This window comes from Gymnoscopelus microlampas, assembly GCF_963454915.1.
Source record: "Gymnoscopelus microlampas genome assembly, chromosome: 12".
Taxonomy (NCBI): Eukaryota; Metazoa; Chordata; class Actinopteri; order Myctophiformes; family Myctophidae; genus Gymnoscopelus; species Gymnoscopelus microlampas.
This window is the reverse complement of record NC_139949.1, coordinates 49,329,003-49,391,709: the sequence shown is the minus strand read 5'-3', so window position 1 is coordinate 49,391,709 and position 62,707 is coordinate 49,329,003. Positions and strand designations below refer to the sequence as shown.

The window sequence follows — 62,707 nt, the reverse complement described above, 5'->3', positions numbered from 1 at the left end:
GTCCAGCCTCATCTGATGCAGGCATCCATCCCCCCCCCCCCCTCTCTCTCTCTCTCTCTCCTCCTCCTCTCTCTCCCTCTATCTCTCTCTATCTCTCTCTCTCTCTCTCTCTCAGGCTGTATCAGGCAGAGGGAGCAGCAGGGATAAAAACAGCTGCCCGTCCGTTCAGCCTGTTGTAAGTACAGCAGGGCAGTGGAACAGCAGAAAGGAGGCTGAAAACACACACACACGCACGCACGCACACACACACACACACACACGCACGCACACACAGCTACAAAGCACCCCCTGGCATATACATACATACCCCCCTTCCTTCTCTCCTCTCCTTCTCTCTCCTCCCTAACAACATCCCCTCCTCTATACATTATTAACATGGTTGACTGGAAGAATTACCTGAAATATGTCTTGACATTCTCTCGCGGGTCCGCCTCTTGTTGTGGCCAATTCATCGTCCTAAACCCAACGTTTTAAGCAGTTCCTCTCCTTCACTGACAGTTCCCAGGCAGGGCTGCTGCCATTCTCTCTCACTCTCGCTCTCTCTCTCTCTCTCTCTCGTCAGACCAGTTCCTGACCCCTCTAGGAAAAGGAGAAGAGAGAGAAGAAAAAAAAACAGAAGGATCCAGGTCTCTGGTTCAGTTCAGAGGCTGCTTGCCTGCCTGGATGCTTTACTGGCTGCTCACTGTTCCCTAGCCCATGATGTCATCCCGCCCCGCCCGCCCCATTGGCTGAGAGGTGCTGAATATTAATGAAGGCAGAGCGGGGTCTGGGGGAGGCGGCCAGCCGGCAAGCAAAGCACAAGCACAAGCAACCAAGGGTTGGTTTTCTGTTTCACCGGCCAAACCGGCCGGGGGAGAAGACGAGGCGGGAGGGAGGGAGGGAGGGAGTGTGTGTTTGTGTGCAGTGGTGGAAAAAGTACTCACATTTTTTTACTTAAGTAAAAGTATCAATTGATGTATTTCTCCATTGGAGAAATACTCTAGTGAAAGTCCGGAATTCTAAATGTACTTGAGTAAAAGCACAAAGGCATTGGTATCAAAATGTACTTAAAGTAAAAAAATTAGAAAGTACTCATTATGCAAAATGTCCCATTTCAAGTTTTCAAATGTATACAAATCTTTTGAAAAGAAAAGATCTACAGTATAAGCTCACTTGTGAGCTTGTAGATCGGCTATTTTCAAATGGCCGAAATGTATATAGGGCTGAAGTGGTTAATGTATGTTTTGTAATAATAATCAAAATCTATAAAAGTAACTAGTAACTCAAATGTTCAAATAGCCTCTAAGACGTAGTGGAGTAGAAGTAAAAGTACTGCAAATTGGAAATACTCAATACTGAAATAAAATTCCTCAAAAGTGTACTTAAGAACAGCACTTGATTAAATGTACTTGTGTAGTTACTTTATACCACTGTGTGTGTGTGTGTGTGTGTGTGTGTGTGTGTGTGTGTGTGTGTGTGTGTGTGTGTGTGTGTGTGTGTGTGTGTGTGTGTGTGTGTGTGTGTGTGTGTGTGTGTGTGTGTGTGTGTGCAAAACTTTATGAGTGGTTATTTTGGTGCTTTGAGTGTAGAGACAAAATATGTAACATTCAAATCTTTACAAGAACAACACACCAAACGTTTCTGTCTACACCTCCAGGAATGTTATTACTTTACTTAAGAGGTAGGGTAAGGGATTTGCGTTGGTTAAAATAAGTGTTAAATAGTTCTGATAGTAATCATTGCTATAGAGTGTTCAGTAACAGGAGTCTCCATGTCTCTCCAGCTCTTTAAAGAAAATGCATTTTCAGGTCGGGATACAAATTGTATCCAATCAGGATAGAGTGAAATTGGAAGCGATGACACAAATAAATGAGCAGGAAAAAAATTGTCTGCTGGAACTGGAACAATAGAACAATAGAATTGAAGCTGATAAATGGGTACTCTCTTCTGGTTGGCTGACAACTACCTGAAAATGTACTTTATGTTTATTAAAGAGAGACATGGAGACTCCTGTTACTGAACAAACACTATATTCACAAACATCAATGAGTACACTATCAGAATATAGTGCTTTAACCTTTTAACAAAAAACTTTAAGTTTTAATCCATTAAGACCGTGAAGGGACCGCATCTGTGTCATTTTAAGATTTCTTTGGCTATTCAAAAAATAGCAGATATACAAGCTCATAGCGCGGCACCGAGTGCCGCGCTATGAGCTTGTATATCTGCTATTTTTTGAAAAATCTTGAACATTTGTGCAAATCTTTGAATATATATATTTTTTATAACTCAAATCTTTGCTTCCGGGGGTCCCTGGAACAACATATTTTACAAATGTTTGCTTTAAAAAATATATATTCAAAGATTAGCACACATTTTCACGATTTTTCAAAAATAGTAGATCTACAAGCTCATAGCGCGGCACTCGGTGCCGTGCTATGAGCTTGTAGATCTGCTATTTTTGAATAGCCAAAGGAATCTAAAATGACAGCGATGCGTTCCCGGATTGAATGGGTTAACCAAAAAATTACCAAAATAATTATTACAATTATGAAAACTATAATACACTATGATTCTTGAAAAAGAAAGGTCTGTGAGTGTCTAGCAATTATGAAGTATTATGATAATTATAAGTCATAAAATGCTTTAAATGATTGCCATACAGCATTATTAGTATTTATGAGTGCTCATAACTATAATTATAGAGTGTCATAAGCGGACTAGGAAGCATTGTAAATATGTTTGTTTATAAACTAGAGTAAACAGTGAAGGGGTCTTCAAATATACCACAGAGACTCCTGTATGTATGACTGTAACAACCATGTATCCCCCAGATTCACCACGCTCCTATAGTTCCAATACACTGTAATTATACTATAATTACCCTGTGAAATCCTGAGTGTCAATGTAACTCAGAGAGTGTTTGTACACTCTCTGGGTTACAGATGGAGAAATTACAACTGAGGATTTTACTGTGTATTCACTGGAGTTTTCTAATGATGGTGAATGTGAAATAAAACCCGTTGTTGATATCATGTGGTTTAGACCAGCGGTATACCACAATGGGGGGGGGGGGGGGGTCCCCCAGCAAAATGAGTTAATGTAGCATCATAACTTTATCCATTCTTTATACTTTGGCTATTCGAAAATAATAGATGTGAGCTGATATTTATTTATTTTTATCTTGAAGAATCTTGAACATTTGGGGAGAATTTTGAATAATGTATATGTTTTTGACACACATCTTCTCTTCTGGGCATAAAAAAGAAATCAGATAGGGGTCCTCAGGTACAAAAACATTTGAGAACCACTGGTTAACGCACTCCTTAGCTGAAATAATCCTTTCCCACTTTAATCAAACCTTTTTTGATATATAATATGTACAGTAACAACCTTTATGGTCACATAGCACTGTGAGGGGTTCCATTTGTTGTCTGAGAAAGAACATATTGCTTCTTTGCCTGCATGCAGTATGTAGCCTAAGGTAAAGTAAGCTACAGTAAGCAATTACAAATGTGTTGCTCAAAATGTATTCACCCATTCCTAATTGAGTAAATAGTGATAGATGTAGTGGTTAACATCATTCACAAAGTTGACCCAACATTTCACTAACTGTACCTGTAAGAGTGAGTGACAAAGCCCTCTGGATTCTTGTAGTTAAGTTGCCAGATTTGTTTCTGTTTGTTGCATTTAAAGGTGTTGTTTTTAATCTTCTTAATTGGATTGTAAAGTGCTAAAGTCATGTGGATGAGAAATAATTGCTGTGTGTATTACTGTATTAGTTACTGTATATTGACCAGGCTAGTTGATCAATAAAACGACGGTTTATGGTTTAGTTTTCCTTTCGACAGCCATACAAACTATTTTGCTTTGTCATCATACGCTACGACAAAACAAAACCAAAAAAAGCTGACATAACTCAAATCTTTGCTTCTGGGGGGTCCCTGGAACAATATATTCTGAGATGGGGGTCCGCGGACAAATACATATAATTTTGGTTGGTCCTTTACATGAAAAAGTTTGAGAACCACTGATATTATAGCAACATAGGTTTTTCAGAAAACTGTTAGGATTTATAAGACATTTGTAGAATCCACAGAAGCAAAGATTTGAGTTACAAATGTTCGTTTAAAAATACATATATTCAAAGATTTGCGCACATTTTCACGATTTTTCAAAAATAGCAGATCTACAAGCTCACAGCGTGACACTCAGTGATCGCTCTGTGAGCTTGTAGATCTGCTATTTTTGAATAGCCAAAGAAATCTAAAATGACACACAACCATATAAACTATTTTGTTTCGTCATCAAACACAATGACAACACAAAACCCCCAAAAAAGCTGACAGAACTATACGAACTGATTATAAATTCTTTCCCCCTCGTGTAATAGCAGCAGCTGTGCATGCCATCCCAGACGTTTGTGTGAGTTCTTCTGTATTTGTGCGCGGGCGGGGGACGGCAAACCAAAAATGCACTCCGTTTGCCCTAATTTGCCTATGATGTCATCTTTTTCCTCTATCTCACCTGTCATTGGCTGGCTGGTGCAGCATCTGTTCAGGCTCATGGCTAGCGCTCCTTGCCTAAAGCTCGATGTTATGTATACTTCAGTCGTACGGAGGTACCGGCCGAGCGCCCCAAAAATGTCAGATCTACAAGCTCACTACGCGGCGCATGCGCGGCGCGTCGCGAGCTTATAGATCTGACATTTTTGGGCCACTCGGCCGGCACCTCCGTACGACGAGGTTATAAATCGGGGCTTTTATAGGTGGGGACCCATCCAAAGCACTCTGAATGGTGACCGGTTGTCCTGACAACCGCTCTAATGTCGATTCCTGGATGGGAAAAAAATAATATGGCTGTTCTGTGACACTGTTCACTCATTATGGGAGAGAAATGTAACACTTATTTCAAACAAAGAAATATCACCCCCCACCTTTAAACAGAGATGTTCCACATACACGAGCATGTTGCTGTCATTACCTGTGTCTTAATGACATTATTTTATTCATTTTTTTCATGTAGTTGTATATCTTTCATATTATATTTTGATGGCTGTGTTACTGATTTGAATTTGATTTGTGGGATGTGAATAGGAACTTTTTGATCAGAACAAAAACACCACATGGGCTGCCAGTTAATTGAGATGATCAAATTAACCGATTATGAGAAATAATCGCTAATATCATAAAATAAGCAATTAGTAATCAATCCCTATTTTGGGCATGTCATTATAGCCAAAAAAGAAATAGTTAAAATATCAGATATACAAACGTTTATCACGACAGGTTGAGCTTGTAGATCTACTATGTTCACAGTTTTTGTTTGAAATCGTTGTGGGACAAAGAATAAAATACCACATAATAAGTTAGGTTAATCGATTGGCTGATAATCGCTATAAGAAAACAATGGATATTTGCAGCCCTTAATGACATGTATGACATTGTGTTGTTGAATAAAAGAGGAATAGACTGACGGATGAATCATGTTTTGATTAAAATGCAAAATTGCGACGGAATCATTTGCATCCAACGTCCTGGTTGGCTTTCTGACCATCATGTGAGTCTGTAAGGTGAACTTGACAAAGAGTCATGTTCAACGACAGACATTTACAGGACCAGAGATCCAGACATCAGTCTCTAGTTTCACAACAACAAGAAACCCAGGTACACACAGAACAATAATGGTTCTTACTGTAAATGGTTCAGGTAAAGTGATATTTTTTGGTAAAAACAAAAAGGTTTTTGTTAAAAGGTTAAAGCACTATATTCTGATAGTACTCATTGCTATAGAGTGTTTGTTCAGTAACTGGTCTCTCTGTCTCTCTAGCTCTTTGATAGACAGAAAATTCATTTCAGCCAATCAGGAGAGAGTACCCATTTATCAGCTTCATTTTGACAGTGATCCAGTTTCTTTGTGTCATCACTTCCAATTTCACTTGTTTAATCTGTATCCTGTCTGAGTTCTCTGCCCTGATTGGATAAAATTGGTATCCTGACCTGAAAATGCATTTTCTGTTTAATAAAGAGCTGGAGAGACATGGATACTCCTGTTACTGAACAAACACTCTATAGTAATGAGTACTATCAGAATACAAAGCTATTTAACACTTATTTTAACAGAAGAAAATACCCTACCCTACCTTTAAACCCTGGTAACTGGTACGCTTGCCCCAAAACACATTTGCCCCCGTTTTTTTCCCGCGGAACGCTCGCCTCCAGCAGGAGACCACTCGCCCCGGAACGCTTGCCCCTAGCATAGCATGTCTTAGGCGAACAACTTGTAGATTTTGACGATTTTGACTTTTTTTGACAATTTTTGACGAAGAGATTTGGTGTAGAGGGGGAAAAAACGAGTGGACCAAGAAGTATAGGAGACACCGGTCAGTCGATGACGTAAAGCATGCATGGGCAACTGGCGACCTAGGGGGGCCACATGCGGCCCCCACCCCACCATCACTTAGTGCGGCCTGCAGGTTAATATCGGATTGCTGATATATTATTGATTTCAGCTGTTACAATTCCTAACATGCAAACATGACGCGCTGTAATTACTTAAGTCTATATATTAGTAGCTTAATTCTATTGTCTTTTTTATGTCCAATGTATTTGTATTTAAGTTAATAAAGTTAACATAAGTATAACTAAATGCATTTGAAATTTAAATTAAAACAAATTCTGGATTCCAATTCAATAATAGTAAAAATAGCCGATCTACAAGCTCAAAAGTTGCCACACTGCGACGCGTTTTGAGCTTGTAGATCTGCTATTTTTGCTACTTTTGTGTGACAGTATACGGAGAGACAGTATATGTAATGTGTCCCTCTGGAGTGAGTGTGGAGATATAGTGGCCCTCTCCATCATCAAAGTTGCCCATCACTGAAGTAAAGGGTTTAAGTGTTCTTCATAGAACCATTTAAATGAATGGTTCTTAAAAAGAACCGTGGTCTGAAACCAAACATGGTACTTCTCTATGCTATGGCATCACTCAGTTTTGTTTCTTGTCTATAGCATTGCTATGGAAACACTTAAACAAACACGTGAGGCCATGATGAATAATTTAAATCACCCCTCGGCCTCTGTAACCTTTAGGTTCTTACTATCAAAGTGTGCAAATGAACCATCCTCCTCAAGGTGTCTACATGGGAGGACCAAATGAGTGTGTGGTTAGATCAACCATCCTCTAACCCAGTGGTTCTCAACCTGTGGTGATGATTTTAAGGGGTCCCCAGATGATATGTTTCAATGGATAGTTCACCCCGAAAATGACTTTTTCTATCGATTAGTCACCCCATGGAGACAGGAATTCATGGATAATTTTTCGTTTTTGTCGCATTCCTAAGCCAATGTATTAAACCTCTAGTGTATTACATAAGAAAGAGGCAAACATTGTGAAAATAGCCGATCTACAAGCTCACAACGCCTCGAGGCAAGAAAAGCCTGAAAACGTAACATAAAAACAATTGTACAAAAGCTATAAAAAATGGCCTGGACCTCTAGTGTAGTGGTCCAGGCACCTAGGCTCAGTGTAGCCTGACAGTGTGTCGCGGGCTCGAGTCCCAATCCCAATGGCTTTTGCTGCACGTCACTCCCCATCTCTCTCTCCCCAGTCACTCCCCATCTCTCTCTCCCCATTTTCCTACTGTAAAGGCATAAAAAGACCAAAAATAAATCTTTAAAAAAAAAAAAATGATAAAAAATGGACACATAATGGTGGAACAAAGTAGCCAGGCAGAAATGCAAAGCACTGTGAACACAGAAGGTGTGGCAGCAGCTCCATCAGCCATGCAAGACACGACCTGACCTTTGACCTTCAGTGTGACTGACACTGAGCCTAGTAGCGTGTGTCCCCCCCCCAAACACACAATTAAATTACTGATGCTTCATTTATACGTCGTATGGCGGTGTCGCAACGCGTCGTTGCTAATTTAAGCACGTGACACCGTCGACAACGACATATAAATCAAGCTCGAGCCTAAATCAAGCACGTCCCCCCCCCCCCCCCCCCCACAGAGAATGAAATGACTGAGGCCCCTCCCACAACGTTCTGCTGCTGTGTGGGTGTGGCCGGTCAGGGGCGGGGTCACGCTTGGATAGATGATGCAGGGACATAAACAGAGATCAGTGTGTGTCTGCACCTGAACCCCCCCGTTAGTCATCTGTTACATATATTCCCCCGTGGTAGTCAGTAAGAGGGGCAACCTGTGAACCCAAGCATCGCCTCGACAACGAATCCATGACATTATGAAAAGAACTACGCAACAGATGAACTGTCCGCAGCGTTATCTATGTGGTGCATCATGTTTAAGATGCATTATTCCCTTGAACAATTGGCAATAGCGGTTGGCCTAGCCATAGAATACGACTCTCGTAGACGTATTTATGATTTATGATTCCATATATTTCAATAAAGAAGTGTTTTAATGCCGTCTGTGGCCGATTCTGTCGGAAATTCACAATGGAAGCGCATCCGGAAATACAAAAAAAATAAAACAGGAAGTTAACGAGGGTGGGGGAAGACAGACGGCATTAAAACACTTCTTTATTGAAATATATGGATTATTACATTGCACTATTACACCGTAGAAAGAGTTACCATTTGGGGCGTGGGGGTAAGCACCTTTTTCTTTGCATTTGTACAAGTTTGGAGACTACGGGCTAGGAGCTGTCCAGTTGTACAACGCGTTACAAAGTGACACGTTGTAAGCTTGTAGATGTGCCATTTTTTTTTTAATATTTGAAAATGTGTGAAAACTTTTCAACATGGAAATGATTATGACGATTATGCAAAAAATAATTGCGATTATCTCAAATAATCGCGATTAGACGATGATGTAATAATTGTGACAGGCCTTTACAGTGCAGCAACAAACATTGCCCTCCCCGACCCGGCTTCCCTCCCCAGCCAAACGCGGCCACTTGTGTTCACTCGGCCAAGCCGGATGCACCCACATACGCTGTGGTAATGGAGGACAGGTACTTCACCCCGAGCACCAGTGGTGGAAAAAGTACTCAAATGTTTTACTTAAGTAAAAGTATCAATATAGAAGTACTCTTGTTACAAGTAAAAGTCCGGAATTCTAAATGTACTTGAGTAAAAGTACAAAAGAAATGGTATCAAAATGTACTTAAAGTACCAAAAAGTAAAAGTACAAAAATGCTTGAAAATAGACGATCTACAAGCTCACAACGCGTCGCGATGCGACGCGTTGTGAGCTTGTAGATTGTCTATTTTCAAATAGCCTAGGTATAAAATAGGGCTGAAGTGCTTAATGTATGTTTTATAATGTAATCATTTATATCTGCAAAGTAACTAGTAACTAAAGTTTTCAAATAATTGTAGTTAAAGTACAATATTTGCCTCTGAGATGTAGTGTAAAAGTAAAAGTACCTCAAAATTGTACTTAAGTACAGTACTTGAGTAAATGTACTTAGTTACTTTACGCCACTGCTCCCCCGCCAAACACGGCCACTTGTGTTCTTATGGACACTCGGCCAAGCCGGACTCACCCACAGACGCTGTGGTAGTGGAGGACAGGTACTTCACCCCACGAGCAGCACCCTAAACTGTCTTTTATGTTCACCCACAAAATGCACCCACAAAACTGTTACAACGTTACAATGAGTCCAATCTGTCAGCCAGCAGACTGCAACCGCCGCTGTGCAGCGGGAGATGACAGGGACGAGCTGCAGCTGCGTCCAGGGGTAGCGTGATTTAATAGTGTCCATGGGCTGCCTGTCCGTGACCAGGTTTATGTAATTAATCCTATAAATCAGGGGTTCTCAAACTTGTTCCATGTCGAGGTGCACGAAGCACTCGACCCCAGTACTTGAGTAAGAGTACAGATACTCCTGGTCAGATTTACCCCACTACAAGTAAAAGTAGCTCAAATGTTACTCAAGTAAAAGTACAAAAGTAATTGCTTTTAAATATACTGAAGTAGTCAAAAGTACATGATTTTAAAAATACTTAAAGTACAAGTAAAAGTACATTTCTTAATTTTGATATCGATGAATTGCTGTTATGTTTTCAAAATGGATTTATATGACCTTGTACCTCTTTTTTCAGAGAAGTAACTCTCTGAAACCACCTGCACTGCATGCACTGATGTGCTTGCTTGTACTGTTATACAAAGCCTGCAGAAACACCTAGAAGAACATATAAATAACTGAGGAACTAGAACTAAATAATAAAAAAAAACAGCCAACCTAAAAGTACCCAGTACTTTACAGCCTTCCTAGAAATATTCCTAGAAACAGTCCTGTTATCACTCTACAATACATATCTTTGCTGAAAATAACAGATCTAGCTGCAAGCTTAAAAGCATCCCAACAAAACACATTAGAAGCTTGAAGCACATTTCCTGACGATTCAATTAGAGGAACATTTCAGCTCAAGATTTTCATGTCTAACAATTCAATCCGAGGTCTTCATACATAGAGAGCCCATACAGTGGATTATCAACTAGACTATATTCATGCATTGACAGTATAGACATTGCAGTGCTTTATAAAAGCTCTTTATTTCACCATAATATCATCAGATTAACTTCTCTGCCTCAAACAAAACCCTACATGCTGCTGCTGTGGTTTAACTAGAGTAAAGATCACTAGAGGTCACGATGCTCATCCATGCTGCATACAGTGATTTACACAGCGTAGACGCAGAGCGCTGTCATGGAAAGTAGCAGGTCATCTCATCTCAGCCATATAATACCAAAAGAGGTACAGCAGTACAAGGTGAGATCTCCTAATATAGGCATGTCACGGAAAGCCTGGAGAGTGGGAAGGAAGGAGTAAGGAAGCCTTCCCACAGCCAGGCCGTCAGGCTATACTGAACAGGAGGAGCTGAGCCCCCTGTCGCCCAGTCAGTCTGGGAGACACCCTGGCCTAGCCTTACTTTACACACAGACACCTTATGTATATTTTATATATGGTTGTTTTGTTGTTAGACATTCTCCCTCATGGAAATAATTTCACCTCCTCTCACACCTGTACACTTTGTGATGGGACAACAAACCTGAGTTGAAGTCGGTTACAATACACCAGAGGGAGTGGTATATTGTGGAGATGTTGACACTGGTATTTATGATAAGGACTTTTAAGACATTTTTAATACGTCTAAAATGAACATATAAAATAAGTCCATTACTGCGTCAAAAGTAATCAACAAACTATACTATAAAAGCATTGACCAAATTGTGAAATATTACCTCATTTTTTGAAAATAGACGATCTACAAGCTCACAACGCCTCGCAACGTGAGGCGTTGTGAACTTAGATTGTAGAACCACGTAGATCGGCTGTTTTCACTATATTTATCTGTAGAACCGAGTCAAACTACATGTAATGCCTCAACTCTTACAACGCCATGTGCTTGTCAGGTTGGGGGGTCCCCAGATCAAATATGATTATTTTGGGGGGGGTCCCCAGATCAAATATGATTATTTTGTGGGGGGGGTCCCCAGTTCAAATATGATTATTTTGGGGGGGTCCCCAGTTCAAATAGGATTATTTTGGGGGGGTCCCCAGTTCAAATATGATTATTTTGGGGGGGGTCCCGAGTTCAAATATTATTATTTTGGGGGGGTCCCCCAAAACAATGTCTGTGGGTCTCGAAAGATTAGTAAAAAACGCTGGCAGTGGCGGATTAATGAATTAATTAATTAATTCCTGGCAGTTAATGTGAAAGAGACTCAGTCATGCTGGCTTTCTCAATCACCACCAACAAAGGTCACGGGCAAGAGAATGAAAGAGGTCGGCATATCTGCCTCATGGCCAGGGCTCTACGCCAGTGGTCCTCAAACGTTTTAATTTCAAGGACCCCCGGTTTGATATGCATTAGACCACGGATGGACGGACCCCCATTTGATACCATTGTCTATCCCTGTGGGACCGCAATCTATATCATAAAATCCTAACAATTCAAAAAGAAAAAGATTATTTTTGATAGTAGGCTACAGTAGGTAGACAGGAAATGGGGAGAGAGATGGGGAGTGACACGCAGCAAAGGCCGGCCGGGATCGGGACTCGAACCCGCAATGCATTGTCAGGCTACATTGGAGCCTAGGTGCACGCCCGGACCGCTAGGCTAACAGTCCGGGGCAAAATCCTAACTCTGAGTGTGTACATTTGTACAGTCTCTGAGTTACAGTCCTGTGACTCCTAAAGGACCCCTTTAGGAGTGGACCCGTTAGGGTCCATTTGGTTCCATTTGTACACTCCAGCTAATGCTTGTTGACGCTCGTTAATGTTATATACATCAAGGTAATTATGCTTCTGCACTCGTTTCCGGTTTCAGACAAGAATTTTCCTTGCCGCTTATTAATTAATCGATTAATCGATCGATGAGGTTATCAACTATCATCAATTAATGAATTCATCGATAATTTACATCCCAACTACTGTGATGTCATTCATCTCCATATATGGGCACGATGACAAAGCCATCACAGCCCTATAGGGCTGACACCATAGTATGGGGGCATGGCTGATGACATCATGATATACTACAATTCATATTCATATTTATACCGCCATTGTCAGCAGCGGGGGTCGTATTAACTCAACCCAACAGGCAGATGCTGCTGCGTAGCTCGACATTAATCACAAAACATACTTCTCGCGTCTTCTTATCCAGACTGTTGCATAGCACCGCGGTCTCAAACATGCCCATCAAGGTCGGCGACAGCCTGCCGGCCGTGGAGGTCCACGAGGGCGAGCCGGGGAAGAAGGTGGCGATGGACGAGATCTTCAAGGGGAAGCGGGGCATCCTCTTCGCCGTGCCCGGCGCCTTCACGCCGGGCTGCACCGAGATCCACCTGCCGGGCTTCGTGGAGCGCGCCGCCGAGCTGAGGAGCTGCGTGGGCGTGGACGAGATCGCCTGCGTGGCGGTCAACGACGCCTTCGTGGTGGCCGCGTGGGGGAAGGCGCACGGTGCCAAGGAGGCTAAGATCCGAATGCTGGCCGATCCCACGGGAGCGTTCGCCCGGGCCGTGGATCTGGTGCTGGACAGCGAGCAGATCGTGCAGGCGCTGGGGAACGTGCGGTCCAAGAGGTACTCCATGCTGGTGGAGGACGGGGTGGTGAAGGAGCTCAACGTGGAGCCCGACGGCACGGGCCTGAGCTGCAGTTTGGCCAGCGACTTCCTTGGTCAGAGAGCATTAGTAGAATAATGTCAGATCTGGGAATGAATTCCTTACCAAGAAGTTTCTTCACCGATGTGTTTGTAAAGGTGTCTAGTAACACATCACAGAAAGATTGAAATTCAATTTCCCTATAGGGGAATCTGTGACAGCAGCTGAAAGTCGGTCTAAATTGAATTCTGCTTTAAGTAGCATGTGAGGGGTCAAACTAGGGTTTTTTCATGATTCTGAATCCATTGTAAGCATTTGTTTTGCACCAAAACCACTCCTTACAGAAAATCGTCCAAAGCCCACTTTTCCAGTTCATTGCATAGGCTGTGTTTTTTTTTGTTTGTTTTTACTTGTGTTGTTCGATATACAGTATTCTGAGATATTTGTCACTTGGTGAAAGATATCACCCTCCCCACCCGGCTTCCCTCTAAAATCTGTCACGTACTTTTCCTGCTAACACACATTATCCCAGCATACGATGGATTCTCATTTGGGACACATTAAACCTTGAAAAAATGCTGCATGCCGACTTTTCCTCAAAGATGCCTACAGGGTTACAGAATTTAGAATGTCCGGTCCTGACTACTCCTCCAAAACGCAGACAGTGTGTGTATAGTCACTCGGGCCAAACCACATGCACTGTAGTGGATTCGGACCCCTAAACTCCACAGTGGCAGATACTTTGCCCCTGTGCCACCCGAACACCTGGAGCCCCACCTATTTTTAATGCGCCAGACACCAGTAGAGTATTTTTTTGGGGGCTTTATTGATAGGACAGTAGGCTGACAGGAAATGGAGAGAGAGAGAGATGGGGAGTGACGTGCAGCAAAGGCCGCCGGGCTTGGGAATCGAACCCACGACTCGCTGTCAGGCTACGTTGAGCCTGGACCGCTATGCCAGCCTTCCAGGCCACCAGAGTATTTTATATGTTTATGCTAATGTAGGGTTTGTATTGTATTGTTTTGTCTATACCCCCAGCAAGGGCCAAAGACAAATTCCAATCAATGTTTCATCGAATGTTTCAATAAATGATTGGATCTGGAAGGTGGAATTTGGAACGATTTCTCTACACAGCAAGGCTTAAGTAAAGTAGCGATGAAATACATCTGTCTACATTTGTGTGCACCGTTACTGAATAATGCAAGTGGTACCAAAATAAATTGGACATGCAAAAACCAACAAGCGTCGTCTATGCTCTCTCACTGGCACTTTTACAACCTGATTTATATGTTGAGCAATAACCCTGCTACCCCCACTACTTCTGAAAACCGACTGTCCTCCATCAAGCCTTGTGTCAATACATTAATAGGGTTGGGAACCTCTGGTATTTAGACGATTCTGGTTCCTTAATAATTCCCTCTTAGCGGTCCGATTCCTTAACTGTTCCCTTTCACCGACGATTCCTATAGGGGGGTCCAAATGGACCCTTACAAGTCTGAGTGTACAAATGGAACCAAATGGACCCTTTATGCCACAAAATTGAGGAACGCCCTACCAACAGTCTTAAAGGAGTGCAAATCCCTACTCTCCTTCAAAACCTCTAAAAGAGCACTTACATGTAGGTGGCTGCAAATCGAAACTGCCCCCCCAGAACTGTTTACTGTACATATTTGTCTCCGCCAGGAGACTATGTTTTCGTTCTCGTCCTTGCGTGTGTCCGCCAAGCTAACATTGGTCAAGCTTCACGTGACACGTGACAATATGTTGAAAGGGTGTGCTTTGATTGGCTAGCGAGACGCATGATGAAATAGAGCCCTATAAATAGGTGTGTCACTCCAAAAGATCATTTATATCTTTTGAAGTGAGTTAAGACAGGAACAGTACTGGTGGAGACCTGTGCTCCGAGGAGCACATTTTCTAGTTTTATTTTTGCTTTCTAACTGTTTATATCAGGGGTCTTCAACAGGGGGTCCGGGACCCCTAGGGGTCCTCAGAGTTACTACATGGGGTCCCCCAAATCTTTGTGTGATATGATTATTTTGTTTTAAATTAAGCACTTGAACCCTAGCATCCCTTTTCTGAGGAGAACTTTAGCCAAAAATAGCCGATCTACAAGCTCACAACGCCTCGCGCTACCTAGCGTGACACATAGCGTGGCACTCTGTGCCACGCTATGAGCTTGTATATCTGCTATTTTTGAATAGCCAATGCTAAGTGGTTAAAATGATTGTGACGCAGCTATGTTATTTCGCTGGGGACCCCCTGCCACGGACCACTGGTTGAAGACCCCTGGTGTAGACGCCCGACAAAGCCGGATGCACCGCGGTGGGTTCGAACCCACAGCGCATCGCCCACAGCGCACACATTTCGTTACCACTTTTACTGGCACTGTGAGTACATTTTGATGCCAATGTACCTTTGTACTTTTACCCAAGTAAAAATGTTGAATACAGTAGTTTTTACTTGTAATAACAGAGTATGTTTCTGTCGATTGTCTCTACATTGTGTTATCGATGATGCGCACCTTGCGAGCTAGTTCAGAGATTACGCACGACACACGACTCACAACACATGATGCATGACGCATGACACAGCTGACCGAATTGGCGGGTTTTCTTAAGCTAACCTGATTCACTGCACTTCCTCTGGCTGTCAGTGCTGCCACTGAATGTTGTATATGGGCTTTGTTTGGTCCCACCACCACCATCCCAGCACCACCAGTATATACTCTGCTTTCCCCTAAGGGTTCTGTTTCACCCTGGGGGGAGTAGGGGAGGGGGTTGTTATAGATGTATATCTCCCTGCTCTTAAATGCTTGTCTTTCTAATGTGCTGAGCAGGGACTAATGTATAGCAGAGCCTGATCGGCAAGATAAAATATAACATTCACGCTTGTGATTGCATCTTATAAGTAAAATGATATTGTATAAATAAAATGTTATCAAGCTATTAAATGATCTCAATCTAATCTATTCTTGAGTTATCTGACTGAACTTAAGTAAAAACAAATATCTGAGTATTTCTTCCACCACTGGGTTTATAGTGCAGGCCCCTATACACGCCCCTCCCCTCGACAGCTGGTCCATTGTGTGCTGTGTTAGTGTGTGTGTGTATGTGTGTATGTGTGTGTGTGTGTATGTGTGTGTGTGTGTGTGTGTGTGTGTGTGTGTGTGTGTGTGTGTGTGTGTGTGTGTGTGTGTGTGTGTGTGTGTGTGTGTGTGTGTGTGTGTGTGTGTGTGTGTGTGTGTGTGTGTGTGCGTGCGTGCGTGCGTGCGTGCGTGCGTGCGTGCGTGCGTGCGTGCGTGCGTGCGTGCGTGCGTGCGTGCGTGCGTGCGTGCGTGCGTGCGTGCGTGCGTGCGTGTGTGTGTGTGTGTGTGTGTGTGTGTTGTGTGAGTGCCACTGAAACCCAGGCTTGTTTCCCTGTTTCTTTGGGCTCGGTTCAATATCTAATCTTAATGCAGAACAGGCAGAGAGCAGAGAGCGGCGGTTTATTCTCCTAAACGGCAGCTTTGAAAATGAAAGAAACGCAGGCGGAGCGAAGCAGGGAGGAGACATGAATATTCTGCTTGTTATGGGGCCAGGCTTCCAGCATGGACCCATATTGTTATTCGCATTATTCCATTTCTTCTTCTTCTTCTTCTTCTTCTGCCACTTTTGGCAGTTCTGGCTGAACCGTGCAGTCGCTTTTTATGAAACTCGGCCATATGATAGATGGTCATGAAAAACGATCAAAAAATAAATCTCACAATCTTTCGTCAAAAGGTGGCGCTATAGCACTCAGTTGAAAATGACAACTTTGAACAGGTACAACTCATGCCCTGTTTCACCTACAGCCATGAAACTTCGATGCACACATGCGTCTCCTCATGCTGAACAACTTTCACACTCTCACTTTTGACCTCTGACCTTTAGATCTCCCACCATTTTGAATTATATGAAAAACAGTTAAAACCTATCTCCTCCTGGGATTTTTGAGTAATCTGCACGAAACTTTTTACACATGAACTTTGGACCTATACCAAAAAACGTTTGCAAAATATCTTCCATAAGTGAAAAAATGAAGCTTTAATGAGCCAATGAATATTGCAGTTTTATGACAATTATTCATCTGCCCCTAACACATACATGCAGACTTACCATTCTTTGAAACTTTGCAGAAATGTAAAGGGCCATTCCAAATATCACTGAAACCAATCTTACTCCAATTGGTCAAACGGGGGCGCTATAGCAATTTTTTGAAAATTGAAACTTTAAACAGGCAAAAGTCATGCCTCGTTTGGCCGACAGCCATTAGACCTGCTTACACATGTGCCTTGACTAATGAGGAACACATCTATCACGTTGACCAGTAAGCACCGCCCTTAGATTGTCCGCAATCTTGAGCAGTTTGAAAAACACTTAAACCCAGGATTTTTCAGCTATTTGCGTGAAACTGTATGATCTGTGTGATCTCCTTTTTCACAGGTTCTTGTCTGTTGGTGGCTTCTCGCTTAAATGTGTGCCCCACAACCTGAAGGTCACCAGTTCAAGCCTCACTTGGTGCAGACTTCATCTAAGTTGCATTTCACACAACATGACTATCAATGAATACATCTGCAATTGTTAAAGATAACATGAAATACTTAATTGAGTGTTTTTTACATACAGCTGATCTACAATCTCACAACTTTTCAGATAGCAATGAGAGTATCTTTTTTCAATGTATAACATACTTCATTGTGAAAATAGCCAATGTACAATCTGACAACTTTTAATGGTTTGTGAGCTTGTAGATCGGCTACTTTCACTAATTTTGGTTCTGAGGAGATGTACAATTTCTTCATTGGTAAATGGTTTGTGAACGAGTGATCTTAGTGTTAGTGAAACAGGGGCTTGGGTCATGACAGAAGGCAAGAGTTTGTGATCCTCAACAGACAATATCAGCCTGGACAAAGATATAGCACTATAGGTAGTGTTGCAGCTACCTAAGAGTGCTTCATGACCGTAAGGTTGCCGGTTCAAGCCTCACTTGATGCAGACTCATTTAAGTTGAAATGCAAAAAAACATGACTCAATCTATTCCGTTTCCATGGCGCTCTCTCTCTCTCTTCAATCTATTCCATTTCCATGTCTTTCTCTTCAATCTATTCCGTTTCCATGTCTCTATGTCTCTTCAATCTATTCCATTTGTCTCTCTCTATGTCTCTTCAATCTATTCCATTTGTCTCTCTCTATGTCTCTTCAATCTATTCCGTATCTATCTACTCTCTCTCTCTCTCTCTCTCTCTCTCTCTCTCTCTCTCTCTCTCTCTCTCTCTCTCTCTCTCTCTCTCTCTCTCTCTCTCTCTCTCTCTCTCTCTCTCTCTCTCTCTCTCTCTCTCTCTCTCTCTCTCTCTCTCTCTCTCTCTCTCTCTCTCTCTCTCTCTCTCTCTCTCTCTCTCTCTCTCTCTCTCTGAGGGGTGGCCATAGCTGAGTGGTTAGTGAGCCCGCCTAGGGAGCCAGAGACTCTGCTTGCCCCAGGTACGATTCCAGGCCAGGTCAGCAAATGTGTCGATGAAATGAAATTTGTCCCTGAGCAAGACTCTTAACCCCTAATTGCTCACAGGCACTCATTGGAAACAAGACCGCAAGGACTTTCATGAACTGACCTGTTAAAGGAATTATCATTTCTCTTTCTCTCTCCTGGCCCCATATTATCGCTGCTTGCAGCTATATTTAGTGTTGTGTTGCTGCGATGCTGAGAGGGCTTTTAAAGACATATACGTACCAGTGGTGGAAAATGTATTGACATTTTTTACTTAAGTGAAAGTATCAATACTGCAGTGAAGAAATACTCCGGAATTCAAAACGTACTTGAGTAAAAGTACAAAGGTATTGGTATCAAAATGTACTTAAAGTACCAAAAGAATCATTCACAAGTTCAATATGTACACAAATCTTTTGAAAATAGCAGATCTACAAGCTCACAACGTGCCGCATCACGACGCGTTGTGAGCTTATAGATCGGCTATTTTCAAATAGACAAAATAGTATATATATGGCACTTTATATATATATATATATATATACACATATCTAAGAGCTTGTACATCTGCTTTTTTTAAAGTTTTTTTAAAAAGCGTTAAAAGTTTTTACACTACCTGCACTACATATCAATTTTTTGGGTCCTTGACTTGAAAAGGTTTGAGAAGCACTGCCGTAAGGGTGCATTTGGTTAGATCTTTTACACTCTCATAGAGTTACAAATGGCTAAATTAACACTGACGATATTTACTGTGAAATTACACAACAGGTTACATGCAGGAACATTTTACAGAAACTGTTATACACGGTTAACTTAACTGGGTCCATTTGGTTACATATGCGTGGTTTGGGTCCATATATGGTTATATATTACGTTCTCAGATGGTTTAAATAACACTGAGGATTTTTACCGGGTAGATTAGAACATGGGTCTTCAACAGGGGGTCCAGGACCCCTATAGGAGGTCCTCAGAGTTACTACAGATCGGTTATTTTTGAGTTACTACAGATCGGTTATTTGGCGTAGAGGGGAAACAAGAAAACCAAACCAAGTACAGAACCAAAGGTCAAGTATTGAGGGTTCAAGTGCTTATTTGTCTTAAATAAAAATACACATTAAAGCCTCACTATGAAACTTTTTTTAATGAATATAATGTAATTTTGTTTCGCTGCCGACCCCCCCCCCCCCCCCATTTCAAAATATTTTGTTCCAGGGATCCCCAGAAGCAAAGATTTGAGGTACAATGTTCGCTTTAAAAATATATATATTCAAATATATGCACACATTTTCAAGATTTTTCTAAAATAGCAGATATACAAGCTCATAGCGCGGCACTATGAGCTTGTATATCTGCTATTTTTGAATAGCCCAAAGTATAAAATATTGGTTAAAGTGGTTCAAATCTAAAATGACAGATGCTTTCCCGGTCTTAATTTGATAATTTGATGACCGTGGACCGGTAGGCAGCGGTTCCGGTAGGAGACACAAAGGAGACTCTTTGTGTCTCCTACCGGAACTGCTGCATCAAATCATTGTCTTAGGAATGTGACAAAAACAAAAAATATCCATGAATTCAAGTCTCCATGGGGTGACTAATCCATATATAACACACACTGTGTGGTAGATGTGGTTATACTTGGTGGACATGCTTGGTGGACATGCTGAGGTTTTTAATGATCACTCACTCACCACACTGGGAATATTTCTTGCCTTAATGTTGTAACCAAGGTACAGTAAAGCACACTGAACTGCCTTGTTGTTGAAATGTGCCATACAAATAAAAACTGCCTTGCCTTGCTTTGCTTTGCCTTACATTGAGGCGACAGGGGCAATAGCTGAGTGGGCAGAGAGGCCGTGTGGGGTAACAGAGGGTCCCTGATTCGTGGCCCAGCCCCCCGTTCTTAAACCCCAGCATCCGTGTTGTTGTGGGGAAAGCTTTCGCAGAAAAACAGATACATAAGACCCTAGTATGGAGCCCTGAGGGCCTCCGAACGGTCAACCACAATAGGGTTTAAGTGGTTAACAGCCCCCACTGCTCCTGATAGTCAGGATGGTGAATGCAGAGGACACACACTGCTCCTGATAGTCAGGATGGTGAATGCAGAGGACACACACTGCTCCTGATAGTCAGGATGGTGAATGCAGAGGACACACACTGCTCCTGATAGTCAGGATGGTGAATGCAGAGGACACCCACTGCTCCTGATAGTTAGGATGGTGAATGCAGAGGACACCCACTGCTCCTGATAGTTAGGATGGTGAATGCAGAGGACACACACTGCTCCTGATAGTCAGGATGGTGAATGCAGAGGACACCCACTGCTCCTGATAGTTAGGATGGTGAATGCAGAGGACACACACTGCTCCTGATAGTCAGGATGGTGAATGCAGAGGACACTTTTCAAATATACAGTGAAAAATAAAAAAAATACCCCGAAGAAGTGGGAAGCAATGAAAGAAACTCAAGTTTGTTAATATTCACACAGTCACACATGTGGTTGGTGTTTAAAATATTATTATTATTGCTGCTACAAGTTCTGATCACAGCCGGTTCCTATCCACTCATTTCATGCTATGCTTGTGTAACTCCCCAGGAATAGAACCCGGGTCTCAACCACGTGGGAAACCAAACATCAAGTTTAATTGATCCATTTGTAACTCTGAGAGTAATATAGATGTACCGGTTACAATATGTAACCAAATGGGCCCTTATTAATACCGGGGCCATTTGGTTACTTCTCAGAGTTACACTATATTACACTCAGGATTTTACTGTGTGAACTCAGGTAAATATAAGACTAAACACCACATATAAAACATTATGACAAAAACAGACAACTGCCTCCTCATGTCACTACACACACACACACACACACACACACACACACACACACACACACACGGCACGCGAACAACCCCGCCCTCTGTCACATGAACGATAATGACCAGTGTGTTTGTGTGTGTGTGTGTGTGTGTGTGTGTGTGTGTGTGTGTGTGTGTGTGTGTGTGTGTGTGTGTGTGTGTGTGTGTGTGTGTGTGTGTGTGTGTGTGTGTGTGTGTGTGTGTGTGTGTGCAGCCACTCACCACTACATTCTGCTTGGACACACACCAACAATGGAGGGGACGCGTCTGGAAGTGCTTGTGGGGCCCAACCCTGGGTATAAAGGCAGATGGTGCCCGGGGATGAGGGATCTAGCTGTCATTAGCATGAGAAAAGACACAGAGGGGGGACAGTCAGTCAGTCAGGTACCCTCTCTCTCTCTGTGTGTGTGTGTGTGTGTGTGTGTGTGTGTGTGTGTGTGTGTGTGTGTGTGTGTGTGTGTGTGTGTGTGTGTGTGTGTGTGTGTGTGTGTGTGTGTGTGTGTGTGTCATTTACCCGCCGCTGGACAAGATTAGAGCAGAGGGAGGAATCTGTGTCAATGAACTGGGATCCAATTATGAGGCACGCTGCTGTGTTTACAGCACGTGGTTCTCAAACTGGGGGGTCGGGACCCATTTGTGGGTCGCGGACACATTTTCATGGGTCTCGAGTAAATACCTTTTTTTTTTTCTTCATTTCCAACAATGTTTACAAATTATTTCAAAAGATGTGTCAAAAAGAAAGCACATCAAAAATGTTCTGAAATAAAAACAAATTCAAACATTTTTTAAAGTAACTATTACTATGAAATACTAAATAATCAAAGGAATTCAAAACAATTTCAGATGGGGGTCCGCAGCCGAATACATATCATTTTGGGGGTCCTTGACATGAAAACATCATGTGAGAACCACTGAGTTACAGATAAACATTGTACTGAGAAAAGGGTCTACATCTTCCCATGGATAATTTCAAAACACTCGTTAAATTCAGCTTTCATGACTATACCGACGGGCCATAAATAATACATGTTAGGAAGGAAGCCGCGGGGGGGCCATATAAAATAATCTGCTCTCGTGCCATGATTGGACCCCCAGGCCCCAGGCCGGACATGAGTTCTCTCCCAAAATCTAATTTGTATCCCGACCTGAAAATATATTCTCTGTTTATTAAAGAGCTGGAGAGAGACAGGGAGACCAGCTGTTGTTACTGAACAAATACACTAACACTTTTAACAAAGAAATATCACGTACATCCCCTTTAAGTGCAACCCTCTCCTCCTTTCCTCAACAATTCACTTTGTCTGAACTGCATTTTCTACATAATGTTTGTTTCACCTTTGTGTAAAAACACCTTCAGCCCCCTTCCTTAACCCATTAAGACTGGTTATTAAGGGCAGGACGTTTTATCTCCATTTACAGACATGTGGTATGGGTTCTTCAGTGTTTTAAAATAGTTTTTAACAAACAATGCCATCTAGAAGACTGCATAATATCTTACCTTTTGAGGCTTTAGTGGAAACTGTTTAGTTGTGTTTTGGTCCAGAGTTGTGGTTGAAGTTCTTCTATTGGAGCCTTGATTACCTGTGCAGGGAAAGCAGTGGTGGAAAAAGGAATGACATTTCTTACTTGAGTAAAAGTATCAATACCACAATCTAGAAAAGCTCAGTTACAAGTAAAAGTCCTGTGTTCAAAGTGTTATTTGAGTAAAAGTACAAATGTATTGGCATCAAATATATTTAAAGTGCCAAATGTTAAAGTACTCATTATTATGCACAATGTCCCATTTCACAAGTTCAATATGTATCAAATTATTTTGAAAATAGCAGATCTACAAGCTCACAACAAATAGCCAAAGTATATACATCTAAGCTAAGGCAAAAGTGGTTAATTAATGCATGTGTTGTAACAAAATCTACAAAGTAACTAGAAACGAAAGCAAATAATTGTAGTGGAGTAAAAAGTACAATATTTGCCTCTGAGGTGTAGTGGAGTAGAAGTAAAAGTATTGAAAATTGGAAATACTCCAGTTAAGTAAGTAAACTACCTCCGAATTGTACATAAGTGCTTGAGTACATCTTACATGTACGTCTTCGTTACTTTCCACCACTGATGGTTTAAAAGTCACTGCGTCACTCATCTCAGGAGTGTTGACCTAACTAACATATCCAACTCTTCAACATACTATATGGTGTGTAGTCATATATAAGGTCAAAACCTCTGTGACAGGCCTACGTCTGTCTACCTGTAGGCTAAGGTTAGCCCCTTCGGGACCCTGTTTACCTTTTTTGTACCGCCTTCCCAAACACAAAAGGTAAACAAACATGGTCCCGAAAGGGGCTGCAGTGCTAGCCTACCTGTAGGCCTACACTGTAGTACTACTACTACTAGGCTACCCGTAGCACAGGTTCTTCTCAAAGCTAATAGTCCAGACATCTTTAGATATAAGTAGTTACCCTAGAAGTACATAAAAGTGCCGCTAAATATCTTGGTCTAACTTATATAACTCTTTGAATGAGGTAGAAGCCTACACGGTACACATCAAAACACACACGACACTGATGTGAGTATGGTGAGCCAAGAACATTAAGTTGTGTCTCCCTCTAGTGGCTGTTTGGACGATTGTTTTGATCTATGGCAGTGGTTCTCAAACTTTAAAATGTCAAGGTCTCCCCTTAACTCTGACAGTATGCAAATGGAACCAAATGGACCCTGACGGGTCCATTTGGTTCCATTTGTATACTGTCAGAGTTACAGACTTGTAAAGGCCAATTTAGACCCCCCTAAAGAAACCCAGGCAGAGAGTCCCTCGAATCCACTTTGAGAACCTCTGAGCTATGGATCAAAAAGTGTACACTCACTAGTCTTCTTAGCCAGTTTAGTTGTGGACAGTAAGAAAGTAGCCTACTAGTACTAAAGCCTAGATTTACTTGAGAACTGTCTGGAAAATATTGCTAATTTTTTTTTTAAATATTGTTATTGTAATACAAGCAATGCATTGAATTGATATTAAAAAAAAAAGAAGAAAATGTACTCCAGTACTCTAACTCAAGTACATTGTATTTTTCAAATAACATGTTAACGTTATGTGATATAGCCCAGTGGTTTCCAAACTTTGATGTTGTTGCTCAAGGCACACCAAAAGACAAGTCAAAATCTCAAGGCATTCCTGTTTTTACTCTTATCACTGTGTAAATGTTTATTTTGATTTATTAATGCCAAATAGAAAGTTTAACCACTTTCAAACATTTTTCACAAATAGCAAAAAATAGGCAATCTACAAGCTCACAAGTCACACTGCAGACGTATTGTAAGCTTTTTAACTTTACTTTGTATTATTTCTGAAAACACTAAAAAAATGTATTAAATATTTTCACCGATAATGACATGCCCAAAATAGGGATGTCAGGTTGAAAGTGGTTAAAATGATATGTTTAGGGTATAGAATTTGCCTCGGTAATGGGAAATGAGTGCTCAAACTTGTGATCTTGTAAATTGAACAATAATAAAAAAATATATATAAAAATGTTGTATAGTCGTATATTATATTCCTATATGTGGTTGTGTTCAAAACCCAAGACACACCTGGACTTGTCTCACGATACACCAGTGTGTCTTTGGAGTTGGCACACAGTTTGGGAACTATTAGCCCATCTGAAGCAGAATGAGCATATATTTAGCACTTTGTGTCAACACTGCCATGTTGATACTGTATGGCAGTGGTTCTCAACCTGTGGGTCGGGACCTCCCTGGGGGTCCCCACATGATTTTGGGGGGGTCCCCAGATGACACTAAAGTGACAATTTAAGGACTTTTAAGATATTTTTAATACTTCTATAAAAAAAGGAGAGAAAGGAAACAAGACCATTACTGTGTCAAAAGTAATCAACAAATTGTCAAATAACATAAGAGGCAAAAATGGTGAAAATAGCCGATCTACAAGCTCACAACGCCTCGCAACGTGAGGCGTTGTGAGCTTGTAGATCGGCTATTTTCAAAATTCTTGCCTTTTCACAATATTTATCTGTGGAACTGAGTCAAACTAAATGTAATGCCTCAACTCCTACAATTCCAAGTACATGTCAGGGTGGGGGGTCCCCAGTTCAAATATGATTATTTTGAGGGGTCACGGCCTGAAAAGGTTGAGAACCACTGCTGTATGTGATCTGTTTTTCTGTTTATTTCTTTCTCTAGCTCTCTCTATTTTTCTTGAAACAGCAATGATGGAACTTGTACGACAAAGAGTTTCAACCACCTCTCTACACCATGTGAACTTGTGATGTGATAATAAAAGCTGAGTGCCCATCTTTTTTACAGCTTGGCACTTAGAGGGCTGAGGCCTATAAAAGAAGGGGTCAGTCTGTCTGTCTGTGTGTCTGTCTGTACGCAGCTAATCTTGCAAATCACTAGGCATATGTAACGATATATCGTAAATCGATTCAAATCGATTTAAACTGGTGACAATTTAAATCGTGGTTAAATCGCAATTTGAATCGCGATGCAAACAGCAGAGGGCGCGTTAAAAAAAGAGAAGAAAATACAGGATCTTTGTCAAATAATTGATAAAAAGTGTTTTTCGTCATTTGCTACTGTATTGAAAAGAGTATAAGAGAAGAAAATCCAAAGAGAAAGAAAATACTGGATTTGTAAGAGAAATAATGAAAAAAAAAATGTTTTCAGTCATTTGTCTGGAAATTTATTTTGAGTTAAAAAAAACTCTCGAAAAATCGTACCGTGAACCTAGTATCGTGAATCGTGATTCAAATCGCATTGAATCGTTAAATGTCTAAACAAACCACTGGCCAATCAGTGGCAAATATCTTGTACAAGCTGCTGAAGGCCAAGGAAATAAATGCCAGAATGTTTTCACGGTATGGTTCTGAAAGAGTCGAGGCGTCTGTGTCTGTCTGTCTGTCTGTCTGTCTGTGCCTTGTCCAGAGCTAATCTTGCACACCGCTGGACAGATCAGAGCCAAATATCTTGTACACACACTGCCAGTAGACTAATTTAGTACCTTCACTAATATATTATAGATGGCCAGTCTACTTCAGAGCTAGCTGTCGAGAGAAACAAGAGTATAATAAACTTAACTTTATGGAAGGCAAGTTGGATTGGTCTGAAACCTTGCCCAAATGGGAAGTGATACATTATAGATGACTGGCCACATGAAGTCCGAGAACAACATGAAGCCACGGCATCATTAGATAACGTCTTGTTATGTTTTATACTTTTCGAAATATCTACTTCTTTTCCATCTTTTGAGTAGACTTTTTTTCTTTTTTTTAACTTGTTATTCCCTGCTGTATAAGGGTACATGATGGGATGATTTGATTGACAAGCTACACAATCAATAGCATTCATTCCCCACCCACACTCTTGATTGACAAGCTAACCAACCTTTAGGATTCATTTCCGGTGTCATAGGACATGACGCGATATGACGCGATATAGAAAGATGGCGGTTTTGAAATTGCTGAACAATAGGCTTCATTTACGGTCTGTAGAAACCAATGGCTTCACTTTGTCCATTATTTTTACTGTCTATGGTTCAGATACGAGCACGAGTAAACAACAGGTTATTGGCGGTACACTACAGCTACCAGACAACATTATTGGCGGCACACTACAGCTACCAGACAACATTATTGGCGGCACACTAGAGCTACCAGACAACAGTCAGGTTACTGATCTCAGCTGAAAGGTCGGTCTTAGAGGGGTAGACGACCTTGAGGTTGCCATGCTGGTCCACGGTTTGAACCTGTTGGACGATCAGTTCCCCGGAGGTGGCGCCGTCATCGGACGCCACCGGCTCAGCAGCAGCAGCACCCTCTTCTCCGTCAGACCCAGCTTCCTCCTTGCTCTCCACCGTCTGTCTGTTCAACTCTGCCATTTTCACAATGAGAGCATCCATGACGTCCTTACAGGTCTGCAGGTTGGTTGAGCTGGTCACCTCCAAGAACAACTCTTTGGTCGTCTTGTTGATCTTGGTTCTTTCGCTGTTGGTGATTGGTGGAAATGAGATCACCTGACCCTCTGCGTCCACCAGACACGGGTAAAGGGATTTTCCGTCCAGAAGCTCTAGGTATTTGTGGAGCCCCGAGACGTTCTGTCTCTTCTTCTGTTTCCGTTGCTCCTCGGCCTCCAGCTGCAGCTGTCTCATCAGTTCCACCGCCGTCGTCTCCTTACGACCCAGCGGCAGCATCTTCAGCTGTGGAGGCGGCCTGGCTTCGTACACCAGGGGACACTTCAGGAGCTGCAAGTCATGAGTCGCGATGGTTGCGGTGGTCCGTTTACCGCACAAGTCCTCGTGAAGCTTGGTCTGAGCCGCCAGGAACCTCTTGAGGGCGTTCCCAGGCCTCAAGATCATGCCCCGGACGACGCAGCACACCAGATAGGGCCGCACGTCTTTAATTTCTTCAGTCACTTTGATGGTAAACACAGCAGGGCTGGAGGACAGGTGAAGAACCTTCACCATCATCTTGTTCACCTCCTCTAACTCGTGCTCTTCCTCATCCGCCTTCTTCTTGTTCTTCTCCTGCCGTTTCTTCTTGATGGAATTCCGTCCTCCTCCTCCCCCTTGTTCCACATCGTCTCCGTTGTCTCCGCCGTGCTTTCCTTTCCCCTTCCCCCCGCTGGCGCTGGCTCGGAGGTAGTCCAAGATGGACTTGGCTTGGCAGCCGTTGACCATCTTCTGCAGACGTTTGTCCTTAAGCTTGTTCCCTTTGAAGTTGATCTCCTTCAGCTTGGAGCAGTCACTCAGTCCTGAGGGAATCTCGGTCAGCTTGTTGTTGGAGAGGTCCAGGACCTTTAGAGCAGAGAGCTTGTAAACATCCCCACTCAGCTCTTCGATGGAATTATCCGAGGCAACGACGGTGCTGAGGAGATCCAGTGAGCAGAAGTCAGCAGGGAAGCAGGTGATCTCATTCTTGGAGATGTTGATGGTGGACAGCTTGGTACACTGGCTCAGTCCCTCTGGGAGGCACTGGAGGCGGTTGAAGCTCACGTTGAGAGTAGTGAGCTCCTTCAGCTGGGTGATCTCCGCTGGCAAAGAGCTCAGGTCGTTCACGGACACGTCCAGGACCTTCAGTGACCGAAGACTTCCGATGACTTTTGGAATGGACGTCAGATTGTTCCGACAGAGGATGAGGCTCTGGAGGTTGGTCAGACGTTCGATGTTCTCCTGGATCTGTGTCAGACTTGGACACTGACTGATCTCTAGGTGGTTTAGAAGTGTGAGAGAGAAGAGGGCCCGACTGAGACCCCCATTGGAAGAGATTCTCTCATCAACATCCGTACCACGTAACACGATCTCACGCCTCTCCTCTTTCGCTGCTCTTACTATTTCTGGCCAGCTCTCCATGCTGCAACAATGACTCAATTCAGGACAAAAGACTGACACTTTTCAAAATATATAACTTAAATCTATACTGGAAGTCAAAGGAGATCAAACAACTCCTTATTTTGAAGTCAAAATGATGTCACAGTGATATGACATCACAAAATCAATATGATGTAATCATATTGGGCAACGACGGGGGGCCCCCGCCCTTGGCCACCATGTGACTCCACCTAACAATGGCTGCATCCAGTGTTGCCAGATTCTGTGAGAGAAACAAGCAACCAGGTATAGGAAAACCAGCCCAAAAGAAGCGACTAGCGGCCACATGAGCACTTTAACATACTAGACCATACCCGGTCGACGCATCCGTGGGGGGATATGCGCACATGATCTGGCAACCCCGGAGGCAGTTCGTCCCATAGCTGGGCAGCCCCGTAACCATGGCGACAGTGTTTTACACAAAAACGCTAATAAACAGCTGAGATTGATGTGATATCGAAAAACGGGCTTCACAGTTAAGTTCAGATGGTAATGGTCAATGGCTGTGTGCAAAATCAGAGCAATTGGTCCAGCCACTGAGGAGAACCGGGTAGCTTCACCTACTCACTCACCAGACAGAGGTTACTAGAATTATAGTAGGATACATCAGCTATTTGAAAATAGCAGATCTACAAGCTCACAACGCGTCGTGATGGGACGCGTTGTGAGCTTGCAGATCGGCTATTTTCAAATAAAATCTTGCGGGGAAATTACAATAAGCAGATCTTGCAACCCTGCTTGCATCGTTCCGAAGTAGGCCGGTGCCCGGCGTGCACAGGCATAGTTCCTACTAACAACAACACTACATGTTTAAGGCAGTGGTGCCGACAGATTCTGCTAATATTGAGAGATTATATTAACATTACAATCTTAGTGTTTTGCCAATTATCCGGGGGCCCACTTGCAATATCCTCACGGTCCACCAGTGGGCCCCACCCCACAGCTTGGTAAGTGCTGACATAGGCCTATATATCATGTTAATGATGACTATAATTAATGATCGGCTTGTTACAGCTGCTAAAGGTGTAAGTCATTTTTAATGATGTTGCAATACTGCTGCATGGGTACCTTTAACCTATAACAAAAAATATCATAACTTATTAGTTGATTTATAATTTGTATTAATTATGTTTAAAGATGTGTCTGCGACCTCTAAATTGTAGGCTACAGTACTTGAGTGCAAAAGGTACAACGTAGTATAAAGTAGCAAGTATAAAGTAAAATATTCATAAAATGAAATGGAAATACCCTAGTACAAGTAGCCTACTTCAGGTCTCTGTCACGAGGCAACCCGTGCCCTGTAGACAAGAACAGTAACGTTGCATGCACACAAACTAGGCCTATACAACTGCTTTCAGTTAACATCAAGCCGGCTTGTAAGTGTCTTAGTTCTGTATTGCCTGTTTTCTTACAATCATCATGGACATCTGTGCATTGATAAAGATCAAGCTTAAAACTATTCAATGGTTTTAAGCTTTTCTATTTATTGTCTGAAACTGTTAAATGAGTGATCATTTGTCACCTGTCTCTCCTCTGCAGTACTGGCAATCCTGTTTGATTGGGAGGTGCCAAGAGTACTGTAGAGAAGGGGTGTTTAGTGTTTTGTCTATGTTTAAGAGTACTCTGTTAAGTTTGTGAATGAATTGGCGCTTGGGAAATGTATTTGAATTGTTGGTAAATTCCTTATGTAACCTGTGTAAGTAACTCATGGCCTTATTTGAGTTCATTGATTACCAATTACAGGTCATTGTCTTGGTAGGATCCACCTGGTATAAAGGGCAGGTTGGGATGGGTCAAGTTGAGGATGTGTTTGGCTGGTGGCAGACAACAGTCAGGGGAGAGAGCTGCACTGCTGCAGGGCCTTGGTTAGAAGGTATAGCATAGAAGGTATAGCATTGCCTGAGTTGTTTTGTCTTTTTGTCTGCAGTTATCTATTTATCCAAGTCTTCTTTTTTTTATTTTGTATTCCTATTTGGTTAACCCATGAACTTTGCCTAGGCCTGCACTGTAAATACTGCACAGGACTTTTGTTGTTTGTGAGAAATAAATATAGCCGAACCTATATTTTGGACTTCATCAATTTTTTGGAGCCTCGAGCCATCGGTCAACCTTCACAGCCTCCATAAAAAAAATCAATCAGACCACTGCAGTTGATTCAGAACGCTGCTGCTACTAATACCAAGAAAGTGGAGCATATCACTCCTGTTCTTAAATCCTTACACCAGCTCCCTCCCTGTGTGTCAAATAATTGATTTCAAAATACTGCTGTTGGTGTATGAAGCTTTGAATGGTTTAGGTCAAAATACATCTCTGATATCATGAACCACCCAGATCTCTGCAGGTCATCTGGGAAAGGTCTGCTTTCTCTCCCTAAAACCACAAATAAATGTGGGGAAGCAGCATTTAGTTTTAATGCACCGCATTAACTGGAACAGGAGCCTCTACTCTCAACAGTTACATTTAGTTTGACTTGATTCCACAGATAAATGTTGTGAAAATAACCGATCTACAAGCTCACAACGCCTCTTTCTTATATTATTTGATCATTTGGCACATTTTGAGGTGTTCAAAGGGTATTGAAAGTCCTTAAATTGTCACTTCACTGTCAGCTGGCTGGGGACCTCGCCAAAATCATGTGGGGATCCCCCCTGATGGTCCAGACCCAGAGAACCACTGCCCTATAGGCCATGGGATGAGTGGTGAGTGATATCTGGAACAAACTCCCAGTAAACTGCAGGTCTGCTGCCACTCTGATTTATTTTAAAACACAACTACATTGGTGAAAGGGCCTTTCTGTGTGGAGTTTGCATGTTCTCCCCGTGTCTCCTAGAGTAGGTACCCTCACAAAAACATGGCGTAATCCTGGTCTCTATACTGCCTCCCCCTGGCCAGCCGGGGCGCCTGATGGAGGGTAAAGGAACTGGTTGGAATAACGTGTTCCTTCCACGTGCTACGTCCAACCAGGGAAACTCCCTCCTGTCAGGAAACAAGGTCAGTTGGCTCTCATGCATTGAAGGAGGCATGAGCTCGGCCCTGGCCTCCCTAGGTTGGCAGAGGGAGTGGGTGCCCAGGATTACAAAGACAATTGGCACTGGGTGTAAAAAATGGGGTTAATAAATCGTGGGATAAAGATTTTAGTAATTAAAACACAACTACAGACCTTTATATATGCCGCTGCCTTTGATTGAGTTACTTTTCTTTTTTATTTATCTTCTGCACTGTAATTGTATTTGTTACTTTTTCACTTCTTTTGTTTTATGCATCCTAATTGCATAAAACAATTGATTGTATAATTGTGTTTCCTTTGCTTGATGTTCTGTGTAAAGGACATTGAATGTAGTGGAGTAACAAGTACAATATTTCCCTCTGAATGCAGTAGAGCAGTAGAATATCACGTTGCATGAAATGGAAAATACTATAATAGTACAAGTAGCCACTACTTCTACATTGTACTTTGAGTAAATATACTTGACATTCCACCACTGCCCGAGGTAGGTGAATAGACATGACTAAGAGCATTAGGCTATGTTATCATAAATAAATAGTGGAGTAAAACGCACAATTGCCTCTGAATGCAGAGTATGATGACTAAAGTAGGACACATTTACAGTAAATACTCAATTAAAGTACAAGTACCTCTACATTGTACTTGAGTAAATGTACTTTAGTAATATTGCACCACTGGCCAGGGTATTTGAACACTATGATCATTCAATATTTATAGATTTGATCATAAATAAGTGAAACGGAGTAAACAAGTTGGCTACAATATTTCCCTCTGAATGTACCTGAACAGAATTATAATAGCATGAAATGGAAATACTCAAGTATTTACTCTTAAGTAATTGGGTAAATGTACTGAGGCTTCTACCACTGCCTGCGGTAATGTGCATTAAGAGATTAGGAGTATTCATATGTTTCTTCTCATGAAACGTAGCAGTGATTCAGCGGTCGGATGTTATTAATGTCTTCCTCCTTGTCATCTCATCATCATCTCATGTGGGGCTTTATCTCCACACACTGGAAAAGCCTGGTTCCTGTTTACTGCTTAAAACCCTTTAAAACCGGGAACGCATCTGTGTCATTTTAAGCTCTACGAGCTTGTAGATCTGCTATTTTTTTTTTTTTATGTGTGCAAATCTTTAGTTTGAATATATATATACTTTTTATTTTTTTGACTCAAATCCTTGCTTCTGGGGATTTTACAAATGTCTTCTAAATCCTAACAGGCTTTTTTTTCTTAAAGTTTTTTTTGTATTTATTTTTTTACTTGATGTTGCTATATTTTCAATGGTTTTCAAACTTTTTTCATGTCAAGGACCCCCAAAATAATATGTATTTGACCGCGGACCCCCTCCCATCTAAAAATATTTTGTTCCAGGGACCCCCGCCAGAAGCAACGATTTGAGTTAAAAATGTATATAAAAGATTTGCACAAATTTTCAGGATTTTTCTAAAAAATAGCAGATCTACAAGCTCATAGCTATGAGCTTGTAGATCTGCTATTTTTGAATAGCCAAAGAAATCTTAAAATGACACACATGCGTTCCCTTCCCGGCCTTAAAGGGTTAAAGCTCACATCCGGTCTAGAGCCCGCCTACTGTATCCGGTAAGTTCCACATTCACACACATGGGCACATACAGGGCGTTTCCGTATCCGCTCCAAACCGGATCTGCAACCAGCAGAGCAAATTGAGCCCCAGACAAAAACAGAACGGGAGGCGGATGCGACGCCATGCCCGCCTCACTAAAAAAAATGCAGATCTACAAGCCCACCACGCGTTACGGAAGATACGCGTTGTGAGCTTGTAGATCTCCTAATTTCAGGATTCTGCCTCTTGCCTTTTCGTATATGAAGTAGTACCTGCTGATGACGAGTGAGATACATTCAGCTCTAGTGTCTCTCTCTCTCTCTCTCTCTCTCTCTCTCTCTCGCTCTCTCTATCAAGCTCTCTCTTCTCTGCTGTTGTGAGTTGATTCAAGTGGACGTTGAGAGAGAGAGAGCGAGAGAGAGAGAGAGAGAGAGAGAGAGAGAGAGAGAGAGATAGAGCTTGAAAGGAGAGAGAGAGAGAGAGAGAGAGAGAGAGAGAGAGAGAGAGAGAGAGAGAGAGAGAGAGAGACAGTCAGACAGCGGAAGGAAGGAAGGAAAGGAAGTAAGGGAGGAAGGAAGGAAGGAAAGGAAAGGAAAGGAAGCCTCCCTCCCTCCATATCGTTACACATTTACACCACGGCACACACACACACTCACAGTCACACACTCAGAGTCTCTCACAGCACACACACACTCCCTGAGTCTCACACACACCATAGTTATTCATCTCCGTGTATTGACGTACATTGATGTGCTAACATTAGTGTTAGCACCCTGCCTGTCACACACACACTGCACAACCACACAACAGTGTGCACACAGCTACACACACACTCTGTACACAGAGAGAGAGAGACACACAGACAGGCAAAGAGACAGACAGACAGACAGACAGACAGGCACTAGTCCATGGCTGGTAGAGGAAGAAGGAGGACACCAGACTGTGTGTGAGGTATGAGAGACTTTATTCTTTTTATATTTATATACTTTTGTATTAAAAAAAAAAAAAAGTCCTTTAATTTTAGCTCGACAAAAATGACGTATTTCCAACTTTTTTAAGCCAGTTGAAATGACGTCATTATTTTTGGGAGTGTTTGTCATAGGTCATTGTCTTTAAAGGTAAAAGATAAGAAACAGACTTTATTAATGTGTGTTGACTCTGTTGATAGTGTGTGACTCAGTGTGTACATACACACACATGTAAATAAGTCGAGTCCATTTTATGTTGGTGTGTGTTGTTGTTGTTGTGGTGTGTGTAGAGGCATGTTGGTTTGTTTATGTGTTTATTTAGTGTAATAATAGTGTTTTAGTTCCTGGAGGAAAGCAGAGAAACACCGACATGAGGCTGAACGTTCAGCCGACGTTGTGCTCCTTCTGGCCCGCTGGACCAGGCTGCTCCACTCCGCTGTGTGTGTGTGTGTGTGTGTGTGTGTGCAGGGGTTAGCTACAGTGGTTAGCCTCAATGCTAAGTTGCTAACTAGCATGGTTAGCTTATAGCCGTGTATACGGTGTGTGTGTGTGTGTGTGTGTGTGTGTGTGTGTGTGTGTGTGTGTATGTGCGCGCGCGCGCTCGCGCTTGTTGTGAAGGGGGCGGAGAAAATAAAAGCACAACTGAACTCAGAAGCTCTGAATCACCTATAATGCCCTGATTGTACTTTATACTTTTATTCATTCATATATTTTTTTCCCCTCCCAAAACATCCCAGATCTACAAGCTCACATGTTGTGTGAGCTTGTAGATCTGTGCTATTATCATTGAAAAAATTGTGAATGAGTGACATGGCCATGTGTAAAATGGTTGACTTTGCAGCACAGTTTGCTTATATTTATTAATCATAACTGCGTATAACCTGATAGGGTTAATGCACGGTTATGATGATAATCCAGTGTCTGGATTATTTTAGTGTATCTTTGTCAGGATTAATATTCACCAGTATTGGTAATGCAGGCACCTGGATTGAACAGTTGTTGTAATAATAACAGTTAATGTTTTTTTTTGGTGGGAAAACATAATTATGTAGCTCTTTGTGCTTATTATTATGGTAGTTCGGTAACATACTCCATCTCCAAATATGTAACGGTGGCCTCTCTGAGCCTAATGGATGTAGATAAGGGTTGTACAGTGTTCTGGTTATATTAAAGTTTATGTACTTGTGCTGAGATGATATTAACTCACTGCCACATTTTGTGACTACATAATAGTGAAACACAAAATCACGATTGTCAACCATCTTTGATGAATTGTGTGCGGCCAGCCCACAGATGTAAAACTTTTTACCATCTAATAATGACTCATCGTCTGTGTTTCTTGTTTCAGATCCATAGTGGCTTCCATGTCTGTATCGGCGGCGTCCAAAAGCGATGGAGATGTCTGTTGGTGAAGACACCGTGAAGACGGGCGGTTCGACGGAGACCAATCCGACTCCGTCTCTGCAACCCCCGCAACGTGCCGAACCCGAACGCAATAGCAACATGTCCATGATGACAGAACCCCCGTTGGTCGGCCCTTTGGTCGCCCCCTTGGTCACCCCCGTAGATCCGGCAGCGCCCTGTCCCGTGTTATCCTCGTTGACGGAAAAAAATCACACCCGCCCCGCCTCCGACGACGCCCGTACCAACTCTGAGAACGTCGTCGGGCAGAAGGCCAGAGGGAACGAGAACTACATCTACCGCAGGAACAGCTTCACTCATCCCAAACAACAGCAGCAGCAGCAACATCAGCAGAAACTGAGCAAGCGCCGCAACACGTCGAACTTCGGCTTCAAACACCCGGCCTCCGGCGGCGGCAAGAGGCGGCGGCGGGCCAACTCCGAGAGCGACTCGGTGCTGCCCAGCAACTTCCTGCTGGGCGGCAACATCTTCGACCCGCTGAACCTCAACAGCCTGCTGGACGAGGAGGTGAGCCGCACCATCAACGCCGAGACGCCCAAGTCCTCCCCGCTGCCCAACAAGGGCCGAGACCCGGTGGAGATCCTTATTCCCCGGGACATCACCGACCCGCTCAACCTCAACAGCGGCATCGCGGGCAGAGGGTTCGTGGCGGGGCCTTTCAGGTAGGGCTGTCACTGTCACCATTACACATTTAAGTTGACGATTAATTTTCACTCAAATAATTGCGATTAACGATTTAAAGGTAGGGTAAGTGATATTATTTGGTATTTTTTTGTTAAAAGGTTAAAGTAGTATATTCTGATAGTAATCATTGCTACAGAGCGTTTGTTCCGTCACAGGGGTAAAACAGAATATAAATACATTTTCAGGTAGGTGACAACATTTAATCCAATCAGGAGAGAGCACTGAAAATGCCTTTTGTTTAATAAAGAGCTGGAGAGACATGTGAGACTCCTTTTACTGAACAAACACTCTATAGCAATGAGTACTATCACAATATAGAGCTATTTAACACTTATTTTAACCAAAGTATCATCACTTACCCTACCTTAAGTTGTCACTCAAATAATTGCGATTAAATTATTTAATTGTGTGTTTGGCTATTGAACATTGGAACATATGAAGCCTTTTAGGCTTCCTTATAAAAAACATTTCAACATGGAAACGATAATGACGAATATGCAAAAAAAAAAGCGATTATCTCAAATAATTGCGATTAGATGATTATGTAATAATTGTGACTACTTTTCAGGAGCGGAGGAAGGAGGCGCCATCGCAACCGGCATCACGGTGGTGGAGGAGGAGGAGGAGGCGGTGGGGGTGGCATCGCGGCCATGCACATTGAGTTCGCGGACTTGAGGAGGAGACACAGCGAGGTGAGAGCGAACGCCGCCGGCGCCTCGGTGCCTATAAGTACGTCGTCGGCCTCCTGCCCGGCGGCAGCAGCAGCGCCGGAGGACCACCCCAAAGGATCCGGCGCCCTTCCTCCCAGGGTCCCGGGGGATTCCCACGGCGGCAAGGAAGCTGAACGGACCACCACCAGCGGCGGCAGCGGCAGCAGGGAGGAGGCGGTAGCGTCCGTGTTGTCCACTCCGCACGTCCGCGCGCAAAGCACCGATGACTCCTCTTCGTCCGCGACCAACCAGCAGCACCAGCACTCGAGCGGCGGCGGCAGGCGCAAACGCAGACGCAACTCCGGGAAGATGGAGCCCCCCAGTAGGGTCTCATCGTCGTCGTCCTCTTCTGCTCCCCCGGTGGGGAAGCCGCCAGGAGGAGGAGGAGGAGGAGGAGGAGGAGGAGGGCCTGGAAGTGGGAACCACCACCACCGTTCTTCTGGCGCTGGAGCGGCAGCAGGGTCGTGGAAGACGAGCTCTCAGCAGTCGTCCTTCCACACGCCACGGCCCGGCGGGCCCCGGAGCGGGGGTCGGCAGCCACAGCAGAAGCAGCAGCAGAAGCAGCCGCAGAAGGTGTTCCAGTACGGGAACTACAACAAGTATTACGGCTACCGCAACCCGGGCGCCAACGAGGACTCCCGGGTACGCGCGCTCCGCCGGCACTGGTTCGAGGGCAAAGACGTGCTGGACTTGGGCTGCAACTCGGGCCACCTGACTCTCTATATCGCCAAAGCACTAAAGCCGGCCCACATTCTGGGCCTGGACATCGACCAGAACCTGATATACATGGCCCGCAAGAACATCAGACACTATCTGTCTGAGATGCACACTCAGGAGGCCAGACACGTCCCGCCGCCGCCGATGACGCAGGAGGAGAAGAAGAGCACAAAGAGAGAGGAGGCGAACGGGAAGGAGACTCTCGCAGGTAAAGGGCTGTCAGAAACAGTGGTTCTCAACCTGTGGGTCTCCAGATGACAGTAACGTGACAATTTAAGGACTTTTATATAAGCAAGAGGCAAAATTAGGTGAAAATAGCAGATCTACAAGCTCACACCGCCCGAGGTGTTGTGAGCTTGTATATCTGCTTTTTTTCACAATATTTATCTGTGGAACCGAGTCAAACTAAAATAAATGCCTTAACTCAAATATGATTTATTGTGGGGGTGTCACGGCCTGAAAAGGTTGAGAACCACTGGTCTAGATCAGTGGTTTTCAACCCTTTTCATTTCAAGGTCCATTATTTATTCGCCATTTGAGCCACGGAACCACCGTTTGATGAGATTAGACTCTCAGACCCAAGACTTAGAATATTTCGTTGTCGTTTGATACGATTTTGTCCACAATTCCATGCTGTATTGATGTGGTACCATAGGAGAGATAACAGGAAAACAATAACAATTCTTTAATTAAGTAATGCAGATGTTTAACAATAATTTAACTCTAGAGAGCGTAAAATGATTCATTTTACACTCTCAAGAGTTAAAGATCTATCTATAAGGGTGCATTTGGTTACCAACTCTCCATCATTTAGCTGGGGACCACCTGGAACCCCATCAAGGACCACTGGTGGTCCCCGGACCACTGGATGAAAACCACTGAATCTAAATCATGAAATATTACTAATAATTGTCATACAAATAATTGCGACTATAAATGTATTTTGTCATTGAACGTTTGGAACACATAATTGAAAGCTACATTTCTTTTTGGCTTTTTAGGCTTTTGTAAACACAAACCGCATAGGGGAAGATATCACAAATAAGTTAAATATACAGAGAAACGACTGACAATGACCGATAATAATTGTGATTGTGTAATAACTGTGACGGGGCCTATACTACTACTCTCTCACAGGCAGAGAAGAAAACCAGGACAAGCGCCTCGGCAGCAGCAGCAGCACAGCTGAAAATGGGAACGCCGTCGGGCCAACAGAGAGAGGAAAGGCCGGCCCCCCCGTGGAGGAGGCCCAGAGTAGTGCCGCTGTCGTCGACTCCTGTCGTCCCACGGACGAGAGAGAGCCTCCTCCTCCTCCGAAGACGGGAATCCAGACAGAGGAGGAGCAAATGGAGCAGCAGCAGCAGGAGGTGGAGAACTGTGAAAAAGCGCCTGCCGCTGCCACCGTGGCCGCCGTAGTGTCCCGGGCCCCTAACTTCTCATTTCCCGTGTCCCTCCAGATCTCCAGGGGGCCCATAGCAGCGCCTCCGCTGACGGAGACGCCCACTGTACGCCCGGGGGAGTTCCCCTCCAATGTGTCCTTCATCAAGGTAGGGGCTGCCTGTAGGGATGTGTCGTTCACGATCGATTCGTTCAAAAGAACTAGTTCATTTGCCCGCGAACGTGAACGAGCTTGTTCGCTTTCTGAAACTGTTACGTTGACGCGCGACGTGAAAAAAAAAACACTCCCGAGATGATGTTTTACACACATTATAAAACATACATTAACCACTTTAGCCCTATTTTATACCTAGGCTATTCGAAAATAGCAGATCTACAAGCTCACAACGCGTCGCGATGCGACGCGTTGTGAGCTTGTAGATCGGCTATTTTCAAATATGTTAGCACTTGAACTTTTGGTGCTTTAAGTATATTTTGATGCCAATACCTTTGTACTTTTACTCAAGTAAATTTTGAACGCTAGAAAATAGCGCTACTGAACGAGAACGTGAACGAATCATTGCCGTGAACGTGAACAAAATTGTTCGTTCACTGAAATGAACCTTTTTTCCCACCACAAGCTGCCTGCATCACCACTGACACAAAGAGAGAGGAGAAAAAAAAGATAATTGAGATATTGAATGTGGACCTTCAGGGGACACAGCTTTTTATACCAGATTTCTTTACAACCACTTGACTTCAGCCCTATTTATACTTCCATCGTACAATGGTGTTGCGTGGTGAAAATAGTCCCATCTACAAGCTTGCAACGGCGCGTCATGTTGTGTAGGCCTGTCACGATTACAAATATAAGTTGCCAATTAATTGTCACTGAAATAATTGCGATGGTATTGAACATTGGAACATATGAATACAACTTTAATTTATGTTTGCCTTTTTAAGCTTCGTAATAACATATTGCACAGGCCAGAAATGACAAATAACTGAAATATACAAAGAAATTATAGACATATTTGATCATTTTAATACATGTAAAAAACAAAGCAGAAAAAAGCTTACAACGCGTCACACATTGTAAGCTTGTAGATATACTATTTCTGCTTTTTTTTAGTATTTGAAAATGTGTGAAAATCTTTCCGCATCGAAACGATTATGACGATTATGCAAAAATAAATTTGCGATTAGACAATTATGTAATAATTGAGACAGGCCTAGACGCATTTGTAGACGTCGCTCTGTGTTACTAGTTAGTCGCTTCCTGTGTGAAAAAGATCTGCTTCCTGTGTGAAAAGACCGTTTTAAGTATGAGTCGATTTTGACAGCGAATTTCTATTTAGTCATAGTCTTTTGAATAAAATACCATTTAGTTTTAGTCATATTTTAGTCATCTGAAATGTTTTAGTTTTTGTCTAGTTTTAGTCGACTAAATATCATAAGATTATAGTCGACTAAATCTACAGTTGATTTAGTCGACTAAAATGTATTTTGGCGGTGCCTTGATGGCGTTGTAAAGGCTGATTTTACACTTTGTTGCATGCTGAAAATAGCCGATCTACAAGCTCACAACGCGATGCGTTGTGAGCAGACGCGATGCGTTGTGAGTAAAGATGGGCAGATGATTGAATGAATTCAAATGTATGTTCTCCCCGTCCATTTTAGTAGGGCTAGGCGAAATAGCATGGATGTTTTTCCATATTGATCGATATTATATTTGATATCATGTTTATATTATTATATAATGTATAATTTTATAATGCTGCTGCCAGTTTGAGGACTATCCTGATAGTGACTAAATGGCTAAAGGACAACTTCAACCATTTTCTACATATCTTCATATACGGTAATTCGTCCTCACTAATGATCTTGATAATATGGTACCATTTCTTTCTACTCTACCCGGTCTGTGTGTTTCAAACAAGATTTAAAAAAATGTATTTAGATTTTTATTAATGCAAGAACAATGGCTTCCATTATTATAGCATGCTAACCTTCCAGGAATAGAAAACCTCCAGTTTCTACATCTTGGATTCCCCATCGATGATGTCACTGGCAGGCGGGATTCTGAACCGTCCACAACCCTCCTCTGAGACACAGGCAGAGTAGACAGAAATGGTACCATTATTATCATGAGCATTAGAAGATAGTTTGAAAATGGGTGAAGTCATCCTTTAAGAAACCAGAGGGTTCATTATGCATTGGTTCTCCCAGGGAATCCACAGGTCAATGATTGATAATTGGGAACCAAATGGACCCTTATAGGTCTGTTACTGAGAGTGTACAAATGGAAACACATGAACATTACAGACATTTAGCAGACGCTTTTATCCAAAGCGACTTACAATAAGTGCATTCAACATAGGTAGGCAAGACAACTACAAATCACCAGAAGTATTAAGTGCATTCTCTTCTAAAACAACTAACTAAGAGTACAGTATACCTAGCGCTAAGGTAAAAGTGCAATATATCAGCTACCTACTTTCATAAACAGATGAGACAAAATAGCAAAATCAAATGAGCAAGAGCTTAACAAATAAGTGTATCGACTAAACAAGATCCAATGAAAAAAAAAAAAGCAGTTTGTACAACTAGTTAACAACAAGTAGGCCAGGCAAAGAGGAAGAGTAGTGTTTCCTGAAGAGGTGGGTTTTCAGCCTGTGGCGAAAGATGGGCAGTGGCTCTGCTGTCCTGACATCAGTGGGGAGGTCATTCCACCACTGTGGGGCCAGAACAGAAAAAAGTTGTGACCGTGTAGGTCGGCCAGAAGGACCCTAGAGTGACGAGGCAATCAGTCGCCCGAGGCCCTTATGGGTCCCTTATGGGTCTGTTACTGAGAGTGTACAAATGGAAACACATGGACCCTTATGGATCTGTTACTCTGAGAGTGTACACATGGAACAAAATGGAAATTTATGGGTCTGTAACAATAAGTGTGTACAAATGGAACCAAATGCACCTGCGGTCCCATTTGGTTCCATGTGTACATTCTCAGGGTTACACTGAATGAGGATTTTACATGGGGTCCCAGAAGTAATAATCATATATCATATATCAAATATGAAATATCAGCTTATATCAAATAGGGGATCCTTGAAATTGAAAAGGAATCACTGGGTTAAACTATAGAATATGTATTAACATAAATACAATTACAACAGTGTACATTTAACTGTGCAAACCGGCAGGGCTTGGTTTACAACATATTTTGTGATAGAATATATTGAATAACATCTAAATGTAAACACACCTCACAAGGCTAGAGGTGGAGGGAGAGGATAGCTACAGTTAACTCAAAGACAAGTTAATCAATGTGGATCTTTCCACAGCACTCTTCACAGACAGTCAGTGCAGACAGTTTGAGTTCATATACCTGGAGTCCTGCAATTTAATCCGTCTTTCTCCACTGTACTTAGGGATCGTGTATTCCCAATATAAAGGGTGAAACTGCGCTCGCTTTCCATTGATAACTATATTCTTGGACCTCAGGGAACTTTAACCCATTAAGACCTGAGACCGATTCTACAAAATGTCTTCTAAATCCTAACCGTTTTTTTAAAAAAACGTATGTTTCTATATCAGTGGTTCTCAAACTTTTTTCATGTCAAGGACCCCCAAAATTATATTTATTTGGCCGCCGACCCCCATCTCAAAATATTTTGTTCCAGGGACCCCCCCAGAAGCAAAGATTGGAGTTAAAAATGTTCACTTTAAAACAATATATATTCAAAGATTTGCACACATTTTCATAATTTTTCAAAAATAGCAGATCTACAAGCTCGTAGCTCGGCACTCGGTGCCGCGCTATGAGCTTGTAGATCTGCTATTTTTGAATAGCCAAAGTGTAAAATAATGCTTTTAAGCTCAAATCAAAAAGTGACACAGATGCGTTCCAGGTCTTAATGGGGTAAAGCCAGAAATGGAAAACATTTTATTGTGTTTCTCAAGTCTTGTTGCGCCAACTGACTGACATTGCTGACCGCTTTGTGCTGCGTGTGTCACTTTTGAGATATCCAAACAAACCACTTCGATATGATGGACGTTGTGTAACATTTTGCCAACAATCTCCTCACCTTTTGGAGTATTATACAAGTTCACTTTTACACTTGTTTCATGTCCATCGATCCGTTTCAACTCTCTGAGTCTTTCCACTGCTGAGTCTCGCATCTAATGCCTGATTGCCACAGTCGTATGACTGTGTCGCATGCAGAACATAGCAGATATCCAAGACTACAATAGGATTTATTTTGAGCAAGGCAACAAATTATGCAAATTAACGCGTATCGACCAAGGTCTTCATCAGGGTCTTCAGACAGACCCTGATGAAGACCTTCTAGGTGGATACGCGTTGGTCATAATTTGTTGCCTTGCTCAAAATAAATCCTACATTTTTTCACCAAAGACTGAGTGCCTTGGAATTATTTTCTTTGCAAGTCTGCAGTCCACACCTTTTCGCAATCAAGCAGCACTTCTTAAAGGATAAAATCCTTTTATGTTCCCACCTATCAGAGGCACTGACGGATCCCTGCAGGGCTTCCTTTTTTCCCCTCTTTTTAACAACGTGACGTATAGGTGTTCCAGGTCTAAATATAACCAGCCTTAAGAATAATATTTAAAGCGCAATAATATATCAGACTAGCTAATCAATTTTGTGTTTCTAGCATGCATCACGTCATTCCATTCCTTGTGCTTGGTACATTGTCCTCATTCGCCATTCACCTTTGTCTGTCCAGTCGTGTTGACCAAGACAGACCACCTCCGTAAATCATCATCACAGGTTAAACCGTCATTTATAACAGTCAGTGTGTCCCTGGCTGAAAGTGTCCTTGAGCAGCAAAGAATGCCTTCTGTCAACACTCTGATGTGCACAGTATCTGCTATGACCTATGGCACCTGATGATGAAATGTATGAAATGATATGATATTCAATGAAACGCAATTCCTAGGCTAGTTTACTGCTCTCTGCAATCCTACAAAAAACTTGGGAAACTTGGTGAACTTGCTGAAGTGTCAACAAAGTCTGAGCTGAAGTTCTTGAGACAAGATGTGTGTTAATTATTAAAGGACTGCTGTCTAGGCACAAATAATCTCTTTTCTGCTTATTTTACGATTTCAGTGTAGACTGAACAATCTCTGTGCATTTCAAGACATTAATAATAGTCCTGATGCAAGGATGGCAGTTTGAAAAAGGTTTTTGTTTGACCCTTTTCTTTAGACCCACCGTTGTCTTTTTCCTTTAGGATTGAATCTTGGCTTAGCACCCCTCTGTGCCGTGTCTATATGCCATGTCTGTCCCTTTCAGCTGTCCTGTTGGCCCCTGCGATTGAAGACAAAGGGACACATTTTCTGCAATAGAGCTGCAGCTATCGATTGGTTTTCTTCGCGATTAGTCAATCGATTACTTTTTCGATCTATTTTCGCTCCCAAAAGTAGTAGAAACTAGCCGATCTACAGCGAGAGAGATCCAGTAGAACTAAGACGAGTCATTTTATGTTTGGTTGCGCTCAGGTGCTGCGCTCTGAAAATACGTGTTGTGAGCTTGTAGATCTGCTATTTTCAGCATACAACCAAGTGTAAAATCAGCCATTACGACGGCATCAAGGCACCGCCAACATACATTTTAGTCGACTAAATCAACTATAAATTTAGTCGACTAAAACTAGACTAACAGTAAAACATTTCAGATGACTGAAATATGACTAAAACTCAATGGAATTTCATTCAAAACACTATGACAAAATGTGCTGTCAAAATCAACACTGCTCCCTAGTCTTGCAATGCATGATACCCACCCACCCATCCATCTCTCTCTCAACCATCTCTTTGTCTCCTGTCCTTTTCTCAAGGCCAACTACGTGCTGGAGAACGACTCTCTGCTGCTGACGCAGAGGCCTGAGTACGACGTGATCATGTGCATGAGCGTCACCAAGTGGATCCACCTGAACTGGGGCGACGGCGGGCTCAAGCGCCTCTTCCACCGCGTTTACAGACACCTGCGTCCTGGAGGCCTGTTCATCCTAGAGCCACAGCCCTGGGAGAGCTACGCCCGGAGGAAGAAACTCACCGTAAGAATCACTAGGAAAAAAAAAACATATAACACAATTATGACAGGGGTCTTCAAGGTTTTAGACAGTGGTGGAAGAAGTACTCAAGATATTTTACTTAAAGGTAGGGTAATTGATTTGCTTTGGTTAAAATAAGTGTTAAATAGCTCTATATTCTGATAGTATTCATTGCTATAGAGTGTTTGTTCAGTAAAAGGAGTCTCCATGTCTCTCCAGCTCTTTATTAAACAGAAAATGCATTTGTCAGTGTGTTCTCCTGATTGGCTTAAAGTTTGTCACCTATACCTGTAAATGTACTATATTCTGTTTACTAAAGAGCTGGAGAGACCCCTGTGACCCAACAAACGCTCTGTAGCAATGATAATTTCTTAAAAATTAAGCTGATGAATGGGTACTCTCTCCTGATTGGCTGAAATGGTGTCACCTACCTGAAAATGTATTTTCTGTCTATCAAAGAGTTTGAGAGACAGGGAGACTCCTGTTACTGAACAAACACTCAATAGCAATGAGTACTATCAGAATATAGAGCTATAACCTTTTAACAAAACCCTTTGTTTTAAACAAAAAAACATCACTTACCCTACCTGCAAACAGTCAATACTTAGAAAACATGACCTTTCACTGTACTTAGTCTGATTCCCCCCCCCCCCCCCCCCCCTCTGCAGTCTGCACCAAATCTCTTTGCTGAAAATGACCTATTTACAAGCTTGTAGATCTGCAATTTTTGACTAAAGTTCTCCTCAGAATAGGGACGCTAGGGTGCAAGTGGTTAATGTAAAATAATATATCCTATCACACAAATATTTGGTGGCCCACTTTAGTAACTCTGAGGACATGTTGAAGACATAAGTGATCAAGCAATCATAATCATAAAAGAAAAAAGATGCCGAGGCACTCATCAAAGCAATAGCTTTAATAAAAAGGCTTAGTTCATCATAAAACAAAAAAAACATGCCTAGACATGCTGACGTTTCAGCCTTAGATAAACATGCCTAGACATGTTTCAGCCTTAGATGGACTTTGCCATGAAGAAGGTCATTTGGGGCTGAAACATGTGTTTTTTTATTGTTCTATGATGAACTAGCCTATTATTAAGCTGTTGTGTAGAGCGTCTTGGTGTCGTTGTCCTTTTGACTTTAACCCATTAAGACCTGGAACGCTTCTGTGTCCTTTTTTGATTTGAGCAAAAAAAAACATTATTTTTCACTTTGGCTATTCAAAAATAGCAGATCTACAAGCTCATAGCGCGGCACCAAGTGCCGCGCTATGAGCTTGTAGATCTGCTATTTTTGAATAATTGTGAAAATGTGCAAATCTTTGAACATATATGTAGTTTTAAAGCGAACATTTTTAACTCAAATCTTTGCTTCTGGCGGGTCCCTGGAACAAAATATTTTGAGGTGGGGGGGTCCGCGGCCAAATACATATAATTTTGGGGGTCCTTGACAATTATGAAAAAGTTTGAGAACCACTGAAAAGAAACGCTTTTTAGAAAACTATTGGGATTTAGAAGACAGTTGTAGAATCGGCTTCAGGTCCTAATGGGTCTTCCCCTTTTGAACCAAGGAGCACCTTTCAACAATGTTTTCACTAGTCCTCTTCTTCTGATAATGATATTCCTGTACATTTTTGTAAATACAAATGCCAGGAATTTAGTAAAAGTAGATATTTATGTAGTTTGTCATGATAAAAAAAATGGTTTTAACACATATCTTACATCTTAATACTTGCATGTCTATGCAAGTATTCACCAAACCACTTTGGCAAAAATAGCTGATCTGCAAGCTGACAACCCGTTGCAACATGAAGCGCTGTGAGCTTGTCGCTCTTTTTCTCAACGAGAGAATGTAGAACAAAATAATGGAAGAGACTGTTCTCCTACGGTTATTTCTTTAGCCAGTGTTGCTTTTAAGCCATCCTCATGAATCTTGTAGATGCAAAATTGTAATTGTTTCTTTTATCTTGGATGAAGGGGGAGTGTCTGTTGCCAGCCCTATCGCTCGTATTTCAGTATAATTTTTCCTAGGGAGAATCCTCCCACGTACACTTGTGCACGCGCGCACAGACACACACGCGTACACAGACAGACACACACACACACAACAGCAGTTTGCTGTCATTCGGCCAACTGGAACCGAGATTACCTCTGCATGCTTTGTCGTCTCTCCCTCTGTCTCACCCACGCGTTAGCACCATAGTTGGCCAATTTAGAAAGGTTTGGTGACCTCATTTGCTTCCCCAGTATGGCGCTTATGGGCGGGTACTGGACTTTTCTGTAGGACAGGGGTCGTTTAAAAAAAGAAAAGGTTCCTATCGCACAGATTTGGCGGCCCCCGCTTATCGTAACTCTGAGGACCCCCTAGGGGTCCCGGACCCCCTGTTGAAGACCCCTGCTGTAGGAACAAGGCTGCTTACAAGCTATGTCTCTAAGAGGAGCAAACTGGTGCATGTCTCTCAACTCCCTTTCTGTCTCCAAGTCACACAAAGGAAGGTACATGATTATGAAGTCTGTAATGGTTCTTAAGGGACGACTTCACCCATTTTCAACCTATCTTCATATAATTGGTCCTCACTAATGCTCACGATATAATGGTACCATTTTTTTCTACTCGGTCTGTGGCTCAGAGGAGGGCTTTGGACACTTCTGAATCCTGTCTACCAGTGACATCATCGATGGGGAATCCAAGCTAATAGAAACTACAGGCTTTCTATTCCTGGAAAGTTGCAATGCAATAATAGAAGCCATTGTTCTCACGTTAATACAAATCTAAATACAAAATGTGAAATCTTGTTGGGGGAAAAAAGTCCTGCTTAACGATGATGTCACTGGTAAGTGGGTTTCTGAACTGTCCACAGCCCACCTATGAGACACAGACCCAGTAGAAAAAAATGACACCATTTTATCATGAGTATTAGTGGACCTATTATATGAAGATAGGTTGAAAGTGTCCTTTAAAAGTCACATCGGGGGGATCGTTGAGGAGGGGGTTACAGGGGTTCCCCAGTAAAATGAGTTTGTAATAGCGTAGCATAAAAATCTGTTTAACCACTTCAACCCTATTGTACATCAGATATATGGAAAATGGCTGATGTACACGCTCACAACGTATCGCAATACGACACGTTGTGACCTTATACATCTTTGTAGATTTTTTTTCAAAGAATTTACCAATTTTGAATATGTTTTTAACAACCCAAATGATACATGGGAGGTCTGGCACTAAATATTTTCAGATGTGGGGATCCCCGGCCAAATACATGACTTGCCCTTGACAAGGGAAAAGTTCTAGAATCTAGACAATCCTAACGATAAGTGGAAACCGAAGGGTATTAAAATACACATGACTCCACATGACTAAAAAATGTCATCTTGGGGGGATCAAACACACCTGTGGGCATCATCGCTCTTGGAATGTAACTTCCATCTTGCCAAAAAGTTTGGATACTTATGTGATACAAATCAACATAGAGGATCTGCCCTTTAGTTTGTAGACTATGTTACCAACCAAGGATAATGTTAATGTATAAGCTAACGGTAGATGACAGGTTTAAGTAGGAATAACGTTGCTTTCCACTGCTTTCCACTCTACCTTTAGTGAGAACATGTAGTTCTCACAGAACATTTAGTTCTCACTAAATGTTTATTTCTCACTAAATGTTCTAAACCTGGCAACTCTACGAGTAATAATAATGTCAAACAGGAATGCATTTTTCTCACAGGTTTTTCTTGTCAGAATGTGGGAGCTTGGTGATGAAGGTGCTTTTAATCCATTTAGACCAGGAAAGAATCTGTGTCATTTTTAGATTTCTTCGAGTTCCGCGCTACAAGCTTGTAGAACTGCTATTTTTGAAAAGTCGTGAACATTTGTGCAAATCTTTGAATATATATCTTTTTAAAGCAAACATTTGTAACTCAAATCTTTGCTTCTGAGGATTCTACAAATGTCTTCTGAAAAACGTATGTTGCTATAATATCAGTGGTGCTCAAGCATTTTCATGTCAAGGACCACCCAAAATGATATGTATTTGGCCGCGGACCCCCCCATCTCAAAATATTGAATTCCAGGGACCCCCTTGAAGCGAAGATTTGAGTTACAATGTTCCCTTTAAAAATATATATATATTTCAAAAATAGCAGATCTACAAGCTTGTAGTGCGCCACTCTGTGCCGTGCTATGAGCTTGTATATCTGCTATTTTTTTGATAGCCAAAGAAATCTATAAAATGACACAGATGCGTTCCCGGTCTTAATGAGTTAAGGTGGAAGGTGCTATTTATATAGCGCAGCTGGAGTCCGGGTGGCGGAGGGGTGGGGGTGGTTGGGAGTGGGGGGGTTGATATTCAAATGTAGCTGGTTGGCCTGGCCTGAGGATGTAGGGAATCCAGCACAGCTTCCTCACTTCACTATCACAGTATTTTTAGCCCCTCTGGCAGTCAGGGCTCTCTGGATGGCTATGTCGGTCGCTAGGTCAGTCAGTCCCTCTGTCTGTCTGTTCGCCACTTTGGTGTCAGAAATAATTGTTCTCAATGCAAGTGGATGGGTTTTTGACAAACTTAAGACTTGATTTTCTTACATTTTAATAAACATGGTCATAAATACTATATGCTTCCAGTCGCTAGTTTAAAGTCTCCTTTCAATCATCATAATATGCGTTTTGGTAAATTATGGTCCCATTTATTTTAAAATTGACAAAGTAGGGTGTGCTCTAGGAGGGGCGGGATGAATTGATTGACAAGCCACGCAACCAACAGCATTCATTCCCCGCCCCCGCTCTTGATTGACAAGCTACCCAACCAATAACATTCATTTAGCAATTGATTTCCGGTTGCTTTTTGGCACATATTAAAGATGGCGGATTTGAAATGGTTGAAAAATAGGCTTCATTTACGGTCTGTAGAGTCTGGGGGGCGTCACTTTGTCTATCTCCTTTATACAGTCTATGTGCCAAACACATGGATTAAACGTTCTCAGTCGTCAACGACTGATTTCATGTCATTCAGATTCCATAGATGGAAGTCAGCATGTCTTCTTTATGGAAGCATGTCACATGCACTGAAAATAGCAGATCTACGAGCTCACAACACGTCGCAACTGCGACGTGTTGTGAGCTCGTACATTTGCTATTTTTTAAGTTATTAGTCATTTCAAGATGAAGGAGTATTTGAAGTGGTCAAACTAGCAATGGAATACATGTTCAGAACAGAAGCATCTTCCATGAAACAATGAATGGTCTCTCTCGGATATTTCATAAAAGCAAAAGGTTGAAGCCTGAAACTGAGATTTCTTCAACTGTCGGCTGTATTTAGAACAGCAGCAACATAGGTTTTTAGAGTGATAATACCGAAACATTGTCATCTTACATACTGCGTTATTTTTTTAACGCCACCAGTCACAAATGACTAGCCTCGGAAACCCAGCCTTTTTTTTTGTTTCAAAAGAAAAACGTCTGGGCGAACGGTGCAGGAACGATGGTCTTAGGACCTTGTTAACTCCTAACCAACCAGAGTGCAGAGGGGCGTCGCTCTAAATTTGGTGACGTCAGCCTGCTCCGTGCACAGACCGGGGGGAGGAGGGGAGGGGAGGCGGGGACATAGATTGGTGAAGCATTCGGAGGACGCGCCTGCTCCGGGCGCCTGGGTTTGGATCCGCCCTTCGAGACCATGGATTGCTCTCGTTCTCTCAGTCTACAAATGACAGATAAATCACAGACAAAGTGGTTCAGTCATGAGATTTTATTAGGGATGCACCGAATATTCGGCCACCAAATATATTCGGCCGAATATGGCCAAAAAAAAGCATATTCGGCCGAATAGATTTTAACGCCAAATACCGAATGTATATATATTTTATAACCGATCTCAATATGGACCCATAGTGATTATAAGTTTTGCCATAAGCATGTAGCTCTACAACAGAGGCACAGCCATGACAGCAATGGTACAACATTTTTTTTAAATATATATATATATATATTTTTTTAGATAAACATATTTGGTTATTCGGCCAACTGTTTCCTATATTCTGTATTTGCTTTCGGCCAAGAATTTTCCATTCGGTGCATCCCTAGATTTTATGTTTGCTTTATTCCATGCAAACAACATATTTTGAAAACTACAAACTGGACATGGGCATTTTTCTGTGCGCCTTCATGAACCACAGATGAGGGCACCTAGTCCAGTGATTCTCAAACTTTTTTAAGTCAAGTACCCCCAAATTGACACTTATCGGCCCGCGTACCCCCATTTGAAAACATATGCCAGGGACCCCCATAAGAGAAGATTTTTACGGCTCTAGCAGTGATTCTCAACCATTTTAATTTCAAGGACCCCCAGTTTGAAATGCATTCATTAGGCTACGGACCCCCATTTAGTGACATTTCTATCTCTGGGACCACAATTTATATTGTAAAATCATTGTTAATTTAACTCTGAGAGTGTACAAATGTACACTGTACACTGTCTATGAGTTACAGAACAATAAGGGTCCATTTGGTTCCTAACTGTCTATCATTTAGCTGGGGACCCCCTGGAACTCCCTCAAGGACCCATGGGGGTCCCCGTACCCCACTTTGAGAGCCACTGCTCTAGTGTCACCATTAGGCCAAACTTCCCACCTCCCCACAAGATACGTACAGTATCTCAAAAATCTAATGGGCAGATTGCCAATGAAACTTGTTGTTGTGTGCATTCACGCTCCCCTGGATTTGATTGACCCCCATGACCTTATACTCTTGCACAAATTTCCACTCCAGATATCTCATCTAGATTCCAGGATGAACCCTTGCTGATTTCTGACCCCATTGCTTTTCCTCTCACACCACAACATTGGCCAATTTCCAGTTGGTGTAATATGCAGCACGGATTCTAGAGAGGCTGCTTCTACCAAGTCTTTCTATTGGGTATGCAGAGCGTTTCATAAAAATATTAATAGTCTTGGATATTTCATATAAAATAAACTGTTAAAGCCTCAAGCCATGATTTCTTACAGAACATCATAATTTTACAAATTGTGTTGTTTAGGAATCAGCGCTAGTGTGTGTGGGGGGGGGGGGGTCATTTCATACTGTTTCACAAATGGCACATTAGGAGGACTTGGGTTCATACAAACATGTTCAGCCGTGAGGTCTGTCAGGCTGCTATACCAGAGTACACAGTCATACCACCATGACCCAGACCTACAGGGAATTGGTTTGGGAACAATTTCACCCCAGGTACGTTTGCAGGTCTGTACTGAGAGAGAGGACGGTGTAAAGGCTTGATTTTATATTTGGTTCCGTGCTAGTGTCTAAAAAATAGCCTATCTACAAACTTCAAGGTGTCATGCCGGTGAATTCATGGATATTTTTAGTTTTTTGTCGCATTGCTGAGCCAATAATTGAATGACCGGTGGAGTCTCCGGTAGGAGACACAAAGTAAACTCTTTGAGTCTCCTATCAGACGCTTCTTCCCGCCGGTCATCAAATTATTGGCTCAGGAATGCGACAAAATCTCCATGAATTCAATGCTTCATGGGGTGTGTAATTGATAGAAAATAAGTCATTTTTTGGGTGAACTAGCACTTTTGACAGCCTTCAACATAGAATATGTTAAAATAATTATTGTTCAGTTGTCCACTTTCTGACTGTGATTCTTGACGTGGCTGCTTAGCAGGTAGTTGTGAAAGACGGCACACAACACAGCCGGTCCTCTCCCTCCTCCTCCCATGAGGAGAACCTCAAATCAAAACAAACAAAACTCCACTCAGTTTCATTCCAGCGCCCTCTGTAATGGAAATACCCCAAGACAAAAAAAGAAAAGAAAGAAAGACGTGCCATCTCCGGTTTACTTCCCGTATCTGCGTGAAGTAGGTGGCCGCTTTTTTTTCCCCGGAGACTGGAAGCAGGTTGGAGTAGTCTATGCCAGGGGTTCTCAAACATTTTTGGCTCGGGGCACCCCTATAAATAATGCTTTCATCCATGGCACCCCTGAATTACATTGTTACTTTGTAGCACCTTACATTTATGTCACATTACGGTACGCAAATATGTAAATATTTCCCCCCAAAATACAGTATGTCACGAGGAAAACATGACAGAATATCTGTTTCCATTATGACAGATTGAAAATAACTAGTATCCCTATTTTGGGTGGAACATTATAGCCAAAAATAGCAGATCTACAAGCTCACAACGTGTCGCAACGCGACACGTTGTGAGCTTGTAGATCGGCTATTTTTAGGCGAAGAGATTTGGTGTAGATTGAAAAAGAACACACCAAGTACAGTGCAAGTACTAAGTACAGAGGTTCTAAGTTGTTAAACTTAGAACTTAGATTTAGACTTGCATCACGGCACCCACTTTGAGAAACCCTGGTCTATGCATTCCAATGGGAGAGTGAACGTGAACCCAGCTTCTGAACCATTCTTTAGTCCAGGGATTGTCAAACTGTGTTGGTAACTGCTCTGGTTGTCTGTCTGTGAGAATGATCTCCTCGGAGTCCCTGTACGGTAACAGTTACATTCATTGCGATCTAAATTTAACTCCGCAAGGGAACAGATAGAACCAAATGGACCCGTGGTCCATGTATTTGTACCCTCTTGCTCTCGGACTAACAAAAACAGCCAAAATGGCTCTTTTAAAGGGTAAGACCACTTTGGTAGAGGTTTGGGTTGTGTTGTTACCTTGCCATGATGTAACTCCAAAGGTGGGCAAGAAATCAAAAATAATTGCTCCATTGATTAGAAATTGATAATTCAAAATATGCTCCTCATTGACTTACATTGTAAGGATAAAACAGCTCTCAAAGTCACTCTTTTAGCACATAAATGAATGTAAACATAGCTGATTCAGACAATATAGAACATCACCAAACCCAGTACTGTTTGTTTTTTTAATAAAAATGTCAACTTCCTGTTGATTTGACTATTTGAAGATCTGGATCCGGATCCGCGGATCCAGTCCAGGTTTTCTACTTATTAAAAATGGCAAAATCAACAGGAAGTTGACATTTTTATAAAAAAAAAAAACAGTACTGGGTTTGGTGATGTTCTATATTGTCTGAATCAACTTTGTTTGCGTTGATTTATGTGCTAAAAGAGTGACTTTGAGAGCTGTTTCAGCGTATAATGTAAGTCAATGAGGAGCATATTTTGAATTATCAATTTCTAATCAATGGAGCAATTATTTTTGATTTCTTGCCCACTTTTGGAGTTAAATCATGGCAAGGTAACTACACAACCCAAACCTCTACCAAAGTGGTCTTACCCTTTAAGCCACCCGCTCATATTGAACATAATTCCTAAGTAAATCGTTTATAAACAGAGCTAGATCAGTTTGTGTGCCTCAACTTCTGCAAGGGCTTGTGTAACGTCTGTGTTGTCCTGTTGCTGCTTGACTGTTCTCTCTCGGTCAGTGTGTGTGTGTGTGTGTGTGTGTGTGTGTGTGTGTGTGTGTGTGTGTGTGTGTGTGTGTGTGTGTGTGTGTGTGTGTGTGTGTGTGTGTGTGTGTGTGTGTGTGTGGAGTCAAGCCAACTTTCTAAATCAACCATCTTTGGAAATACTGTGTATATCAGTGGTTCCCAATCTTTCTGCATCAGGGCTCACTTGAAAATATCGAAAGCCTCAAGGCTGCGGTGTTAAGTGGTCAGGTGGGTGGGCCCGGCCGTGTGCATTTTCAGAGCATTTTAATGGACCAATCAACCGATTGTGTTCCGTCTTTGGTGTGATGGAACTAACATTGTGTATGTTTTATGTTCCCATGCATATTAATACCTGTGTTTCCTCACTCACTCTGCAGGAGACCATCTTCAGGAATTACCACAGCATCCGCCTCAAACCTGAGCAGTTCTCGGTGTACCTCACATCTGAAGTAGGCTTCTCAAGCTATGAGCTGATCGGGACGCCAGAGTGTAGATTACGAGGTAATGCGCACAAACACACACACACTGTACTGATACACTTGTTTTCCTTTCTTTCTTTTTTAGCTTTTTACCCCTTTTGTCTACCCAATTAGTCGTTAATGCCAATGAATTCCTCCCCACACAATGTTTGAAAGATACCTTTTTTTATGGATATGGATGGATGGCCTTTATGCATAGGACTGTAGGCTGACAGGAAACGGCGGGAGAGATGGGTATTGACATGCAACAAAGGCCGTCGGGCTCGGGACTCGAACCCGCAACGCGTTGTCAGGCTACTAGAGATGCGCGGATGGGGTTTTTTGTCACTCAAATACGCGTTTACAAGTTCATTATCCATCCGCGGTAATTATATCATCCTATTTATAGATCCGCACCAAATAATTGTTATTTTCCTGCCAGGCAACCTGGCAACACTGGCTGCCTGCCAAGCAACGTGCAGTATCGGCTAATTTGTGCCTGGTGTAAAAATGACGTAATATTAAAATACTACAAACGCATACACGGTGAAATTTTGTGCTTTTTAAAAGCTATAATAGGCCTATAGATAGATATCATTAATTTAATTCCCGCATTATTTCACCCGCGGTTTATCCAATATTAATTAATAATTATATTTGATTGACCCAAAATCCACCCAAACTGCGGTTTTACCCGCGGCACCCGCGGGTAAAACCGCCCTTTGCCCTCTTGACCAGAAGTGCCCTTTTGAAAAAAAGGTAAAAAAAGTTTTTTTTTTTTTTTGTTTACAGCAGGGGTCTTCAACAGGGGGTCCGGGACCCCTAGGGGGTCCTCAGAGTTACTACAGGGGGTCCGCCAAATCTTTGTGTGATATGATTTTTCTTTTTACCATAACCACTTGAAACCTAGCATCCCTTTTCTGAGGAGAACTTTAGCCAAAAATAGCAGATCTACAAGCTTGGCGTAGTGAGCTTGTAGATCAGCTATTTTTGGCAAAGAGGTATAGGTGTAGAGGGAAAAAAGAGCAGACTAAGTAAACAAAGAAAAGTATAATTTACTTGAGCACCTGCCCCTCAAAATGTCTGTGCACGCCACTGGCCGACTCACCTGCGAGTGAGGAGCCCCCACCAGGAGGACGTAGAACCTTCGTCCTACTCCTCCCGCCCAACACTCCCTGCTGAAGGGTTATATAGGCCTGGAAATTGGGTTATATATTCTGGAAAATTTGGGGGAAAGTTTAGGAAATTCATTGTTAAAAATGCGTGGGAACCCTGCACTCTGCCACCCGAGCACCCTGTACTGATACACTTGTAAAGTACATCATCAGTTTAAGCAATTTCTCAAACTGCCTTTTTTTTCTTTGCCTCCTTTTTTGCCGTTCCTTGCCCAGCAGCAGATTTGAACTGGAAACAGCAGAAAGAATAATCAACTTAGATTTGGGGCAGTCACGCACATCCCTCAATAACAACCAAATGACCGTTTATCAGTCACAGCATTCAACTAATTCATTTCTGCAGAGCAGCAGCAAGCTTACGCCACTGAAAAGGCACGACGGAAAGTGGGCCTTTTATTTTCTGCAGATTTACAGTGCTTCAGATGGGCGGAAGCATTTGAGAGAGCCTGCTGTCTACAGGGAGAGAGGCTTGTCTCTGCCAAATGATGAAGGCTGTGCACCATTGTAGATTCTATCCCAGTAAAGTGTTCAATATACTGTAAAGGCACTCTGGAAAACGTTTACCCCGCTGTACCATTGAAAGTTCTGAAAAGTATTGAAAGTGTTAATTCCGTCGACTGAAACTGTGACGGAGAAATGTTCGTCGACTAACTTTTTTCATAGACAAAAACAGAATTAAAAACTATGCTACGATGACTAAAACTATGACTAAACATACTGACAATTTCGTCAACAAATAAAACTTGTCTAAAATGTTAGGGAGAGACTAACTAGAGGACAAGAGATCCATTAGAACTATGACAAGTCATTTTATTCCTGGTTGTGTGCAGGTGTCACTCTCCGAAAATAGCTGATCTACAAGCTCACAACGTGTCGCAGCACGACACGTTGTGAGCTTGTAGATCTGCTATTTTCGGCACATTGCAGAGTATACATTAAATCACGCATTTCAATGCCATCAAGGCACCGCCAAAATACATTTTAGTTGGCTAAATCAACTGTGGATTTAGTCGACTAAAATCTTATGGTAGGTACTGGTAGTCAACTAAAACTAGAGAAAACTACCAAAAACTAACATTTCAGATGACTAAAATATGACTAAAACTATATTGGTATTTCATTCAAAACACTATTTCTAAAACTAAAAACAACACTGACAGTTTGGTATGTAAATTGTACTGCTTGGGAGCGGAGTTCACTGCAGAGGGTGGTGTAAACGGCTCAGCATATCGTAGGCTCTTCTCTACCATCAATCGAGTCTTGTCTACTAAAGAACACTGTCAGCCCAAGGCCCTTTAGTATCATCAGGTACGCTTCTCACCCCAACAATGGAACTTTTCCACCTCCTCCGCTCACAGAGGCCAAAGGTCTGCAGATGCCTCAAGACCTGCTTCAATAAAACTGTCAAAACTAAGCATGCTGTATTTCCTAAGAATTATGTAATTGTGCCATTTAATTTTTTTTTATCCATTATTTTCAGTGCTTGTTTATATTACATTACAGTCATTTAGCAGACGCTTTTATCCAAAGCGACTTACAATAAGTGTATTCAACATAGGTAGGGAACGAAAACTACTAATCACCAGAAGTCTTAAGTGCATTTCCTGCAAAAAACAAGCAACCAAGAGTATACCTAGTGCTACGGTAAAAGTGCAATATATCAGCTTCCTATTTCCTTAAACAGATGAGACAAAATAGCAAAATCAAATGAGCAGGAGCTAAAACAAATAAGTGTATCGACTAAACAAGATCCAATAAACAATACAACAATAAAACAAGCGTACAACTAGTTAACAACAAGTAGGCCAGGCAGAGAGGAAGGTTAGTGTTTCCTGAAGAGGTTGGTTTTCAGCCTGTGGCGAAATATGGGCAGTGACTCTGCTGTCCTGACATCAGTGGGAAGTTCATTCCACCACTGTGGGCCAGAACAGAAAAAAGTTGTGACCGTGTGGATCGGCCAGAAGGACCCTTGAGTGACGAGGCAATCAGTCGCCCCGAGGTGGCAGACCGAAGTGGTCGGACAGAAGGAGCTGTTCCTTTCACTGCCCTATAGGCTAGCACCAGGGTTTTGAACTGGATGCGAGCCGCTACGGGGAGCCAGTGTAGAGAACGGAGAAGGATAGTTGTGTGGGAGAACTTGGGGCGGTTGAACACCAGACGTGATGTAATTGCTCTTATGAAGAACGGTTCAAGTAAAATTGAACGTTGTTTTATCTCCTTACCTGTCACCCGTCCCTCCACCCTCCCTCTCATTCTTTCTCTCTCACAACAGGTTTCCAGAGGCCAATCTACTTGTTTCACAAATGACCACTCTGCCTTGAAGATTGATGCTGAATGTGTGAGTGAGCTGGATCACCCTTCCTTTGAAGAGAGAACGCATAGCGCAGGCCAACCAACCTGCCGCCCCAGACTGCAAGTAATCATCTCAAAGAGAAACTCTTCCTAAGAGCTTTTTTCTTTAAGGCACACCCAAGAGGAAATTGTTGAAGACGAAAGGGGACCAAAAACAAAAAGAAAAGAAAAAGGATTTAATTAATTTCATAAAGATTATTAACATCTACCTATCAAGAAGAGATGCCTGTCAGAAACCCGTTAATGGCACGAATAATCAAAAAGAACCGTTTGGTGCAGGACGGCTCCACAGAATAACTACCACGAGCCAGTAACCCGAGAGACTTTGGCCGTGTTGTAGTATAGGTTCTCGTACGTGGAGTAGAGGTGGTCGTTTTTCCCCCCCACATTTGTATAATGTTTGTTGTGACCCAGCCCCCAAATTTGAAACACAAAAGCCATGAAATGCATTCATTTTCTTTATGTATTTTTGATGTGAATACGTTTAATTTGTGCCACCATATCATCATGCAATCGGGAATTTTTGTTTTTGTTTTTATGCCACATGCAAAAAAACACAACTACACTACCAATATAAGTTGCAAAATAAGCCTTAACCACCCCAATATATTTTGTCGTATAACAAATGTCAAAAAAGATATACAAGCTTTGAGCTTGTAGATCTGCAATTTTTGCTATTTAACCCATTAAGACCTGAGGCCAATTCTAAAAATTCTGCAAAACCTCTGTTGCTATATATCTTGTTGCTATCGGGCAGAAACCTCATGTCCATATTTTAACCTTTTGTGTTTTTTCGTAAATGAATACCCTGATCATACTACAGCGTCACACAAAAGCATCAAAAATAGCAGATCTGCAAGCTCTTCGCGCCGCGTTTTGAGCTTGTAGATCTGCTACCTTTAAATTTGAATCCTGGACAGTAACAGTTTTGCACAAATGAGGTTTCCCCCCGACAGAGACGATAATAAAGCTAAAATCTAAAATGACACAGATGCTTTAATGGGTAAAAAAAAGAAAATATGTTTTGAAAATTCGCCCAAAATACTGTAGGTACAGGTTTTATGCCAGGGTTAAACCCATTCAATCCGGGAACGCATCTCTGGCATTTTAGATGTCTTCGGCTATTCAAAAATAGCAGATCTACAAGCTCATAGCGCGGCACAGAGTGCCGCGCTATGAGCTTGTAGATCTGCTATTTTTGAAAAATCGTGAAAATGTGTGCAAACATTTGAATATATATATTTTTTTAAAGCAAACATTTGTAAAATATTTTGTTCCGGAACCTCCAGAAGCAAAAATGTTTCAAAAAATATATATAATCAAAGATTATATATATATTGTTAAAACATTTGTAAAATATTTTGTTCCAGGAACCTCCAGAAGCAAATATTTGAGTAAAAAATGTTTCAAAAAATATATATAATCAAAGATTTGCACACATTTTCACGATTCTTCCAAAAATAGCCCAAAAGTATAAAATAATGGTTATAGCTAAAAAATTAAAAATGACACTGAACAGTATGCTTTCCCGGTCTTAATGGGTTAATGGGCATAACGGCTGAATAATTATCTGGAATCACTTCAGTGCCATCACCATTCCCTCATCTCTAGGACTGTAATAATGTTCCTATCATACATGTACAAACAAACCATTGCTGTAAACATGCAACACAGAGCGCTTGATTCCTAGGAAATATGTACATAGATATATAGAGCCCTGCTGTTTGTCGTGTGTTAAATCGCAAATTAGCGTTAAAGGATTTCAAAAAAGCCAAAACTATTAAGTTCTGTTTATTCTCCTCATCACTGGACACACTGTTGAGATGTGATGACACTGAGGTGATGTTTCAGATGAATATGATTTAAATCGTGTGTAGACTTATTTTTGCAACTTATATTTGTAGTGTAGACTTATCTAGATTCAGAGGTTCTCAAACTTTTTCATGTCAAGGACCCCCAAAGTGATATGTATTTGGCCCGCAGACCCCCATGTCAAAATGTTTTGTTCCAGGGACCACCCAGAAGCAAAGATTTGTGTTACAAATGTTCTGATGATTTTTCAAAAATAGCAGATGTACAAGCTCATAGCGCGGCACTCGGTGCCGCGCTATGAGCTTGTATATCTGCTATTTTTGAATAGTCAAAGTATAAAAGGTTAAAGTGGTTCAAATGAGTGTGATGCTATATTAACACATTTTGCTGGGGACCCCCTGGAACCCCCCAGACCCCACTTTGAGAACCAACCGATCTAGAAATCTTTAATTTTTTTAATTTTGATGACCGAAACATTTGGAGCTTTATCTTAACCACATGAACCCTAGCGTCTCTATAATTGGCGAGAATAGCAGATCTACAAGCTAACGTTTATTTATTTTTCCCACGTGGTTTCTTTATGTATTCGTTCGAAGCCCCAAATTAATGTACATTCACAACATCTGTGATTCTCAGTTCAGCTAATATGCCTCATATAGACTCACTGACACGACGCTGATAGGTTAGACAAGATTCTGTAAATGCTCTCAAAGCGAGAAATACACTACGGTAAAGATGCTGCCGAGTGTGAGCTTGTAGATCGGCTATTTTCAGTCCAGACATTTGGTGTAGATGGGGGGGGGGGGGGGGGGTATAAGGGGACCAATAATAGACCACTGCGGGACCCCGGTCAACTGAAGTATACAGGGTTTAAGTCAGGGGTCTTCAACGTTTTCAGGCCAAGGACCCCCTAGCTGAGAGAGAGATGAAGCAGGGACCCCCCTCTATATTATATAAAATTGTGTTTCAGATTGAACTTCTTCTTTTTTTTTTTACTTGGTCTGCTCTGTTTTCCCTCTACACCTATATCTCTTTGGCAAAAAGTAGCTGATCTACATTCATGTGAGCTTGTTGATCGGCTATGTTTGGCTTAAGTTCTCCGCAGAAATGGGATGCTAGGGTTCAAGTGGTTAATGTAAAAAAAAAAAATCATATCACACAAAGATTTTCCGGACCCCCTCTAGTAGCTCTGAGGCCCCCCCTAGGGGTCCCGGACCCCCTGTTTGAAGGCCCCTGGTTTCAGTGGTTAAGTGTTGTACATCACGGCCTTCCATAGTCAAGAGTTCACGCAGAATTGATGAAAGGTGTTGGGTGCTACTTTTGACCAAGTTAGTTGATGTTTTATTTTGATTTTTTATGGTTAAAAAGATGTATTAGTTTGATGATACCATCAGCACTTACTTACAAGTGGGCATGCAGACGTTCAAATCTCTGCCTAAACTTAAACATAGTGCTCCAAGGCTTTTTCAAGACTCTTAAAAGTGGGGTCAACTAATGCTTTTAAAAATAATTAATGGAACAGGATGTTCCTAAATATAAGATTTTTTTTTCTCTTCCCTTTTTTTAAGCAAAGTAGAACATGGCCCAATTTAATTATTGATATGCCCTTTGTAATGAAACTCTGCCAAAAAAACAAACAAAAAAAGGTATTATAAATCTTTTTTTCTATTAGATGAAAACAAGCCACCTTGAAATGAATCGCTAAAGGAAAAGCGGCTTGTCGTCGGCGTACACTTGAGCACCGTGTCCTTATTTAGGCATTCTGCTGCACCTTTCTCTTCATCAACGCGCTGCTGGGGACAGAGTGTTTGTTTTAAACTGTGGGCTGGTTCAGTGAGAGTACTGTATGTGTCATGATGTGTGAGGATGCGTCTCGTTTTCAGCAACCCCATTGATGTAAGAAATTCTGCACGTTTTTTATTTTTGGTTGTTGTTTTTGTTTAGTTCTTTTCCCCGTCGTCAATGTTGACTGACTTCATAACGGCTTTTGTCACGTTTCAGTGGAGATTTTTCTTTTTCAGACATGTTCAATTTGTCGAGAGTCACAGGTCAGAGTTTTGTCCTATATTGGGTTGTATAAATCCAACCGTCTCTATTGCAACAAATCAATATATAACATTTCAAATAAAAAAAACAAGTTTGCTTTGTTTTCCTGCTGGCCAGCAAATAGAT

General features: G+C 42.1%; 4 protein-coding genes across 5 annotated transcripts in view; 2 read left to right on the top strand and 2 right to left on the bottom strand.

The window, feature by feature from the left end:
- LOC311057749 (serine/threonine-protein kinase PAK 3) overlaps positions 1–626 on the bottom strand; it is a 100,634-nt gene extending 100,008 nt beyond the window's left edge. The window contains exon 1 of the mRNA XM_084074800.1: positions 397–626. The gene's annotated coding sequence lies outside the window, so the exon portion shown is untranslated. The remainder of the gene's footprint in view (positions 1–396) is intronic.
- An 11,987-nt stretch (positions 627–12,613) lies between these two features.
- On the top strand, positions 12,614–13,153 carry LOC311057405 (peroxiredoxin-5, mitochondrial-like; the record flags this gene model as incomplete). Its single annotated transcript, XM_084074364.1, has 1 exon — positions 12,614–13,153. Exon 1 carries the CDS (start codon positions 12,647–12,649, stop codon positions 13,151–13,153), a length of 507 nt encoding a protein of 168 aa, XP_083930490.1. The 5' UTR covers positions 12,614–12,646.
- Positions 13,154–27,076: 13,923 nt separating this feature from the next.
- On the bottom strand, positions 27,077–28,774 carry LOC311056681 (leucine-rich repeat-containing protein 47-like; the record flags this gene model as incomplete). Its single annotated transcript, XM_084073488.1, has 1 exon — positions 27,077–28,774. One exon carries the CDS (start codon positions 28,772–28,774, stop codon positions 27,077–27,079), a length of 1,698 nt encoding a protein of 565 aa, XP_083929614.1.
- Positions 28,775–33,953: 5,179 nt separating this feature from the next.
- mepcea (methylphosphate capping enzyme a) lies at positions 33,954–59,843 on the top strand. 2 transcript variants are annotated; one of them, XM_084074797.1, is made up of 8 exons: positions 33,954–34,335; positions 35,701–36,436; positions 37,027–38,093; positions 39,023–39,252; positions 39,343–39,432; positions 45,124–45,342; positions 55,116–55,239; positions 58,644–59,843. In XM_084074797.1, the coding sequence occupies exons 2-8, from the start codon at positions 35,745–35,747 to the stop codon at positions 58,676–58,678; spliced, it is 2,457 nt and encodes an 818-aa protein (XP_083930923.1). In that variant the 5' UTR covers positions 33,954–34,335; positions 35,701–35,744; the 3' UTR covers positions 58,679–59,843. The 2 variants fall into 2 exon arrangements, with proteins under 2 accessions (XP_083930923.1, XP_083930922.1); XM_084074796.1 differs by having other exon boundaries at positions 39,023–39,432.
- The last annotated feature ends 2,864 nt before the right edge of the window (positions 59,844–62,707 follow it).

Coding starts and splice junctions, on each gene's coding strand:
- mepcea (XM_084074796.1), top strand. CDS start 35,745: ATGGAGATGTCTGTTGGTGAAGACACCGTGAAGACGGGCGGTTCGACG. Junction 38,094..39,022: donor CGGGAAGGAGACTCTCGCAG/GTAAAGGGCTGT, acceptor ACTCTCTCACAG/GCAGAGAAGAAAACCAGGAC. Junction 45,343..55,115: donor CCCGGAGGAAGAAACTCACC/GTAAGAATCACT, acceptor CTCACTCTGCAG/GAGACCATCTTCAGGAATTA.